Genomic DNA, 60,948 nt, shown 5'->3' on the forward strand with positions numbered 1-60,948 from the left:
ATTTAAAATTCACAGTAAAATTTGAGTTGAAAAATTAACTTCAGCCCAACAATAAATATTCAGCATGTTGGTAAATAGTTAAACTATGTTTAAACTAACCCCACGTATGTCTGTGCCCCACGCTCCCCGACATCAGTCTTAGTACATAGTAAATCTGTTCAGGTAGTTTTTTTTATAATTTATACATTTTATATGCAATTTGATCACTAATTATAAGGTTTCTTTTGCCTAATGACTTGTTTTTAAGGCTGAACAAGCCCTTCCAGGAAGATGCAGGGAGGGTTTTGTTTGATAGTAGTAATGCACATGCAATGATGGATAGAGTTTTAATAATAACAAATAAAGCACATACATTTGGACAACAGTGTACTGATAGTGTTCTACTCACCTGTGGTGTTTTCAGTGTTCTTTTCCAGCTGTCCTCCAGCAAACCACACCAGCCTTATATACAGTAGTGCTGCTATAGGGCAGGGCCAGCTGGGACTATAGCCCCGCCTTAAATTTACATAGCACCAGAAGTCCTCCCAATAATGTTTTAGTAATTCTCCTTTTTTCTTTCCTCAGTGTGACTTTCATTTAATATAAAAAGCCATTTCAAATCCTAATGAATGTGTTATATAATACACTACATGTAATCTTATATTTCCTACTGACACATTACAGCAAAAGATGCCTTTGAGACTTGTGCAGAGTACTGTATACGTGGCCCTGTAGGTTAAGACTTACGTGTCACGATCTTAACTGATCTCAACCAAATCAAACTCTAGTGGACTGAATCATTGCATTGCAAGTAAGTTACTGTTAAGCATGTAACATGAAATGTCGGTGCATTTCAACACTGTACAAATAACAACATCGCTTCATGGTTTTGCAATGTGGCACTTAAACTCTTAGTTCGTTTAGAGTTGGAGTAAACTTTATTCAAATAAAAGCTTTGTGCTGCAGTCGTGGGAAACAATGATGACAGTGTCGCGGATCTTAAACCTCCTTGCCAGTTTCTCTGGACACGTAAACACAACAGGCTTTCTTCGCTGTTGGTACAAAGTTAAAATCTACTTGAAATCACTTGATTACTAAAAAGGAAAATTGAGTAAGATGATGTAAGGTGTGTAGATCTGGATTAGTAACCTGCCCCTTTGTATAAATGAGAAAAAACTGTCTGTTCCATGATGCCATGAGCCTTTGCAGAACAGCTCCTGCATTTGCTGAATTAAAATCATTTTTAAAAATGTTATCTGTTATTTGTAACTTTTATCTGTCTCCTATTTATTTATTATTTTTCAAATCTATGTACAGCACTTTGGCCAACCGAGGCTTAAATGTTTACATGTGCTTTATAAATATATTTAATTTGTAAAGTTTGGTATCTTGTCTTACCACAATAGGGGGCAGGAACTCTCAGTTATTATTATTATGTCCCCATTAGGCTTTCACCTTCAGTAAGAAAAAAATTACATTTGTTGTATTAACATTGTGAGGTGTACACTAAACACCACAAAAAGAACAGGCAATAGAGTGTGTTTGTGCAAATCTTTGATTTTCATCACACATCTCACAGATATCTGTGTGCTGTCTGTGAATGTGGATTTGTGTTCTGGTAAAGAAACAAAGTGACAGCAAAAACACCAAAACTTCAAGAGCAGTATGCAGCATTATTTACATTTTATGAGAATGATACATGCATATATTTATATAATTGTTAGATTAGTTATAGTTAATGTATTTAATTAAAAAACACTTGTTTATCCTTGGAGTTCAGCGATCCTGAAATGTATATTTTCGTGGTTGTGCTGGTGGCAGCGGGACTTCAGTCGGAGGGTTCGGGTCATTGGTAATCTTTAAATCACAGCAGAACAACACTGGTTCATTACCATGGCACAGTTTGTACTGCCACAGATATAAACGCTCATTTGGCTTCAGCCCAAATGAGAGATGCTCTTCCTCTTCAGTTGCATTATTCCAGGTTTCTTTTTCTGTACTGGCATGTGAACCTACATAGGATAACTGCAACTGCAAAATTAACTTTGGAAGGTCTCCAAGTTCTCCACATATGTTCCAGTTGTGAGTGATCTGGGTCATATTCTCCTTATTGTATCCAACCTTTTTAGTGATCTTCTTTTGCCATGTCACTGGTGTATTGCTGTCATTAGTTATTGTTTTAATATTCTGCCACATGCCAATGGCTGGGCCTTTAGTTACAGAGAGCCCACCAGGAAGGAAGTTAAGAACATCAGGATGAACAGATCGGACAACAGTGCTCTTATCTTTGCTGAGATCAGGACCGCTGCAGAACTCAACGCCCCACTCTGAGGCGGGCTTGAGGAAGGAGAAGCAGGATAATAATTGGGTTGCGGTTGGCTTGCCGTTGAGCTTGTAGTATGGTGGGCCCCAGTAATATAGACCATTTTTGTAGTTAGAATGCAGGGTGTTTTCTTCAGCATACGAGTCATACCTCATGTTTGTTGTTCTTCGGTAAGTGCCTTTTTCTAAGAAGATTATGTAGAAATAGCCAAAGGCTGCGAAGTAGTGGTCTCCACCCTGACAGTTTGAATGAAGGCTGTAAACTATAGCATCGCCGTCTGTCGTCAGGTTTGTGACTCTGCGGCAGGAATTGCCCTTGATGATGTGAAAGTAGCTATCTCCTCCAATATAATGGTCTCCTTTTTGGCATGCAGGGTGCAGACTGAAAACAGAGATATCTGCACCTTTATTTAAATCACTTGTCTGCATATAGCAGCCAAGGTCGGAGCGGATTATATAATAGTAGTTGTTAATTGCACAGATGTCAGTGCCTGTTGCTTGACTCTTGAGAATAATGCCACTCATCGTGCCTGGACCTGCAACACAGAAGTCAAACATTCAATCAACTGCGCACACACCCAATGGAAGGATGGATGGGTATATATGTATATATATTAGGGATAAATGATGTTTAATGTTTTGATTAAAATACAGTTTGTGTGCTCTCATTATAATGTTATGTATATGACAGTAGTTACTAATATTCTGCATTTATGTTTTGAGCTGGGCGTACTGAAGATGACCAGTAGAGTGACGCATTTGATAACAGGTTTTTAATCAATGGGATTTAACTCATCATGTATCACATATTGAATACGCTTCATTATTTATTCAACATAACATCAATATTACATCTTGTAGGCTATCTTCACCAATGCCCTGAATGCATGAACGTGTTTGCGTGGCTCTGAATGAACTACGGATGCTCTGATCAGCCGCCTTCACCTCTGATACTGATACCGATACCTAGGGTTCAGTATTGGCAGATACTGATACAGAGAGGGAAAAAAAAGTGTTGCACTACATATGCTAAAATGTTACATACTGCTATTTGTATTGTTATAAAATCCATTGATTAAAAACATTCATGAATATATTTTTATGCAAGTATATACTATAAAATGTAAATACGTTTCTTTTAACCTGTTAGCCAGCAACCCCCATTATGGGATGCTGAAAGTGCTCTACCTAACTGAGACATGTGAGAGAGTGAGTGGAAGCTGGGGGAGGTCCTCAGGGAGGATATTAAACTCCAGAGACAGAGAGAAGAGCAGAAGAGAGAAGAGCATCCTGGGACAGGTGAGAGAGTGAGTGGAAGCTGGTGGAGCTGCTCAAGGATAACATCAAGCTCCAGAGAGAGACAGAGGAGAGAAGAGCACAGGAGTGCAGCGAGATAACGGAGAGACTGTTTTCTCTTCTTGAGACAATGCTTAACAAATACATTTATTTATTAGCAAAGAAAAAACATTGAAAAAATGGGTACATTAAAATTTTTCAATGACAATGTGACATTTTGTTTCAATTTGTTTCAATGTCACATTGTCAATCAACTACAGAAATAAACTAATTTCTGTAGTCTATTTTTTTGTGACGTAAGTTCATGAAATTAATAAGTGTTATACATTATTCATTTTTGTTATGTAATTTATTTTTAAATGAGCCTCAGTACTCTATGTACATTTTGTATTTTTTGTTATGCATATTCACATTTGTAAATAAGAGTAATTCTGTATACTTTTCATTTTTAATGCAGCTTATAATTTTGATACAAACATTCTCAAATACATTTTTTTCTGTAAATATTTTTTTTTTAACACATTAAAACAAATGTGGTAACATTTTCTATGAAGCCCATATTAATAATACATTATAAGGGTATACAGTACTTAAGACATTAAAACAACTGCAATAATGAATCATAAAAAAACTTATGAACATTCATTAGATCATATAAGAATGGTTTTAATGTATCATAATATTTACTTAATTGTGGTTATAGCTCTTAAGAGTATGATGATTTATAACACAATGAACACATTGCCTTCACTTAAGTTACAATGGATTATATTTCTCATAGTTGTAATGTATTGCAAGTCTCATTTCTTGCCGTTTTACATTTTACTTTAGCTAAAGCAGACAAAGACCACTTATAAGTAATAATAATAATAATAATAATAATAGTTGCAAAGTTGCTTATAGTTAGTAGACTAATGGGATCATCAAAATAAAATGTAACCATATATATATATATTTCTGTCATGACAACTCTTAGGGATTGGCATGGTAACATGATAATGTTAATGTATTTGGTCTCGGTGGAATAGATCCGCTACACTGCTGCTGCGGCAGAGCAAGTACTGAGACCTGCTACTGTTATAAAACGTATGAATAAGCCCTGGGCTTAATTTGTGCCGGAACAAGCTGGGTCCGGCATCTCTGGAGTCCAATCTGGCTCCTGACTCGCCGTCTCCATTAGACACGCCTTCAGAGAGAAGTTCACCTTTATGGATTATGATTATAATGAAAGTTTTCGATTATTTGTTTTATTTCGTTAAGTAGTCATTTAAAGCTTTCTATAGATTTATTTGTATAATCACTTGATATTAAATATAAAACTGGACTATTTTAATGCTAGTATAAGCTGTTTAATGAGAAGGAGGAAAGAAGACGTACTCGGGCCGGTAACTCTGATGTCGGACACGGGCCGGGCTAAAGTGCCTAAATTTAAGACCCCTGCAGGGCTCAAATAACAGTTGCCATGCCTTAACCCTGTCAGATTTGCCGTGGAAAAAACTATTCAGACTTCAAATATCTATTATAATCCGTTATAATTATTTAAAATTAAAGGGTTTTGCAAATGTTTAACCAATGATAAGTATTAAACAACACTGCGAGTATTGCTTAAAATACTTAAAGTAGTGCAAATTATATATTTATTTGTGACAATGCAATAATGACCCGATTAGTCAAGTGACAGTTCTGTCAGCTGTCCCAAAATGCGAGTGAAAGTCTTGTAGTGAAGATGCGCTGATGAGAAGCGTGCTCTGAGAGAGTTCATGGATTCGAAGGCTGGTTTCAAATGACTGATTTCATTTTAACCCTCTGAGGTCTAAGGGTATTTTTGGGGCCTTGAGAAGTTTTGTCATGCCCTGATATTTGTGCTTTTTTTCAGTTTCTTATAAATATCTAAATGGCTAAAGTCTAATATCACTGTAATCAGCACAAACTGGGCTATAATAATATGTGAAATGCATGCATGTACATGATTGAGTTTTTGAGAAAAAAAAATGTTATGCATGGTTAGTGAAAAACTAAAAATGTTAAATCACTTATAAAACACATACATAACATTGGTTCCCGGGATTGTTGAGAACTGGAGCTTGTAGCCTGGTATTTTTCTTTCTGAATGATGTGAAAATCATCTTGTTTACTCAATCACAGAAAACAATATATTGATTTAAAATTTCTAAGACACTTTTTGTTGGTAAAAGTCATATGTGAGTAGGCGTCAACTATCATGAATATCATTGTGATTTACACCTGAGAAGACAAAGGCCTGCATAATGAGCTGCATAATGAGCCTCTCATTCAGCTGTGCCACTGAGTGAGGAGTTACAAGAAAGAATGTGAGAACAAAACAAAAGTATATAATTTTATGTTTGTAGTTTATTAAGAATATATTTAATTATCCCACAACATAATTTAATATCCACTTGGGGGAGCAGTTAAACAGTTTATTAGGGACAATCAAAGCTGACTTTCAAACACATTTTTTGGCATCCTTTCTCCAGTCACACAATCCTTCAGAACTCCTTTTAACAATCTTATTTTCTACCAAATAAACCCCATTTATTACTATCATCATTATTTTTTTTTTATCATTATTAATGTTGAAAAGAGCTGATCATATTTTTCAGGTTTTTTAGGGGGAATAAATCAAAAGAACTGCATTGTTTTTACATTTGTTAGAGTTATCTCTATTTGTCACATTTATATTATTTACATCAAGCTTTTGAATGGTATAGTATTGTATACTGTTACTGAAACTTCATAATGTTTCACTTGATTATACATTTAGTCAGGAATTATAGTTTGGAAAAAGTATTTGGAAAAAGTCTAACTAGTAAAATGTTTACACGTTATGTGAAAACTAGTACAAATAAATAAAAAGAGACTTACTCATGTTTATGATCTCTGCTGAATAAAGTGCTTCATTCTTTTTTCTGAGGAAATCCATTTCTTAAATCCTCAACCACATCACATCTTTTTGGAGTGATTTATGTCTTATTCTTCTCATCGCGAAGCAAACAGTAAAATAAAATAAAAACTTGAAGAATAGTCTGGCTGCTTTTTCTTCTGTGTGGGAGTATTCAAGCCGCGCGCTTCAGTTTGAATCTGAATAGCGTGTTCAGCGCGGGGGCGTGGTCACATTACATATAATGAGCGGAGATATGAAAAACAGACATTGCGTTGTTTTCATATGGATTACTTTATCTCAGAATATTTGTTTTCGGCGGCACTTGTGTAGTTTAAAAGTAGACATGTCAAGCTTTCTATAGATATATCTCTCATGTCTCTTCGTTGAGTATTCACGGAGTTACAGTTCATTTTAATGATGTGTTTGTAAAAGATCAGGGCAGACAAAGGCTGCAGACAGCGCACCTTGTTTGTTATCTTTAATTTATAAGTGCACAAAGGTTTTTGTTATTATGTCTGTATCCAAAAAAAACTAGACCCTTTACAGATTCGATTGATGTATTGCTCTTATCTGTACGATTACAGTTTTTTTCAATCGCTAAAAAGCGCTTAACCATACTTCAGATACTTTTTCTAAACTCTTAACACAGACTAACATCTACAAAACACAATTGGACAAATGGATCATTTTCTTCTCAAAAACACATTTTGTTAAATATATACTAAATCTTCATTTCAAAATAGAACACATCTTTCTCTGCACATACCAACTTTACCAAAACACTGGAAATCTGACTCAAAATTAAATTATTCTGTCAAAGAATAACACTTGTTTTCACCTCACAAGATACATGCAGTCAATCAAAGTACACCAGGTTTCAAAATACTGGCTATTGTTGACATTACAAAAACTGCATAGACTTTTTAGTCTCAGTTTTGCAGGTATTTGCATGCAAAACATGCAATTCACTGTTTTACACTAAATTTCTTGGTTAGGAACTGTATGTCCAAATGTACAGTAATGTTCACATTCCAAAAAAAGCATTCCAGTAAAAAACTATTTTTTTTCCTTTACTGTTTACTGCAGGAGGTACAGTAGAAACACGGTGTGATAGAACAGAAAAGGTTTGACAGTATTGCCTACAGTGAACAAAATATCCATGAAACACATAAGAGCATTCCGAACAAAAAAACAAAAACAGCAAAAAGCCCAGATAAAAAAGGAGGGGGGGGGGGTAAATAAAAACAATCTCTCACTGCTCCTGCTCCTCTCACTGTATCTCTCACTGCTCCTCTCACTGCTCCTGCTCCTCTCACTGCTCATGCTCCTCTCACTGCTCCTGCTCTTCTCACTGCTCCTGCTCCTCTCACTGCTCCTCTCACTGCTCCTGCTCCTCTCACTGCTCCTCTCACTGCATCTCTCACTGCATCTCTCACTGCTCCTGCTCCTCTCACTGCTCCTGCTCCCCTCACTTCATCTCTCACTTCTCCTGCATCTCTCACTGCTCCTGCTCCTCTCACTGTATCTCTCACTGCTCCTCTCACTGCTCCTGCTCCTCTCACTGCTCATGCTCCTCTCACTGCTCCTGCTCTTCTCACTGCTCCTGTTCCTCTCACTGCATCTCTCACTGCTCCTCTCACTGCTCCTCTCACTGCTCCTGCTCCTCTCACTTCTCCTGCTCCTCTCACTGCATCTCTCACTGCTCCTGCTCCTCTCACTTCTCCTGCTCCTCTCACTGCATCTCTCACTGCTCCTCTCACTGCATCTCTCACTGTTCTTGCATCTCTCACTGCTCCTGCATCTCTCACTGCTCCTCTCACTGCTCCAGCTCCTCTCACTGCTCCTGCATCTCTCACTGCTCCTGCTCCTCTCACTGCTCCTGCATCTCTCACTGCTCATCTCACTGCTCCTCTCACTGCTCCTGCATCTCTCACTGCTCCTGCTCCTCTCACTGCTCCTCTCACTGCTCCTGCTCCTCTCACTGCATCTCTCACTGCTCCTCTCACTGCATCTCTCACTGCTCCTGCATCTCTCACTGCTCCTCTCACTGCTCCTGCATCTCTCACTGCTCTTCTCACTGCTCCTGCTCCTCTCACTGCTCCTGCATCTCTCACTGCTCCTGCTCCTCACTGCTCCTCTCACTGCTCCTGCTCCTCTCACTGCATCTCTCACTGCTCCTCTCACTGCATCTCTCACTGCTCCTGCATCTCTCACTGCTCCTCTCACTGCTCCTGCATCTCTCACTGCTCCTGCTCCTCTCACTGCTCCTGCTCCTGCTCCTCTCACTACTCCTGCTCCTCTCACTGCTCCTGCATCTCTCACTGCTCTTCTCACTGCTCCTGCTCCTCTCACTGCTCCTGCATCTCTCACTGCTCCTGCATCTCTCACTGCTCCTCTCACTGCATCTCTCACTGCTCCTGCATCTCTCACTGCTCCTCTCACTGCATCTCTCACTGCTCCTCTCACTGCATCTCTCACTGCTCCTCTCACTGCTCCTGCTCCTCTCACTGCTCCTGCATCTCTCACTGCTCCTCTCACTGCTCCTGCTCCTCTCACTGCTCCACTCACTGCTCCTGCTCCTCTCACTGCATCTCTCACTGCTCCTGCATCTCTCACTGCTCCTGCTCCTCTCACTGCTCCTGCTCCTCTCACTGCTCCTCTCACTGCTCCTGCTCCTCTCACTGCTCCACTCACTGCTCCTGCACCTCTCACTGCTCCTGATCCTCTCACTGCTCATCTCACTGTTCTTGCACCTCTCACTGCTCCTCTCACTGCTCCTGCTCCTCTCACTGCTCCTGCTCCTCTCACTGCTCCTGCTCCTCTCACTGCTCCACTCACTGCTCCTGCACCTCTCACTGCTCCTCTCACTTCTCCTGCTCCTCTCACTGCTCCAGCTCCTCTCACTGCTCCTGCACCTCTCACTGCTCCACTCACTGCTCCTGCACCTCTCACTGCTCATCTCACTGTTCTTGCACCTCTCACTGCTCCTCTCATTGCTCCTGCTCCTCTCACTGCTCCTGCTCCTCTCACTGCTCCTGCACCTCTCACTGCTCCTCTCACTTCTCCTGCTCCTCTCACTGCTCCAGCTCCTCTCACTGCTCCTGCTCCTCTCAATGCTCCTGCTCCTCTCACTGCTCCACTCACTGCTCCTGCACCTCTCACTGCTCATCTCACTGTTCTTGCACCTCTCACTGCTCCTCTCATTGCTCCTGCTCCTCTCACTGCTCCTGCTCCTCTCACTGCTCCTGCTCTTCTCCCTGGGCCCCTTGCTCTTACTCTTCCTCGTCCATACATTACAGTGTTTGTCTTTTTCTGTTTCTGTTTCCAAAAATATCACTCTTCAAAGTCCTCCTTTTATTGTATAAGTGTCAATGTAATAGAAAAAAATAACCCCTGCCATTGAGTCTAAGCCAGATTGGAATCAGCTGTGGTTGGCCCAATTTACACAACATAAATCAGCTAAGATACATGGTTTTTGAACTGATATCATTGCAGAAGCAGAGGTTTTTATACTGTATCTAAGGTTTGGAACATTGTTTTTGCTATTGTGGGATGTTGTGTGTTAACATTTGTAAATTCTACAAAAACGATCCATAATTTTGTTGGGAGGTATAGCTTGTCTGTTCAGAAAATGTAAGCATTGTGGAAATGTGTTCAATGACTCCATATTGTGTGAAAACGACATGAAATGTGTGAATGGTATGGCCACAATAGACAGATGCTGTGCTAATTGTGTTTAGAGTTTTGAAAATGTGACAACTGCTTGGACAAATGCTTGTTAGCGACTGAAAAAAACTGTAAAACTGAAAGTTCTTTTCGGGGTTATCAGGAGAAAATGACTCAAAACGCATATATGCGTTAATTGACTCGGAAAGGTTAAAGTTTGTGTGGATTTATTTTATTATTCATCCCTACATGCTATGTTGAAAAAATGCAGGATTTCTCTCATTATGAACTTAAAAACTTCGGTAATTATTAAACCATGCAATATAGCTACACACATACCTCCACCTAAATTTAGAGCCTGACTAAATATAACTCTATTATACAGAGATTTGTAAAATAAAATTCCACTGCTTTTTTCTAAACTTTTTTTAGGCCTGGAATTTGCTGTTTTAAAATCGCATGGCATTTCAAGGTTATTCGTGGCTTTACAAACCCTAAAAGCATTTGATGCACGCTCTTAATCACTTAAACTGGTCCACCAATGTGATTGCGTGAATGCTCCATTACCTCTCCCTTCTGTAATCACAAGCCGGATCCAATCCGGATCCAATTTATAAATTAAGCACTAAATAACCCCCCAACAAAGCAGGAGACCCCTTACCAGAATTGGGCAGTAACATATAATTTGATTACTTTTTTAGTAACAGAGTGATCTAACACGTTATAATTTTCAAAACAGTAATTAGAGTATAGTTAAAAGCAGAGGTGTCTATACGTTACTGCTGTGTTACATTACTGACAGAATGCAGTGTTTTATAATCTAGAGATTGTGAAAGTTGTGGCCTAATGATTAGAGAGTTTGACTACTAACCCTAGGGTTGTGGGTTCGAATTTCGAGCTGGCAATACAACAACTGGGTACTCTAGGTTCGGGCCATTCCCGAGCTCGGAGCCACTTTCCCGGACAGCACGCCAAATATGCATTATAATACTTAAGCTAATTATATGTAAGTGTGAACTCGTGAATTTGGGGTATAACACGTGTTTGCAGCGTTGAGCAATGCAGTGCTGAAATTTGCATGCTCACGAATCCTCTCATTATAACACATGAATTGTAAACATTATGAAAGATTCATTATGCATATATTTATTGTGTTATATTCAGAGATTTGTGAGATTGTGATGAATTGAGATTTCTTTTAGAGATTATAAATGCAGCACTCTTTGCTGGCATTCTGCCAAACCATGCACGCAGCAGCCGCTTACTTTAGTTCTTTAGTTTTTACTTTAGTAAAAACAGTGTTCTGTGAATGTTGATGCTTTAATAACAAAAATTTATTGGGAGCATGAATGCTTGGATTTTCATAAATTTCATGGAGGAAAAAAGTAATGTAACTAGTAATGTAACTTATTACTATAATCAGAACAGTAACTTGAGTAAGGAGTAATCAGTAATTTGATTACATTTTCAGAGTAACTTGTCTAACACCCGTTACACAAGTGATCCTCAAATCTGTTGTTGGGTCAAATTGTGGGTTTTTGTTCAGGAACATAAGTGATGACGCTAAACCCAGCATCTTGCCAAACCCATACTTCAATCTTATTATTTACTATACCTGGATTCAGTATTAAAATGAACATAACTGGTTGATATTTCAATCTTGAATATATGTTGATTTAATGTTTAATGTATATTTCCGTTCTGTAGTTATTAATTATAAATTCTAGTTGATGGATTGTGTAACGACGCAGCAAATAATTCCATTTATGAGTGCCATGCACCATCTAGTGGTAAAAGTGGTATTACAGCAGATAATTCATATTTACAATGAGCAGTTAGTTAGTAGTATAAATGCCAGTTATTGTTGAAGTTGATGTTTCTAATTGTTGTTTATTATTAATTGTTTCAGACCACATGATTATGGCAAGTAATGCCCTTTGGTCTGGCTGTGCTGTTCATTGTGCTGATAATTTGCTGAACCTTAATTAAAGACTATTTAATTCCTGCCTCCTGTGTCCTGACCGACACACCAGTGCGAATGCAACTACCCTAAACAAGTGCAATACAGTCCCAAATACCTCCGTTACACTATGTGTGCCTTGGCTACCACACTGACTGGCAAAATGAATATATGTTGCAATCCGATAGATAAGACCCCAGCATCCACCTGAGCAAATATCTTTATTTAATCATTTGTTATCTGCTGTTATTTTCTCCACTTCATCTCTCCCAGCAGCAGCATAACAGCTTGTTAATTCATGTTCATGCAATGATGAGTGGATAAAGTTAGCCGATGCATGCCGTTTTACTCTCTCGTGTAGATAAAAGTTATCAGGGTTACAGTGCACAAACCCCTGGGTGGACCAAACTTGAATGAACTGAAATAAAAGCAGAATAGAATTATTATTTCTCTGTTTTCTGTATTACACAGCACACGTCGCACAAGCACATTTCTCCGAACTACACCCACCATAATGCATTTCACTCAGAACTGTTACAGCCATAGATAGTGATTTTCAGCATCTCCTGTAACACTGTCATAGATATGACTACGATAAGCACATGCTTCTGAAGCTGCGTACAGCTGAAATCAACCACGCACTCATCAGAATGACAGAAATAACGAAAATGAACATTGAGAATCAACTGATATGTATGGAGAACTCCAGTTGAAATGCATACACAAGAATGCTTACTGTGGCTAGTGGTTTTTCAAATTTACTTGTTTTTTCATGGGAGGTAGCAGAACCTGACAGGGTATTAGAGATCGACAGAACAACAGCGGAGCGTGTAGTGCAGTGTTAGTCTGCCGGCCAGCGGGGGAAGGAGACAGTGCCAGAGGGTACCACCAATAACTAGAACTGTGGACATGCTCATTTTTTTAATAAAAATATGAAATAGTTTATTGTTATAAATACATACATTAAAATTAATGTTCAAATTAGTGCCGTCATTCAGGCTGTTCACAATGTTTTAGTGCATAGCCTACTGTGTTTTATGACATTCAGTTTTAGCACGTAATGTGTTTTATGCCTAATATTCATCTCTGAATTAATCTGTTCTAATCGTAATTAATCTGTTTTTTTTTTTTTAAATGCTATGAATGTTCATGCTCATTTTAAAAAATAGAAATGTCATAGGCTCCTACAGCCTTGTGAGCAATTGATAATAGACGGACTGTTATGTTAATAATGGCCATCATTCGGTTATATTAATGTGTTTCAGCAATCATACAACCATCAATTGACTTGGGATAGGATAAACTATTCTCTTATATATTAAACCATTTTTTATCATACAGATTGAAAGCCTGAATAGTCTCTCTCCCTCTCTCTCTTTTTATGGATGTGTAGTTATGCGTGCGTGAGTGCATGAGTGCATGCGCAGGAGGGGGGCAGTTATCGACTACTAATCAAATAATACCCAGCGATTATCAGTTATTATTTTTGCTTGAAATGCACAACCCTAATTTAAATATTACCTACAAATATGAAATGTTGGGAAAAAAATGCAAAGATAAGCTACTATCTGCCAGTAGGTGGCAGCAAGTGGCAGTTTTAAGGAAGCATGCCTTCAAACGATTATTTCAGACGGCTGATTCATTCTAGAATGAAGAAAGTGCCTGTCTTTATGAATGGACCACTGAATCGTTGACTCAAAGCATTCAAAATTAAAAAACACTGAATCATTCAGTAAGAAACACAGCTGAATGTTGCTCAGAGATGCGTGACTGTTCTGCTGTGATCTTTGTTTTTGGTCTCAAATTTTTTTTTCTCAAGCATATTTATTTGAAACCGATAACACAGATCAAGTACTCAGAGTGATGGAGGAAGCATCTGCTGCAGCAGCACGTCTTTAAGCCTCAGAGGGACAGAGATCTCTTCAAAATTGGTGGTGTTTTAGTAGCAAGTGTGTGTTGTGAGATGCCAACAGAAGTGGAGAGCATATGTTGTCTCGAATGGAACATAGCAATGCCACAACTACAAGGTGACGACAAGGACATTGACAGTATCGCATCACACACCACCCTGACTGAAGATACTGAGCAGAGAGCTGCACGGGTCCGATTTTGTAAATACGCACCCGCCTGTACCCGCAGTGCTTAAAACCACATCCGACCCATTTTCTGACAGCAGCACTAATTAAAATCCGCACCCGACCCGACCCGCTTAAAATAGAACCAACTCCCGACCCGCACCCGAAATCAAATCAGTTAAGTCAATCAAATTAGACACACTTTTTTCAAATTTTATTGCCAGGTCATACAGAAGTTATTACACGGCCTTTGGCATTAACACAAGGGCAACCTCAAAAAGCCGGGACAAAAAGAACATGGCTAACGTTTTCGTCTAACTAATTTCGTCTAGCCTACATCAGACAATTTTGGGTGTATCCTGATTGACCTCATGATTAGATAAATCTGTTTTGCACATGCTTCGCCAAAGAGTTAGCAATTATAGATAGTACAGGACAACATCTGTCTGATTCAGTTCACGTCTGTGAGCATTACGCACAGTTCAGTGTGGCCCAGGCACGGCACCAGGATTCCAGTTTTGTGGGTGGGCCTTAAATTAAAAACGTGGCAAAAAAACGATTATCCAATCACTGCTTAACCTAATAAAAATATTGACTAATATAGCCTACTGTTATATTATCTGTGCGTAAACATAATATAGATTTTAATAGCTCTTTAAATATTTTGTTGCATTGTTAAAAGTTTCGGTGCATAGGACAAACCTATCCACAATCGCTGTCCATGGTTCTGACCAAAGAAGAGCACTTTGGAATCTCCATTAGGCATGAAACGCATCATACCTGAGCTGCGTTTCCCGATAACATTGTCTCTTAACGCGATACGAAGACTCTTAAGGTATAACTTAACTAAAGGTATACTACCACTAAATGTACATCATTGCTAAGCATCTTCAGGGCTATCATCCACTCGCGAGGCAGAGGCGCTGGTGCCCTTTCTAGCAACGGCGCTGTTTTTGGTAAAACATGATTTCATTAAAGGGGGGGGGGGGGGGGGTGAAATGCTATTTCACGCGCGCTCCCGTATAGCAGAGCACTGAGAGCACAACAGACTTCACTGATCGGAGCGAGAGCGTCGCCAAATGTCACAAAAGAAGTGTGTTTTTGGTTGCCAGGGCAAGACAACCCTGCACAGATTACCAAAAGAGAAACAGCATTAAGGGACCAGTGGATGGAGTTTATTTTTACAGAGCATCAACGGAGTTGTGCAAGTGTTTGTGTTTGTTCCCTGCATTTCGAAGATGCTTGTTTTACAAACAAGGCCCAGTTTGACGACGGATTTGCACATCGTTTATTTCTTAAGGATAATGCAGTCCCAACGAAAAAGGGTCACGATCGTGTGTTGGAACCACAGGCGGTGAGTAAAACTGCTTCAAATATCTCTGTGTTGTCAAATATCTCTGTCGCGTAAGCACATCAAGTAAACAACATGCGATGTTGTCATCAAACTGCACTTTCCACACGTACAGCTCAAAAAAAAAAAAAAAAAAAAGACGACAAAGTGGAACTTAGTCATTTTCCAAAACCGCTAAGGAAATATATACAGTTTCAGTACATACCACATAGAGACGTCGTTGCTGATGCTGCTCTTGTTAAATTTCAGCCTCTGGATCTGAATCTGGATCATAAATAAACGGCTGAATCTGACTGTAAGCCACGGTTTGTTTTGGATGATGGTTTTTCCCTCACGGTAATGTCACAACTTCCAAACGCTCTCAACTCAAAAGCCTACTGGCGCTTGTGATTCTTTAGCTCCGCCCACACGTCACGCCTCCAGCCGCTCGTGTTTTTCCGGGAAAAATCGGTACAGACTATCTTTCTCTTATGAATATAATAAAACTAAAGACTTTTTGGAGTTATGAAGGATGCAGTACTACTCTATAGGTACTCAAGATTAACAGGATATTGAGTGAAAACGAGCCTTTCACCCCCCCTTTAAGTTTTGTGTTATGGAAAACTCTTTTTAAAAGATACACGTTTTTTATAAATTTTATCTTAATTTTGATCAATGTTTTATCAATCAGTTCCTCGTATTTAATAATAATAATAATAATAAGTTTTATTTATATAGCGCCTTTCCAGAGCTCAAGGACACTTTACAATAAACAAACAACAATAGGCAAATGAGAGTGCAAGTACAGTAAGTGAGAATTGGGTAGAGAGAAAAAAAAAAGAGAAAAAAACACACACTAAGACCTATAACATTCAGAAAATAGGTGTGTTTTGAGCATGGATTTGAATTCAGAGATAGTGTTAACAAAACGGAGTGATGGGGGGAGAGAGTTCCACATTTTGGGCGCAACAACACTGAATGATCTGCCCCCCATTGAAGCAAGGCGATGCCGAGGGACAACAAGGAGGCTGGAATCAGCGGATCGTAAAGAGCGAGTAGGGGTGTAGGGGAGAAGCAGGTTACAGAGGTAGGGGGGAGCAAGGCCATGCAGAGACTTAAAAGCGAGAAGGAGAATTTTGAATTTAATACGGTAAGCCACAGGAAGCCAGTGAAGATCATGCAGAATTGGGGAAATATGTGCAGAACGCTTGGTGTGGGTGAGTAGTCTGGCAGCAGAGTTTTGAATGTATTGTAATTTGGAAATGGAGCTAGCTGGTAGGCCAATGAAAAGTGCATTGCAGTAATCAAGACGTGAGGTGACAAATGCATGGATGACAGTTTCAGCATCTGAGATACTGATAAAGGGACAGAGCTGAGCGATACGACGTAGATGAAAGAATGCCAATTTAGTGATGGAATTAATGTGAGAGTGAAAAGATAGAGAGGAATCAAAAATTACACCAAGATTTTTAACAGTACTAGTTGGTTTGATAAGAGAGCCGGCGATCTCACAGGTGAAGTTGGTAGGAATTTTATTAGTGAGTGATGAAGGTCCAGTGAAAATAATCTCAGTTTTGTCCATGTTAAGTTTTAGAAAATTTGAATGAAGCCAATCTTTTATTTCATGCACACAAGCAGAGATTTTGTCAGTTGTGAAAGATAAAGTTGATGTACAGGTAGTATATAATTGAATGTCGTCAGCGTAGAAATGATAATTAAAACCATGACGGCGGAGGATCTGACCAAGAGATATTATATAAATTATAAATAATAAAGGCTCAAGAAGTGAGCGAAAATTCTGAAGTGAAATGTAAAACAGTCTGTCAGAGAGATAAGAGGAGAACCAGGAAAGAGCAGCACCAGAAATACCCACATCCGAAAGGCGTGAAATGAGTAGTTGATGGGAGACGGTATCGAAGGCAGAGCTGAGGTCGAGCAGCAAAAGCATAGACAGAGAACCAGAATCACCAGAGAGAAGCAGATCATTTAGTTACTTAACTAGAGCAGTTTCAGTACTATGCAAAGGGCGAAAACCAGATTGAAAAGGATCAAAAAGATAATTTTCAACTAGAAAAGACTGGAACTGGGAGGCAACAGTGCTTTCCAGTAATTTAGCTATGAAGGGGAGATTTGAAATGGGACGATAATTAGTTAAAACTGAGGGATCAAAGTTGGGTTTCTTGAGAACAGGGGTAACAGCTGCAGTTTTGAGTGACAGAGGAAATGAAGCAGAGGTAAGAGAAGCATTGATGAAGTGAGAGATAGGTGCAGAAATAACTGAATGGCAAAGTTTCAGTAGAGTAGTAGGAGCAGGATCAAGATGACAAAATGAAGGGTTGGATTTCAAGATTAACTCAGAGACAGAAGAAGGTGTAGACAGAGAGAAAAAAGGCAGGGATTGACCAGGTTGATTCGGCAGATGACTAATGTTACTGGCATCATTAAAGAGGCACTGGTTGACAAGAGGCATCTGTCTTTTCTAGCATGTGAGCCAAGAATGAAGTTAATAAATTTAATAAATAAGAAGCAAATATATAGCAGACAATGTAATAACCCTAAAAAATATTTTGCTACCTAAAAGTTAAAGATTTTTTGTGTCACGCATGCTTGCATGTCTATTTCCCTCATATTAAATATAAAACGCATATGGACTGATATTTTTCTAATGTCTGGACTCCTTTATTAATGGAGTATATAAACAGACGTTTCAATATATTGGTATTCAATGCATTTTCTGAGAATTTATATTTCACGTTTTTACTGCAAATGTCGAAATACGTGTTCTTTGGTCCATAAGTGCTTGAGTCACTGATCTCACAAGAATAAAATATCTCAAATAAAATACAAAACTGACTGATTGACTGATTTATGAATGTATTTGCATAGTTCTCATCAGTCGCACACGTCACACAACAGGAAGCACGATCAACTGATCAATTTCTCACACAAACCGCTCATTTCGTGTCTTAGGTCATCAATGTGAACTTACAATGGGGAATTGTTTAATTTGGACTTCTCTGTGCATGCTCTTTGAGGTGGTGACCATAGACCTCCATTATATGAGTCACAGACAAGAACGGTTTGACCTAAAAATATCAAAATGGAAACAACTGTGGAAACAAACACACCTACATCTTGGATGCCCATGAGGTAAGCTAAAACATACCAAAATTTAATTTGAAAGTGAACTATCCCTTTAAACAGCCAAAGTAGCTAGTGGGAGTGACTGTGTTGCTCGGCACTACTGAAATCTACATATAATATGTTATATAATCTCATGGATAACTATAGTACAAGGGTTTCTTCATAATGGCTTATGCATTCACTATGATGCCTTAAGAATACCATTATAATGGATTATTAATATGGGCATCATAGAAAGTGTTAGCACAAATTGTTCTATACATTACAAAAAATATATACAACTATTCACAACATAGCTAACATCGTAGTTTAACATCATAAAATCAAATTGTTTTAGCCCAGCCCATGTGTTCTGGGGTCTTCAGGAGGTGAATCTCTTGATGAATGGCCAACACCTCCTCAGTGAATCGGAGGATAACGTGGTGACACTGGAACAAGGAACTTTTCAAACTCTCTGGAGACTGCTCTGTGTGATGTACCACTGGCAGACAGAAAAGAAACACCAGGGTCTGGTTTGTGGCACCCATCACTGTTGATATTCACTTCACAGAAGATCCAGCAGCACTGTCAGGGCTTCCTTGCTCAGCCCAAAACCATTAAACATCTGTCTAGCACTGCCACATTCAGCTTTAACCTGCAGGACAGGGTCTGCTCTGATTTAGGGAAAGAAGGAAAAGAAAAAATAATTAAGAGCCATGAGTAGAAGAAATATTGAGGTACTGTAGTAAACTACATTTAGTAACTACTAATACCACATTGGGAAAAACTACTAGTCATATTTAAAACATTAGCGTGAGTTAACATTTATCAGACGGACTTGCAGACAACACGAGAGATGGTGAGAAGAGGGGTGAACACAGTCAAAACACTAGGCAGGGAATGACGTGTAGACAGGCAGGCCTGGGTGTATGATGCCAGAGTTCCCGGTCCAGGATGGCAGCCTGCCAGAGAGCAGCGAAGGCAGTAAAAGCTGGAGGTTGGGATAAGCAAGGGTAACCTGACACTCCTCACCACTCTGCAGCTACTCCACACTAGAAATGCATCAGGCACTGCACAAGCCCAGCAGCGTGGCAGACCTGGGTCAAAGACCAGTAGCTCAGCCTGCTATTCAGAACAAGACAGGACTGGACGCACAAGAAACAAAACACAAGTAAATAAGCAGGGATACTCTGAATAATAATGGTGAGATGGACTCACCAAACAGAGAGACTATCACAAACACTGGTTAGAATAACAAACTGACTACACACAAGCGGAAGGAAACACAATATAAAGGAGAAGAGAACACAAGTAACAGGTGGGACAAACAAGGAGAGAACAAGAAGAACAGGTGACGACATTCAGACTAAGAAGGACTTAACAAGGAAGCAGGATGAAAGGAGCACATGGCACACAACAAAGAAAGAGCCATGGATGCAAGTGTAAGATGCAAGACTCTGGGGATGCCAGCAATGGCATGACAGCCCTGCTGGACCTCCTGACGTGTTGCTGGCAGCCGGTTGTAATCCCCGGCATGGCACAGAAGGTCGTTGGTGACGCACCTCCACACCAAGATCTTGATTAGGCCGTAGCCCTCTCCCAAGACCTTGATGAAGCTCTCTGTAGCAAAAAACCTTTGCGCTGCAAGCAGCTGGACTTCAGGGCTTAAAGTAAAATCCCACCGCGTTAGCCTGGCCAGCGCAGGTCTGAGAAGGTCCAGCAGCTCCATAATGAGTTGTCTTGGGAGGCGAATTTTTTTTTTTATATAGCCACGTCAGGAAAAATGTCAGAAGGGCTTAAGTTTTGCCGAATAAAAAAATTGACATGGACTAAACGGCTCCGCGTCCGGCTCCGTCTTTGATTCAATACAAGGACACGTTGGATCGCTGCTATGGTCGCTCACTGGACACAACCATGTTTAATTTAAACGCTTTAACGGCATTACGAAATAGCCTAGGCTAATTACCACCATATTAGTTCTGATACCACATAAAGTCAAATTCATAAATAGACCTGTATCCATTGCGAAAATATTTTATTATTACTCAATTATTATTAGTTTTATGTAAAATGTCCATAACATAAAATCATTTTTGAGCCACAACATTGTCAACATACCATAGTTTAGTTTGACTTGTACTGCACTGCGCTGATTTCTAAAGACTTCTGCACAGTGGTGGAGACTAGCGTCTTGAGCTCAAACAACGCTAAGAGAGAGCTTACGAATGGTCCAGACCAACCTTACAAAAGTATGACTTAGAGAAGATATACTTAGCGTAAGAACGTGTCGGGAATCGTGCCATAGCATTAAGAGAGAGGTTAAGGAAAAGGTTAAGAACTGCTTAGCGATAAGAATGTTTTGGGGAACCAGGCCTTGTTTTGTAGCTACCTTTTCTTCCAGTGCGGCTAGGGGCTAGGCCCCTAAAATACTTAGACTCATCTATGTTTTGGAGTTTCAAGAACATTTACTATAGTTCTATCTTTACAGATCTCATTGATTTCCTGAGATCTGCCACTGTTAAAAAAAGTAATGGAAGAATGCTTCTACCATATTAGCTAACATTTTGGTTTTAAAAGGTATAACACCTATGTATTGTATGGCCCTAGGTTTATATATATATTTTTTTTTCTTATCCTTTTTTTTCTTTTTCTTTTTTTTTCTTCTCTCTCTGGATGGTACACCGCAATGCAGGTTTGCCCTTATTTTCGGTGTGTATATGGGATCTATAAAGGTTATAAGCTATAATGTAAAGGGCCTTCATAGCCCTATGAAGAGAAAGTTGATTCTGCGTCAGCTAAAACAAGCTAACTGTCAAATAGCTTTCCTGCAAGAAACCCATCTCTCTGACACAGAACATGAGAAAGTAAAGAGATCATGGGCAGATAAAGTGTACTTTTCCTCTAATCCATTAGGGAGAAAGAAAGGGGTGTCGATCCTAATACATAGGCAGGTAAATTTCACATTAGAAAAGACGCATAAGGATGCAGAGGGAAGATTCATTTTAGTAAACGGCTCCATAGATGGCATTAATGTTTCACTTATGAACGTGTATGCTCCGAATGAGGAAAGGCCGGCTTTTATTAAAAACGTTTTCAATGTTATTACAGTGTATAGCACTGGAATATTATTAATGGGAGGAGACTTCAATTGTATTATGTCACAACATTTTGATAGACAACCCAGCTCTACTACCTCACTCTCTCGAATGAGTAAGATGTTAAAATACCAGTCTTCTGAATTTGGACATGTAGATGTGTGGAGAAGCAAATTAATAGATTATAGAAGAATAGATTATTTTTTTACTCCCAAAGAAGAGCTATACAGAATAGTAGATATGAAGATATTACCAATGACAATTTCTGAACATTCGCCTGTAGAACTAACATGGAGCATAGGACATATGCAAACTTCCAAACAATTGAGATTAAATGCCTCACTCCTTAATGATAATTTTTTTTTTTCTTTTGTCACAAAAGAACTTAAATTATATCTAAGTTTAAATGACTCTACAGATGTATCACCTCTCATAGTTTGTGATTGTGCAAAAGCATATATCAGAGGTCGGATTATTTCATTTGCAAGTGCCAAGAAGAGAGAAGGGTAGCTAAACAACAAGAATTAGAACACACTAATAAAAATATAGAGAAACAATATAAACACACCTCAAAATAAAGGATGCGTGAAGAGAATACAACAGCTTAATCGCTGATAAGATCAAAGGCAATTTAAGATTTATTAATCAAAGATGAACATGGTAATAGAGCTAGCAGATTGTTAGCAAATAGATCAAGAAAGCAAAGATCTTCAAACATCGTACAAAAAATAAAATCTAGTTACTCTATCAATCCACTTACTAAACCTGATGAAATTGCAGAATCCTTTGCAGACTTCTATAAATCACTCCACAAAAATTCTGATACTTGCTCTGATTATAATATTTTAGAACCGTTCCTAAATAATATAACACTGAATGAGTTAACAGAGATAATGGGAAAGTATCTGAATGAACTTATTAAAGAAAGCGAAATAATTGAGACAATCTCTATGCCATGTCACTCGATGGCGCCGCACATGGCTGCTTCAGTGCTTGGCTCTCCAGTGTTTGTGCTGTTTTTGTTCGTTTTTCCTGTTTTTTGTTTAACAAACACGATCAGTTTCACCAGGGATGAACTGCTGAACATTCGGCAGAACACACCACAAGATCTTTTACCGGATTTAAATTATTCAGACGTTTTACTGAACGTTGTTATCGGAGGTGCGGCGGCGCTGATCAAACGCTTCAGGACGCGCAGACGGGGGAAGCGAGCGGGAGCGCTCGTCAGACTCAGGAAGCGCGGATTTCGAACGCCGTTGCCTAGCATCTATCTCGCAAATCTCCGCTCTCTACCTAACAAAACAGACGAACTCCTTCTGCTCTCCCGGACAAATAAGGATTTCTCTCACTCTGCTGCTCTGTGTTTCACGGAAACCTGGCTGAATGACGCCATACCGGACAGCGCGCTCCATCTGCCGGGCTTTCAGCTGTTCAGAGCGGATCGCGAATCAGAATCAACTGGGAAATCGCGCGGTGGCGGGACATGCTTTTACATCAATAAACGGTGGTGTACAGATGTAACTGTGTTAAAGAAGATGTGCTGTCCTGATCTAGAAATGCAGTTTGTCAACTGCAAGCCGTTCTATTCGCCGCGGGAGTTTCATTCGTTCATTCTGGTCAGTGTTTACATCCATCCGCAAGCGCATGTGGGCTCAGCTTTACAGAAACTCGCTGATCAGATCACAGACACAGAACAACAACACCCAGACTCTGTTTTAATCATTCTTGGGGTCTTTAACAAAGCCAATCTCTCCCGTGAACTGCCAAAATACAGACAGCATGTTACATGTCCCACCAGAGACAGTAATATATTGGATCACTGTTACACCACAATAAAGGATGCATATCACTCTGTTCCACGAGCAGCTTTGGGACATTCTGATCACTGTCTGGTTCATCTTATACCATCCTACAAGCAGAAACTTAAATCTGCTAAACCTGTAGTAAGGACTGTGAAGAGATGGACCAGCGAAACAGAGCAGCATTTACAATCTTGTTTTGACCTCACTGATTGGAGTGTTTTTGAAGCTGCTACCACCGATCTGGACGAACTCACAGAGACTGTAACATCATATATCAGTTTCTGTGAGGATGTATGCATTCCTACCAGGACTTATTTAACATTCAACAATGATAAGCCATGGTTTACAGTAAAACTCAGACATCTTCGTCAGGCCAAAGAGGATGCCTACAGAAATGGGGACAGGGTCTTGTACAATCAGGCCAGGAACACACTGAACAAAGAGATCAAAGCAGCTAAAAAGACCTACGCTAAAAAGTTGGAAGACCAGTTTTCTTCCAACGACTCAACTTCAGTGTGGAGAGGTCTAAGAGCCATCACGAACTACAAGACACCATCCCCTAGCACTGAGGCTAATCAACGGCTTGCTAACGACCTGAATGAGTTTTACTGCAGATTTGAAACCCCCAACACCCATTCTGACCATCTCCCTACACAACCATTAACACATCCTGCAATCCCACCCTCCACACCTCCTGTTCTTCAAATCTGTGAAGATGATGTGCGCCAGGTCTTCAAGAACAACAAAAGAAGAAAAGCACCAGGCCCAGATGGCGTTACACCAGCCTGTCTGAAAATCTGTGCTGACCAGCTGGCCCCCATCTTTTCACAGATCTTCAACAGATCCCTGGAGTTGTGTGAAGTGCCTTCCTGCTTCAAACGCTCCACCATCATCCCCATCCCAAAGAAACCCAAGATAACAGGACTTAACGACTACAGGCCTGTGGCTCTAACGTCTGTTGTCATGAAGTCCTTTGAAAAACTGGTTCTGGCTTATCTGAAGGACATCACTGGACCCTTATTGGACCCCCTGCAGTTTGCTTACCGAGCAAACAGGTCCGTGGATGATGCAATCAACATGGGATTGCACTTCATCCTGCAACATCTGGACAAAACAGGGACTTATGTGAGGATCCTGTTTGTGGACTTTAGTTCGGCTTTCAACACCATCATTCCAACAACCCTCCAGACCAAACTGACCCAGCTCTCTGTTCCTAGCTCTATCTGTCAGTGGATCACCAGCTTTCTGACAGATAGGCAACAGTTAGTGAGACTGGGGAAATTCACATCAAACAGCTGCTCCACCAACACTGGTGCCCCTCAGGGATGTGTTCTCTCCCCTCTGCTTTTCTCCCTGTACACCAACGACTGCACCTCTAAAGACCCCTCTGTCAAGCTCCTAAAGTTTGCAGACGACACTACAGTCATCGGCCTCATCCAGGACGGTGATGAGTCTGCTTACAGACAAGAGGTTGAGCAGCTGGCTGTCTGGTGCAGTCTTAACAACCTGGAGCTGAACACCCTCAAAACAGTGGAGATGATCGTGGACTTTAGGAGAAACCCCCCTGCACTCCCCCCACTCACCATCATGAACAGCACTGTGACTGCAGTGGAGTCATTCAGGTTCCTGGGAACCACCATCTCTCAGGACCTGAAGTGGGACAATCACATTGACTCCATTGTTAAAAAGGCCCAGCAAAGGTTGTATTTCCTTCGCCAGCTGAGGAAGTTTAACTTGCCACAGGAGCTGCTGAAACAGTTCTACTCAGCCGTCATTGAGTCTGTCCTCTGTTCTTCAATAACTGTCTGGTTTGGTTCAGCAACAAAATCAGACATCAGAAGACTACAGAGAACTGTTCAGACTGCTGAAAGGATTATTGGTGCTCCCCTGCCCACCCTTCAAGAACTGTATACATCCAGAGTGAGGAAAAGGGCTCAGAAAATCACTCTGGATCCCTCACATCCAAGTCACCCCATCTTTGAACTTTTGCCATCTGGCCGGCGCCTCAGAGCTGCAAACACCAGAACAGCAAGGCACAAGAACAGTTTCTTCCCCCAGGCAATCTACCTCATGAACAGTTAAATGTTCTCTACTTATGCTTATAAACGTGCAATATCCTTATATTTATTTGTTAACCCTCCATACTAGAACATTCCTGCATCTCACTCAATCCTATTCCATTATCATTTATAGCACAATTGTTTATACACTTATTTATTTGCTAATGTGTAAATCTCTAATTTTTTTTTTTTTTTTTGTCTCTGTGTTGTTGTCTCTGTGTACTGGAAGCTTATGTCACTAAAACAAATTCCTTGTATGCGTAAGCATACTTGGCAATAAAGCTCTTTCTGATTCTGATTCTGATTCTTAATAATATCATTTCTAAATTAGTTTGGCAAGGAAAACGGCCTAGAATAAGGCTTAAGATAAATACAATCACTTAAAACAAGTGGTGGGCTGGGACTCCCGAACTTTAGGTTTTACTTCTGGACAGCTTAATTGAGGCCCCTGTTTTCATGGATGAGAGAAGACACACAAACCCGGTGGATCAATATTGAAAAGAGCCTCTGTTCCATACCCCTTAAAATTTTACCTTTCTTCAGTGTATCATTAAAAAACGCCTCCATGGGCAAATGGACCAAAGTTACTTTAAAAATTTGGATAACTATATAATTAGGGCTGTCTAAGAAAATCTCATCTGCAGCGAGCATTGGCTATCTTAATGACTTTGCACCATCTCGTATAGACGTAGGTTTTAAAAAGTGGTCTCAATATGGACTTGATTATCTGCACCAATTATTTCATGATGACACACTTAAATCATTCAAACAAATAAATGTTTGTCTTGTACTTTGCATGTGATCCCCTGTAGTGTAGTAATAAAATATAAAAAAATATTTATATACAGTAATATATACATTTTAGTTATATGAAACAAGACATTTTGGTAACATTTTATTTTGATAGTCCACTTTAGACATTCTACTTTGCAACTCCATGTCAATTAGCATTCATTGGAGTATTAGTAGACCACCTGCTTAATATCTTCTAACAGTTTAATTTGATGGGTCTACAACATACAACATACTGACTTTGAGAAAACTTGCAAGTATGTGTCAACTTATTCTACTAACCCTAAGCTGACGGTCTACTCTGAGAGTTAGTAGACAGCTGCAAACGAATGCAAATTAGTTGACATGTAACCAACATTTTATATAATAACATTTAATTAATTTAGTCAATATTCAGTATTAATTCTAGCGTATTTCATTACTATGGTGCCAAGACGATACGGAAGTAATTTTGTTAATCATTTACTTACAATAAAATTATTACAATCAAGAAACTTCAAAATAAAGTTTTCTATGATTTACAGCAATTGTCGCTACACATTAGTATTGAAGCTAGCAGATACACTGAAGAATTAGAAAAAGCGAGCATGGATGATGTAGATCTCTCAATGACAGTTACATCCAAAACATTACATCCAAATTACATGCAAAAAATGCAACAAAAAATAATAAAATTAATATCTGAAATATGCAGCTTAATCTTTCCTCCTTTCTGAGAATTGCTCGTTTCCTTTTTTGAAACAGGACATACTGATCCATGTTTTTAGAATAGCTTGGATATGAAAAAGTATCCAGCTGAAGGCAAGCCAAGGATGAAATTAGCTTTTTGTCGTATATTCTCTTTTTTATGTTTGGAATTTTGATGTTTTCCCTGCTCCTATGTGTCTGTTGGTTCCCCTCTGTGCTTGCCCTGTCTCTGTAGCTCCCTTGTTCAAACCAACCACTTTTACAAAATTTGCACTAATTTCATCTTATTTTGATAAATAAGCCCTTAAGAATATGAACCATAGTTTTACTAGAAATACTATAGCATATAAAAATGTTTAAGATTAGATGTATCTAAAATACAAAGATTACAACACACGGCCCCCAAAAAAGATATTACATACCGAAACTAAACAATGAATAATATTACAAATATGAAACCATCCATCAAAAATACTCACACACATAAATAAACATCTTAACAACAATATATTACTTTAACCAGCATGGATGGTCAATATAATTAAAGAAATGAAACCGATATCACAGAGAAGATCAATAACCCTCCTTACCGTTCCACAACGAGACAGAACTGTCTGTGACTAAGCTTTTTTCCTCTTCTTCCTCCTCTTCTTCTTCGGTTTAATGGTGGCACCAATGTTAAGGTTTTATCACCACCTTCTGTGTTGGAGTGTTTAAAAATAAAGGAATATATGTATATTTTTATATTATTTTATTTTTAATAAATCAGCTCTGTTCTGTTGAGATAATGAAATTCACTCTAAAGCCGGCATTATTTTAGCAGTGCTATAAGATCACTACAGATCACACTGTGTGATGGATCTATTGGGCTATCAAAAAAGGTGATAAGAACTTGAGATAAACAGTTATAAATTACATTTACATTTACATTTATTCATTTAGCAGACGCTTTTATCCAAAGCGAATTACAGATGAAGACAGTGGAAGCAATCATAAACAACAACAAAAGAGCACTGATATATAAGTGCTATAACAAGTATCAGTTAGGTTAACACAGTACACGTAGCATGGGATTTTAAATAATATAATAAATAAAAAGAAAACAGATAGAATTAAAAATAAAAATAAAAAAAGAATAGAGCAAGCTAGTTAGAGGTCTTTACTCATACACATACATATACAATTGCATAATAAATTAAAAGAAAATATAATACAAAAAGATTAGAAAGGTAGTTAGATTTTTTAAAGAATAGAATTAGAATAGTGAGTGTTAAAGTTAGAGGGTCAAATAAAGATGGAAGAGATGGGTTTTAAGCCAATTCTTGAAGATGGCTAAGGACTCAGCTGCTCGGACTGAGTTGGGGAGGTCATTCCACCAGAAGGGAACATTTAATTTAAAAGTCCGTAAAAGTGACTTTGTGCTTCTTTGGGATGGCACAATCAAGCGACGTTCACTTGCAGAACGCAAGCTTCTAGAGGGCACATAAGTCTGAAGTAACAAATTTAGGTAAATGGGTGCAGAGCCAGTGGTAGTTTTGTAGGTAAACATCAATGCCTTGAATTTTATGCGAGCAGCTATTGGAAGCCAGTGGAGATTGATAAACAGAGGTGTGACGTGTATTCTTTTTGGCTGATTAAAAATTAATCTTGCTGCCGCGTTCTGGATTAATTGTAAAGGTTTGATAGAATTGGCTGGAAGACCTGCCAAGAGGGCATTGCAATAGTCCAGCCTGGACAGAACAAGAGAAAGTTGAAATGTTTCCAAAGAAAGGGCTTGATCTTCTTGATGTTGAATAAAGCAAATCTGCAGGATCGGACCGTTTTAGCAATGTGGTCTGAGAAAGTCAGCTGATCATCAATCATAACTCTAGCTGGCTTCTAGCTGTTTTTGAAGGAGTTATGGTTGATGTGCCTAACTTGATGGTGAAATTGTGATAGAACGATGGGTTTGCTGGAATCACAAGCAGTTCTGTCTTGGCAAGGTTGAGTTGAAGGTGATGGTCCATCATCCAGGAAGAAATGTCAGTTAGACAAGCTGAGATGCGAATAGCTACCGTCGGATCATCAGGATGGAATGAGAGGTAGAGTTGAGTGTCATCAGCATAGCAGTGGTATGAAAAGCCATGTTTCTGAATGACAGAACCTAATGATGCCATGTAGACAGAGAAGAGAAGTGGTCCAAGAACTGAGCCCTGAGGCACCCCAGTAGTTAGATGTTGAGACTTGGACACCTCACCTCTCCAAGATACTTTGAAGGACCTATCTGATAGGTAAGACTCAAACCATTGAAGTGTGGTTCCTGAGATGCCATTTGCCAGTAGGGTTGATAGGAGGATCTGGTGGTTAACCGTATCAAAAGCAGCGGACAGATCAAGCAGGATAAGTACTGAAGATTTGGATTCTGCTCTTGCCAGTCTTAGAGTTTTCAGTTATTTTTTTTACTGTACAAAAGGAAACAGACAGCAGAAAGTGGCATCTTATTTTTCTTTAGGCTTATTTTATGCAAAAAGATTTGTTTTTATTGTGATGCTGCACAAATAAAGGCAAACCGTTTACAATTGGGATTATCTTTACAACTAAAAGGTAATGCGCAAATGGCAATTTCATTGGCTTGCGCTGATTTAGTACCGTCCTTGTTTTGATTTCAGCAAATCAGTTTGACCGAACGCAGCCAACGTGATTAATATTCATGAACCCAGCAGCTCATCAATTCATAGTGCATTGTATATACATTAGTATGATAGTAGAATTAGTAGTAGTATTATCTTTTAATAATAATTAACATGATCTATTACTATTTTTTTTTTACATAAACCATCAATGACCAAAAATATCTTAAGCATCACCACCAGTCTTAAGTTCAGTTAAAATGACAAATATGCATTCATTAGGCCTAAAAGTTAATTTTTACATAAAGGCATTGTGCCAGAAATATTACTATTTTATTTAGTAAAATGTATGTGATACTGCTACTACTGTTGAAACATTTTATACAACTTTATTTTTTAAAGAAATAAATCACAATATTTCTTCCATGTTTTAATTTCAATAGAAAATACCCTTTATTTACCAGAAATAAAATGTGTATCAATTTCATAAATTAAAAGACAAATTATATAACTTTAAACACAATTGTAAATAAGTATAAAGAATGGCATTGCTTTTATTTTTAGTGCTAAAGTTTTTTTTTTAAATTAGCATATTTTTGTGTTTTGCTTTGGTACCAAAAATTGGTACAGAGAACTGTGGATTTTCACTGGTATCTGTACCGAATACTGAAATTTTGGTACCGTGACAACACTACACTCCACTGTGCAGAGCGAGAAACTTTCTGTCTCCCACGTAATTCGTGATTACGAGCTAGCTGCATTAAAATGATTTGTTATTTGTTGAAGGAATAAAATGTAATATTCCACTGGTTTGATATCCATAAAATGTTTTTAAACCATTTAAAATTTTGACTCTGTTGGGTTGATTTTTACATATCAACATGTTATGTTTTTATGTTCACATAACACGTTATGTGACTATTCACCAGCTTTTAATTATGGTAAGCTTGGAAATAATGTAACGTTTTAATCTAGGCCTGTGGCTATCGAATATTTTAGTAATCAAGTATTCTACCAGAAATTCCATCGATTAATCGAGTAATCAGATAAAATGCGTTTTTGCTTAATTAAAATGTAATATTAATTATGCAAGAGAAAATAAGACTCCTAGGTCTCTTAAAATGAACAACTAAGTTTCCTTTTATAGATTTTTTTTTTTTTTTTTAAATGCATAGAATGCAATGCATACATCAAAAATAAACATTTAATCATTTCCCATTGAAAATGAAACAAAATGAACATCCCTAGATCAACTATTCAGTAATTTCTGCTGATTTCAGAAAAATGTTGCCAAGTAAATATAAAGTTGTCCTGAACTGTGTCCTACCTAGTGTGTCTTGAAAAGATCTGCTGAGTCTTCTTTTCAGGAAGTAGATCTGCCAGGATATCATAGCTTGAATGACTGATAATGTTCCTGAAGACAAAACACAAAATTAGAGAAATTTAACTCACAGTTAAGTAACATTTATGGACAGCTTATTTTTATAATGTGTAAAAACATGACGATGTGGAATTACTTATAGGAATTAAATTTATATTATCTATATATATTATATAAAATATATAAAGATATATATTGAAAAAATTTGCCAATATCAAGATTTTTTCATATATCACCGAGCCCTAATCTGAATCAAACATGACTGATTCTTAGATGTCGTTCTTGTTGGACTTAATTTTTATTTTTTATCTGTGTATTCACGATTTGATTAATCAAATTATCACAAAACAAAAGTATAGAATAGCTTCAGAAGACTTAACATTTGTGCTGCTGGTCATTTCTGGTCATCATTTTATCTGCATTAATAGCGAATCATCAAAAAATAATATAATGTATTTAAATAACTGTTTTTAACATTACATCTGGTACAACACTAAAGCCCATCAATTTGTTCAATGTGAGTTGTACTTACCGGTAACGTTACTTCATTTCAGGCCCATATTATTTCAGACCACCAGGGCCGTATACAGAATTCCTAAAAGAATTTGCAGATTTCCTCTCAGACCTTCTAGTTACAGTTGATAAGGCGCTAATCATGGGAGATTTTAATATTCACTTTGATAATGCAAATGATGCATTTGGACTTGCGTTTACTGACCTAATAAACTCCTTTGGAGTCAAGCAAAATGTCACCGGGCCCACTCATCGTTTTAATCATACACTAGATTTAATTATATCGCATGGAATCGATCTTACTGCTATAGATATTGTACCTCAAAGTGATGATATTACAGACCATTCCCTTGTATCGTGCATGCTGCGTATAACTGATATTAACTATATGTCGCAGCGATACCGTCTGGGCAGAACTATTGTTCCAGCCACCAAAGAAAGATTCGCAAATAACCTGCCTGATCTATCTCAACTGCTATTTGTACCCAAAAATACACATGAATTAGACGAAATTACTGACAACATGGGTACTATTTTCTCTAATACATTAGAAGCTGTTGCCCCGATCAAATTGAAAAAAGTTAGAGAAAACATACTGTACCATGGTATAACAGTAATACTCACTCTCTCAAGAAAGTAACTCGTAGTCTTGAATGCAAATGGAGAAAAACGAACTTAGAAGTTTTTAGAATTGCATGGAAAAACAGTATGTCCATCTATAGACAGGCTCTAAAAACTGCTAGGGCAGAGCATATACACAAACTCATTGAAAATAACCAAAACAATCCAAGGTTTTTATTTAGCACAGTGGCTAAGTTAACAAATTACCAGACGCCACCTGATTCAAATATTCCACCAACGTTAAATAGTAATGACTTTATGAATTTCTTCACTGATAAAATAGATAACATTAGAAATACAATAGCGAATGTAGATTCTACAGCGTCTAACACTTCAGTTTCATCCATCGCACCCAAAGATAAACTGCAGTGCTTTACAACCATAGAACAGGAAGAGCTAAATAAACTTATCACTGTATCTAAACCAACAACATGTTTATTAGATCCTGTACCCACTAAATTACTGAAAGAGCTGTTACCTGTAGCCGAAGAACCGCTTCTCAATATCATTAACTCGTCGTTATCTTTAGGTCACGTCCCAAAACCATTCAAGCTGGCGGTTATCAAGCCTCTTATTAAGAAACCAAAACTAGATCCTAGTGTACTGGCAAATTATAGGCCTATTTCAAATCTTCCATTTATGTCTAAAATTTTAGAAAAAGTTGTGTCTGCTCAATTGAGCACCTTCCTGCATAAAAATGATCTGTATGAAGAATTTCAGTCAGGTTTTAGGCCCCACCATAGCACAGAAACTGCACTTGTTAAAATTACAAATGACCTGCTCCTTGCGTCAGACCAAGGCTGCATCTCATTTCTAGTCTTACTTGGTCTTAGTGCTGCGTTCGACACCATAGATCATGACATACGCATAGATCGATTACAAAACTATACAGGTATTCAAGGGCAGGCTCTAAGATGGTTTAGATCCTACCTGTCCGATCGCTACCATTTTGTTTACTTAAATGGGGAGTCATCTCATTTATCATCAGTAAAATATGGAGTGCCACAAGGATCCATCCTAGGTCCCCTTCTATTTTCAATATACATGTTGCCCCTTGGTAATATTATTAGAAAATACGGAATTAGCTTCCACTGTTATGCTGATGATACTCAGCTATATATCTCAACGAGACCAGATGAAACTTCCCAATTATCTAAGCTAACAGAGTGTGTTAAAAATGTACAAGATTGGATGACAAATAATTTTCACCAATTAAATTCGGATAAGACAGAGATACTAATTATTGGACCAAAAAACACTACACAGAATGTTGTAGATACAATCTGCAACTAGACGGATGTACTGTTACTTCCTCTACAGTCAGAAATCTGGGTGTTATATTAGACAGCAATTTGTCTTTTGAAAATCATATTTTCAATGTTACAAAAACTGCATTCTTCCATCTTAGAAACATTGCCAAGCTATGAAACATGTTATCTGTTTCTGATGCAGAAAAGCTAGTTCATGCATTCATGACCTCTAGACTGGACTATTGTAATGCACTTCTAGGTGGTTGTCCTGCTTCGTCAATAAACAAGCTACAGGTAGTCCAAAATGCAGCAGCTAGAGTCCTTACCAGGTCCAGAAAATATGATCATATTACCCCAATTTTACAGTCTCTGCACTGGCTACCTATTAAGTTCTGTATCAGTTATAAATCATCATTACTTACCTATAAGGCCCTAAATGGTTTAGCTCCTGCGTACCTAACTAGCCTTCTACCACGCTACAACCCATCACGCACCCTAAGGTCACAAAACGCTGGACTTTTGGTCGTTCCTAGGATAGCAAAGTCCACTAAAGGAGGTAGAGCTTTCTCACATTTGGTTCCCAAACTCTGGAATAGCCTTCCTGATAATGTTCGGGGTTTAGACACACTCTCTTTGTTTAAATCTAGATTAAAAACACATCTCTTTCGCCAAGCATTCGAATAATGTATCTTTTTAATTATTGCTAAATGTGTGACTGAATCATATAAAAACTTAATTAATAATATTGATAGTTCATCGTCTAGCTGACTACGTCTTGTATTATTATTATTATTTTTATTTTTTCTAAAATCCTTTCAAATGTGCACAAACTACTAGCTACTACTAAATATTGTAGAAACATAATTTTCTGTAAAGTTGCTTTGTAACGATTTTTTTTGTAAAAAGTGCTATACAAATAAACTTGAATTGAATTGAATTATTGCCTTCTTGCTGCCAATACCACACCTTCACTCTCTGCCTTTGCACTGAAAACATTGATTTCAAAGTATGACAGCAATTTGTTAGTATGAATTTTAAATAAGACAACGTGAGGAGCAAATAACTAAAATGTTAACTAAGGTTAAACAGCAATTATAAACACTCTTCAGCCCCTTTGTTGAATGTTCGGCGGATTTAGTAAACTTGATCAACATCAGATGGACATTCTAGATTAAACCTACAGATATTCAGTAACACTGAACACAAAGTTTAAAGGTGTTTTAATGCAGTGAATGTGTGTTCGCTTTACCTCGCTTCAGATCTGTGGCGGGAGTGATGGTTAGAGATCAGGAAGATGGCATCTCAGCGTCTCTCTAACGGTAACATTAGTTTGAAAATAACGTTACACTTTGCGGGACTCTTCTTACGCTGTGTTAATGTGATAAACCACAAAAACACTTCTTAATTTACCAATGACGAACTGTTGTGTATAACACTGCATATTTAACACTTGCCATTGATAACTTTGCTCCTGTGCTAACCTTAGCTAGAGTTACACACATTTTTATAATTAAGCTTGTTAATTTTCAGATAAAGTTGACTTTAGAGTGCTTTAAATGGGATTAAAGAAGCTTGAAATGCTTAACGTTAACGTACCTTTGTTTTTACCATGACCGCATCGTGTCTCGCGAATAACATTAATCCTGCTGTGATCCCATCAGCGAGTGAGTGAGCGCGGTCCAGTGGGAGATGAGCGGAGTGCACGTGACGTGACTGACTGAAAAATGCGCACGGTTTTTGAAAAACAAGGATATTATTTTGTCGAGTAAAATAATTACTTTTTTACTCTTTTTGAAAACACGAATTATGTTCATTATTCTTTTAAATATTTTGTGGTCAGCCATTTATAATTAAAAAGAATAGATTGTATGTTAGATTCAATAAATTAATATGTAATTTTTTTAGCTTGAGTTCTGCTTAACCTAAATAGCTTTTGAATTCAAATCACAAATTAAAATTAAATATTTTACATTTTTGAGTTAAATTAATTAACTTCAATTGGCAAATTTCACTTTTACAGTGTATGCCATTCACTTAATACCCCGAAGTGACTTCAATAAATTCAAAAAGATATATAATTAATAATTATAAATTACATTCAGGCGATTAGCCACCACCTACTCAAGGTTGTAGTTTCATATTTAAATACTTTTATTTTTATATCATATTCTATTTTATTCCATTATATTCTATTCATGTTTTAGATAGCCTATAAGAAAGAAGTTTCTCCCAACATTATGTTAACGCTCATAATAGCCTGAAAATATAAGGACATGCTCTTAACAGAATATTTTAGGATAACACCATAACAACATTTAGCAATCAATTAATTTAGAAATTACATTAATAAAATTGAACGCTCTAAGAATATTGTTCTAAAATTGTTTTCTTTCAACATTATGAGAAAATTCATTGAGCGCAAATAACGTCTTAAAGATGTTCAGATATCATGGTGCTAAGAACATTTTCTATGAACCTTACAAGAACATTAACAATGTTATAAGAACATTCATCAAGAACAAAAATGCCCTAAAGATGTTCAGAGAACGTTGTGCTAAGAACATTATCTATCAACGTTACAAGAACATTCATCAAGTACAAATAAATTCCTAAAGATGTTCAGCGAACGTTGTGCTAAGAACATTATCTATCAACGTTACAAGAACATTCATCAAGTACAAATAAATTCCTAAAGATGTTCAGCGAACGTTGTGCTAAGAACATTATCTATCAACCTTATAAGAACATTCATCAAGTACAGATAACGTCCTAAAGACGTGCCGAGTACATTGTTCTAAGAACGTTTTCTAGCGACCTTATAAGAACATTCATCAAGTACAGATAACGTCCTAAAGATGTTCCGAGTACATGGTTCTAAGAACGTTTTCTAGCGACCTTATAAGAACATTCATCGAATACAGAAAACGTCCTAAAGACGTTCCGAAAACGTTGTTCTAAGAACGTTTACTGTCAACCTTATAAGAACATTCATCGAGTACAGATAACGTCCTAAAGACGTTCCGAGAACTTTGTTCTAAGAACGTTTTCTAGCAACCTTATGAGAACATTCATCAAGTACAGATAACGTCCTAAAGACGTTCCGAGTTGTTCCAAGAACATTTTCTAGCAACCTTATGAGAACATCCATCAAGTACAGATAACGTCCTAAAAACGTTCCGAGAACTTTGTTCTAAGAACGTTTACTGTCAACCTTATAAGAACATTCATCAAGTACAGATAGCGTCCTAAAGACGTTCCGAAAACGTTGTTCTAAGAACGTTTACTGTCAACCTTATAAGAACATTCATCAAGTACAGATAACGTCCTAAAGACGTTCCGAGAACGTTGTTCTAAGAAAGTTTTCTAGCGACCTTATAAGAACATTCATCAAGTACAGATAACGTCCTAAAGACGTTCCGAGAACATTGTTCTAAGAACGTTTTCTAGCGACCTTATATAAGAACATTCATCAAGTACAGATAACGTCCTAAAGACGTTCCGAGAATGTTGTTCCAAAAACGTTTACTGTCAACCTTATAAGAACATTCATCAAGTACAGATAACGTCCTAAAGATGTTCCGAGAACGTTGTTCTAAGAAAGTTTTCTAGCGACCTTATAAGAACATTCATCAAGTACAGATAACGTCCTAAAGACGTTCCGAGAACGTTGTTCTAAGAACGTTTTCTAGCGACCTTATAAGAACATTCATCAAGTACAGATAACCTCCTAAAGACGTTCCGAGTACGTTGTTCTGAGAACGTTTTCTAGAGACCTTATAAGAACATTCATCAAGAACAGATAACGTCCTAAAGACGTTCCGAGAACGTTGTTCAAAGAACGTTTTCTAGCGACCTTATAAGAACATTCATCAAGTACAGATAACCTCCTAAAGACGTTCCGAGAACGTTGTTCTGAGAACGTTTTCTAGCGACCTTATAAGAACATTCATCAAGTACAGATAACGTCCTAAAGATGTTCCGAGAACGTTGTTCTAAGAACGTTTTCTAGCGACCTTATAAGAATATTCATCAAGAACAGATAACGTCCTAAAGACGTTCCGAGAGCGTTGTTCTAAGGACGTTTTCTATCAGCCTTACAAGAACATTAACAACGTTATAAGAACGTTCCAAAAACATTATTTTAATAACGTTTTGTACTAACATTTACACAACTTTTAAAGAACGTTAGTTAATAATTGTTAATAATTGTCTCAATTTATGTCAGCTTCCTCTATTTGAAAGAGCAGTTTCAACAACTGCTCACACTTAACGTTACAGCTAACCATATGTTAACAAATTATGGGGACAGACTTTGCTGTGAGGTAACATTGTTATCTAAAAACTGTAATGTTAGCCTAGCTACATGTGATAAAATGATGAGAACAGACCTTGCTGTGGGCAGTTGGCTGAAAGTTTAGTCTATTTATTCTAGCTAGCCACAAGTCTCTCCTGCGCTGGCTCAACTTCTCTGTCTCCTTTATGACGGCAAATCAATGCCTATAATAACCGAGCATACAACTGATGCTGGCGCGCGCGCTAAATCGCTTCCGCGAGAGGAAAACTGAATCGGACGCGAGGAAACGGGAGCCCGCGAGGAAACGGGAGCCCGCGAGCTCATTTCAAACTCTCGCGCACGCATGACATGTACTCTGCGCGCAATGCAAGCCCTCGCACGTGCAGGGTCATTCCCCACATCCTCGCGCTCGATCATCTCACCTCTGCTCGCGCTAACAATTTTATTTTTGTCAGTCGTGGGGCGGGGCTTGCTGTTTTAGTTGTTATCTCAGATGTCATTGGTTATTCCCCTTTTCCTGAAGTCAGTATTGGACGCCTGTTAGAAAATGATTAATAATTCACTTGACTTGACCCATCAGGCCCGTCGGGACAAGGCAGGCAAACCAAGCAATTGCTTGGGGCCCCGAGCTGGCCTGGCCACTTGACGCTCACGGTAATTTCAGCGTCTGCTGTCTCACTAAATAAGACGAGAACACATGAACAACATCTCCAGAACTGCTCTGAGAGTCACGTCATGACAGTTTGAGTAAAATTAGCTTTACATCACATACACAGAACTGTAAAGGTACGTCAACCCGTCAAAATAAAAGTCCTGTTTTAGACAAGTATTTGCCAGAGATGTATTTCTATTGTTCAGCAGAATGTACATAGCCTACTACTTAAAAAAATCAAACTTTTTTTAAGGTTTAATCACACAAAATTTCTTCCATGTTTTATTTTTAATAGTAAATCCCCATTGTTTACCAAAAAGTTAAGTTTGCAAAATTTTCATAAATTAAAATATAAATTAAATTAATGTTTTGTGTTACATGTAGTGTGCATCTCAGAAAATACTTTATTTAAAACCTCAACTGAATGGCACTTAAATGCACTTAATTCATCTGTCAAACTTTATTGTCATTGTTCACAGTACAAGTACAGACAGAGAAACAATGGATAATAATTAAATGTTTATTTTTTATGTATGCATTGCATTCTATGCATTTAAAAATAAAAAAAAAATAAAGATTTTCTAAAAAAGGAAACTTAGTTGTTCATTTTAAGAGACCCAGGAGTCTTATTTTCTCTTGCATAATTAATATTAATAAGCAAAAACACATTTTATCTGATTACTCGATTATTCGATGGAATTTTTGGTAGAATACTTGATTACTAAAAAATTTTATAGCTACAGCCCTAGATGAAAGTGGCATAGCAAATAGCATGCTAAACTATTCCACCGTGATAATATATTTACCAAATGGGGGTTATGAAAACCACACAATAAATTCTGTGCATCAAACATTAGCTTGGGATGTTTTTAAGCATTGGTAGTGAAAGCAGCTGCCTGCATCCCTTCCCTTCTAATATCAAAATATGGAAATGCTAATATATCTTAAATTTTTCGGTAAACTTTATAATAAGTAAAAATACTGTTTGCTAACAGTTAAATGACAATTAACTCAAGATTAATTAACTATCAATTTACCATCTATTAATGATTGTTATTACAAAGTGTCTACCATCTAACTTAGTTAGCAACTATGGTTTTGGGAAACGCACCCCTGAGCTGTTAATAGTGACCTCTGTCAATATGCTGACATTGAAATTGTAAAACGTACTTCACAGGTAATTTCAGATTTTTTTTTTTTTATTATTTTCCCAGCTACACCATCAACTTCATCCTCAACATCAACAGATGCATCACTTCTCAGTGCTGATGTTTCCTTTATATAGCACAAGGTACCACAAGCTCTATAATATAACTGATGTCCTGCACATCCCAGAGTTTAAACTGATAAGTGTGTGCTGTCATATTATTAGAAAACAAAAACAGTGCAAATCACTATTGAATTCCCCCCAAACTATTTTTTCAAGCAGTATTTGCACTGTAAACCTTTTTTATTTATATAAAGTGTGGGTGAACTTAAACGGTATGGCTATGCTGTGGTTCCTGTAGGCTTTGCGTGCGTGCGTGGGTCGGGGGGCCTCTATGTCCATTTTGTTTGGGGCCCCCAAATTCCTTCAAACGGCCCTGTGACCCATGACTTCATCAGTGGACCAGATACATGTGAGTTATCATTTCATTTGCTTGTTTAATTATTTGTGTCTTTAATGTAATTTAATGCATTGTTTATAGAGAAGATCTTTTGTAGATACTTGATTAACTGGAATTCTTCTGATTGCTAGTGATTGCAGTCTTGTAATAAGAAATACACATATTTTATAGACGATAATGATGCACACACACACACAAATATATATATATATATATATATATATATATATATATATATATATATATATATATATATATATATATACATAAAGCTAAATGAATGACAGTGAAGTGTTTAAAAAATGTTTTCTCTTTAATCTTTTAAATAGATACATCGTAATATTTGAAGGTTAGTTTAGTCTGTGTTGCTATAAAACACAGGTTTCATCATGATTGCATTTGATTTACAGTGTTACTAGTGATCTACTAACAAGATCAGTCCATTCACTATGATGTTTATGAAAATTGATTCCTGTTTATTGAAAAGAAACTTGTAATACATTAAATCCCAATGTATTTACTTTTGTTCTTTTTGTTGCATTTTTTTTCCTTTGTAATTGCAGGTTGTGTACATGAATGCAGCAAATAACTGGGCCTTGACATCTTACCAATTATTCTCAGAAGCAGTCCAGATATTTGGCATACTGTCAAGGCAAGTACAGTAAAGAAAAAAGCATTTACATTTTCTTTAAACTTTGCCACTGGCCCATCTCAAGTCCAAAACGGATCGCTATTGGTCACATTAATAACCTAATAAAAATATATGTTTGTATAAAATTATTTATTTTATGAATATACTTATTTTAAGTACCTTTCACTAGTTTTCACATTATTATGTTATTATATTAATAACATTATTTATTTCTGAGTTACTCTATGATAGGAGTTGCATGATTTCTACTAGTCGATTTTTTATTAAAAAAATTCTCGAGTTATTCGATTACTTGTGGTTCATGCTATTGTAAATGAAAAGACATTAAATAGTTTTTTTTCAATCAATAGACATTTATTAGTTCATAGCCGTATGCTACAATTACATATGTAAATTGTCAAAACTTTATAATTATGACATTAAATATTTACATTTTCATGTAACAGCCAGTATTTGTATCTGTATTTGTATCTGTAACAATCACAACATTTTTCATATCTGCATTCGGATACAACGTTGATAAGACCGTTATGGAAATCTTTTTTCCATAGTTATCACTGAACAAGTATGTCATGTTAAACTAAAATAATGATTAATTTAAATTGTAAAGATGCAAACATGTAGGACAAGTAAAAAAATTTATCCGTATGGAAGCTGATTATAAGCCTGCTAGAACTGGTTTGGTTTTTTAGAGACGCGCAGCACGGCTGTTTGATTGGTGAGCGCGCTGTGCTTATTCATTCATTAGTATCATATCGTAGTCTAAGGTTTAAAGCATTGCATTTTAAATATATACAAATAATAGAACATGTATGATGTATTATTATAGGTGATATAACTCTTGCCAAGCTCTGATTTATGAGGGATGCTCAGAGAGGCAACAGCAATGCTGTGTTTGATTTGCGCTCTTTTCATTCATAAAGTTTACATTTATTCACGTCACACTCGTGACTTTAGAGGTCTCTGTAAAATATTGCGCTGATCCCCTGGCTCAACTGTTATCTAGCAAACTCCAGACTGTGTCAGCTTCAGCCGAGTATTCAGGCAGAATTATTCTTAATTTATTTGTCTGTTATTCATTTTTTAAGCCATTATCCGTGCCATTCCAAATAAGGAATTCGGCTTCAGGCACACCCCTAATTATTACATTACATATTTTATTTTTACATGCAACATAGATAAGGTCATAAAAAGTAACAGCTACACACAATTTTGTACTCTTAAAATTAATGTTGTACTTGCAAACGCTTTGTACACATTATGCTTAATGCATGCTCGAGTAGTCGATTGTTTCCGACAGCGCCGACTAGTGGTTGAAGTAGTCGATCACTCGACTTCTCGACTAGTCTATGCAAGCCCTACTCTATGGTAACCTTGGTTACACAAGTGTCAGATGAGAAGTGGCCGAGAACAGAAATCTCAAGTACATATATCACCCTCCCTGTCTGCTCAAGGTTTAACATGCGTCCCAGTTCCTGGAGCTCCATGTACTGGTTTATCAGTTCTTATCAGAAACATAGAGACAGTTCAGCCTTGTGTATAAAGCTACAGTTATACTTTACACAGTATGAGAAGAAGTAACATTCATTAATACACATTCCCACAATTGCCTATGCTTTCTCTATTGTGTTAGATGTTTTCTTCTGTTCAGCATATCATCTGCCATCTGCACAATGGGTGTGAGAGCCCTCAGGATCAGTACATCAATGTCATTTTGTGTATCACTTTCCTCATGGTAGTTCTTCACAGGGAAGATGTGGCTCATAGGGACACCAACTGAATTAGAGCACTGCTCCATCTGGAGAATGAAGAACACGGGCTGAATATTTCTGGGGGTTCTGATATATGTACCATATTTTCCAGACTATAAATTGCACTTTTTTTCATAGTTTGGCTGGTCCTGCGACTTATAGTCAGGTGCGACTTATTTATCAAAATTAATTTGACATGAACCGAGAGAAATTAACCAATAGAAAACCATACCGTCTCCAGCCGCCAGAGGGCGCTCTATGCTGCTCAGTTCTCCTGTAGTCTACACTGAAGACATAGAGCGCCCTCTCATGGCTGGAGACGGTAATGTTTTCTCTTGGTTCTTGGTTCTAAAAGAATACGACTTATAGTCCAGAGCGACTTATATATGTTTTTTTCCTCATCATGATGTATTTTTGGACTGATGCAACTTACACTCAGGTGCGACTTATAGTCCGAAAAATACGGTATATAAAAGAATATGCTCTTGAACATATTTATGTTTGTATCATGTTATAAATCTACTTGTGTCAGTGGAAAGAGCAACTTTATTAAAACTCAATCATCGTTTTTTGGGACTAGCCATACTAATGATCTGCAGAAAATTATTAAAATAATGCATGTATTATTATTATGTTGTAAAGCCCTATACTGTTAGACAAATCTGAAGGGGTGCAGCCAGAGATCTGACCCCACATTCTCTATCTGAGAACAGAGAGGAACTGTAATACCTTCTCTTTTATCTTCTTGCTAGTGTAGATTTTTCTTAGGTTTTTTCTGACTAGTGGGCAAATTTCATCCACCCTCGTCATGATGATTACCTGAGGAATTCCTGTTGAATGGAAAATAAATTTAAATATGGATTAATTGTGTGATGTTACATTCTACATCATTTTCTAGATTTGTGTGGCATTAAGAAAGTTTCAAAAACTTTCAATGAGCCAAATAAAGTTGACTATTTAAGTATTATATTTGTTTTTAGAATCCTACAAAAAAACACATTAGTGAATCTTCTTTTAGTGAGATGCATTTATGATGTGGATATTTTAACAGATTATTAAAATGTATTGCTGATACTCACCCAGACTGCTGGCCTTCTCTCTAATGTATTTAATCTTTTTGAAGACTTCATGTTTCATGAATGATACTTTGTCAGCTGCTATGATGTAGACCAGACAGTATGTCAGATCCTCAAGCCTTGTTTCACTTTTGCAGTCATCATTTTTAGTAGAATCAGTTGGATTGAACTGAAAGTAAAAATAAAAGAGAAAAACAAAGAAGCGAGAGGAAAGTCATTATGTTATAACTCTGCGGTGTCGATGCATTGTTTGAATAACACTGAAATAATTACACAAAAAAAGGCAAAAGTTTCCTCCTCACATTGTGTCCTTCCTTAAGGAGACCCTCAAGGGCTTTGATGATGTCATCTGGATGTGCACCATGTGATTCTCTGGATTCTAAGCCCATGGTATCATTGAAGACAAAAGGCAGAACTGATGGTCCATTTCTGATGTAATAAGTTCTGTACTGTAAATAAATGCAGAAGTACGACGATAAAATAAACAACTTGTGCATTTCAAATGTATTTGATATAGACACATACAAAGGCAACCAGCAAGAAAAATGAGGCATTTGGATTGTTTCATGTAGATGATTACTTTTGCTTGTTGGTGTAGAACTGGGTTTCTCAATTAGTTTTCACCGAATTCTGCCAACAATTCCAAGACAGGGGCCACTGACCTAAATATATATGTTTGATAAATGAAGCCAACTAACATGATTCTTCTTCTTCTTCTTACTATTATTATTATTTTGTCTCTGTAGCCAACATTTGTAAAAAATGACAAATGCTGTGAAAATACAGGTATCATATCTGTATCAACGAGTACCAAAAATGAAAGTATCGGTATCAGAAAGTGGTATCAATGCATCCCTAATTCTGAAGTGAAAACAGGGAACCCATTAATAATTAATGAAGAATTATCAAATAATTCTGCAGGACCTTTTTCACACCTGATACAGTAGAACTATTCTAAAGTGAAAATATTGGGAACCCATTAGTAATTAATAAATAATTAACAAATAATTGTGCAGGACCTATTTCACACCTGAAACAGTAGGTCTGTCCTAAAGTGAAAATATAGTGAAGCCTTTAGTAATCAATGAAGAATTATCAGATAATTCTGCAGGAATTATTTCAAAACTGAAACGGTATTCTAAAGTGCAGCTATTAATAAATAATTACTACATTATTTTGACTCAAATGAAACATACACTCTAAAAAAACCTATAAATCATAAACTTTTAAAATACACAACAAGTTGTTTACGATCTTTATTTCAGACGAAAACATTTCTTAATACATTTTACTCAAGTACTTGGTTTGTGGGCCACAGCCTGATTATATTATAGTGAATATCTATGTATAACTGTTCAGTACTAGTTATGTCATAGTTATTTTTCTTGAATATTAACTAGTAGATAACTAATAGTAATTCTTCAGGAGGTATGACAGAATACATTAGCTACTGATTACCTAACTGTTACTTAACAATAATAAAATTATATAACATACTGAGTAGTTAACGCATCTGCCTTAGTAGTTAGCAGTAGTGAATAATCACTTGTTAGTTCTTCAATAATTCCTTCTAAAGTGTTACCAAATTATACAGTTCTGAGTCAGACATTTGATATATACTGAATACATTTTAACCCAAATGACCTCTGTAGATTTTAGAGAACCTAACAGCAGCATCCATATGTTATTTTAAAACTGTTGATATATATATATATATATATATATATATATATATATGCTGTGATTGGCCAACAGTGATTGGCCCCTGCTCCTCAGACTTGACGCACACGCAAGTTGCCAGATTAACCCTTGTGCATCAATTAAAAAAAGTTACACATAGGTCCATAGGGGACAAAAATGTCCATGTCAAAAAAGTGCCATAAAAATATTACAGATTTATATTTTTTTCCACTTTCACTGATGCCATTTTTTTAACCAGCATCAGCTCTAATCACAATGACCAAACATTCATTAATTTTCAGAATTTTAACACGCTTAAACGCCAGTTTCTTTACATAATGCCACTGTTGATTTTTATAAACATTATAATAATAATAATAAAACATTTCCATATACTAAATGCTAAGCAGTTTTTTTTTTCCTTTAAATATTACATCCTTGGATATGTCAATGGTTAACAACAACATTCATTTTTATGCTTTCATATTTTTATGCAGTATCACATTTCAAATAAAAACTACCACTCAGGTCAATAAAGGACAAAAATGTCCAAGTCAAATCATTGTTTTATTACTCCTATTATCCTCCAAAGTTTTTACTTTTTGATAGAATATATCTTATATTGCTCTATAAATAAAGCAAAAATACAAGATCACTTTGAACAAGAACAAGATTTATTGTGCAAAACTGGAGAACACTCAGAACAGAAATAGTAGACATTTATACAGAGGGAATTAGTAGAGAACAGATAACAGAAATAGTAGGCATTTGCCAACTATGAGGGAATTCCCTCACAGCAGGAGCTGCAGTATGTGATTGTGTGGACTTTGCAGATATGCTTGCCACACTTGTTGCAGGTGGAAGCACTTTTTTTCTTTTTGTCAGTGCAGAACGTGCAGACCTTCCTCTTTTTGTTGTTTGGGTCTCCCTGCTGTTGATCCTCCATTGTGGTGGACGTAGATGGTGTGCGGGGGATGCGCTGTCTTCGTGACATTTGCGGCATCACAAGTGCTTTCCCCAGTTCCTCCAAAAACAGCCTCCGTCTAAATGTTTTGCCCTGGTTCCAGGAGGGATCCACGGCTGACCACAGTACAACAACCTGCAAAAGAAGAAATAAACTAAATATTCTTCTCATCATTCACAAAAATATAATATTGTGTATAGAAATGCAAGAAATACTAAATTATAAAGGAACTATGCAGTAAGAATACAAAACTACAACACTGAATATATAGATACAAAAAATACTGAATAATAAAAGCATTTTGCAGTAAGAATAAATGTGTGTGCAACTGAAGCATAATGACACATACCTTGTCCAGGTTGTCGACACCTCCTTTGCAGCGGTTGTAGTCTGTGATGATCACTGGCTTCTTTTTTTCAGTGTCGCTCACAGCTGGCTCACGGTGCTTGGTGCTAAGGAGCAGTACATTCTTCCCTCGTTTGGGTACGTAAGACACAGCTGTGTGCGTCTTAGTAAAAGCAAAGAGGGAGGACAGAAGTCCTCTATGCTTTATGTGAAGCAGCTGAGGGGGAAGCTCTGGCTTGTTCGTGCGAATTGTGCCGACTAGGGCCATCTTCCTCTTTAGGAGCTCCTCCGCCAGTCCATAGGAGGTGAAAAAATCGTCACAGGTCACAGTGTTCCCCTGGACCCCTCCGTCATTTCCAGAATGACCCTTTTTCATTGGTTCATCTCCGAATGACTTCCAGGAGACTTCCCCGTGTAAATTTGTAACTTCCATGCATAGGATGTGGTGACATCACAGGTGACCCAAATTTTTATGCCATACTTGGCAGGCTTGCTGGGCATGTACTGCCGAAATCTGCATCGGCCTTTGAAAGGGACGAGCTTCTCATCCACACAGAAATCCTGGCCTGGGTTGAACAGCAGGGGAAGGCGATGTGTCCACTTCTCCCAGATGGTCCGAAATGCAGCCAGCTTGTCATGCATGTAACGTGCAGGTCGTGTCATCCTATCATCGAACCTCATGGTGGAGTTTAGGAGCTTGAATTCACGGTGGGACATGGTGGCTCGGAAAATGGAACGGCCGTTTTCCACATCCCACAGGCTTCTTGTTGATTCATTTCGGGACTTGTACACGCCGGCCAGAATCAGCAGCCCGATGTATGCCTGAATGTCAGTGGAATCGAAATCAATCCAATCCGTCACAAAACGCCTCCCGTGTAAATTAGTGTTCTCCAGAAGAAGCTGAATGATTTCTTCGATGATAAAGAGGTCGAAGCAGGACTGCAAAGTTGTGATGCGGGCAGTTGCATAGTGTGTGGGACCCGGTGTCATACCCTTTGCAGGATTGTAGCGCAGCGTCTCAGTGTGAGTGGAAGACCAGTGCAGTCTCTTCTGTGTCCTCACTCTCAGTGCTGTCATCAGAGGAACAAGAGCTATCAGAGTCAGACTCTAATGCAAACTCAACTTCATCCTCTGAAGTCAACTCTTCATCCTCACTTTCACATGTAGCCGGGTGCTCACTGTTGTTGGCCACAACTAGATCCAGAGCTTCCCTTGCTGTGAAACGTCTCTTCATCTTGTGATTTCCAGTACAATATTTTTTTTTTCATTCAAACTGTTCACACACACATAACATTTTCAGTACACACATACAAAAAAAAAAAACTCTGACATCCATACCAACACACCCACACAATTATAGCTTCATAAAATATCTAATTGGCACTATAATATGCATAAGCCGAAGACAGCAGAAAACAACAATAAAGCGATAATTTGCTTTATATGCCAAACCTGAAAAAATGGCACCATCTGGTAAAAAATAATAAAAATAAAAATTTTGAAGCTTTGCCAACAGAATGGAAGCCTGTTAACAAAGATTGAATCATTTTATAGTTGAATGGCACCAGGATTAAAAATTGCCGTTTTAATGGGTTTCAATGGGGACATTTTTGTCCAAAAGGTCCTGAAAGGAAGTATTTTGTGTACCTAGTAGAAAATAGATTTTTTTAAAGAAATTAAGGTGAAATATAAAAATTCCAATAAAAATACAAACCTGTGGCAAATTTTATGCAGTTAGCATAAACACAGGCAAAGTTATAAAAAAAAAAACTAAACTGAAAAAGTCAAAAATGTCCTCAAGGATGCACAAGGGTTAAAGACGCCAACAGGAACGAGCTCACTTGACGATTAATAAAATAAAATACGCTGTGTTTTCCACAAACTGGCAACCCGGGGTGCAGAAAAACATTTGGGTAAACTGTCATTGAGCAGGTTTGACAAACCAAAACACAGACCGTCATTCCAGACAGCCCAGAACGCACATTTTCAAAGGAGAATAACTGACCGTAGTATTATATTGCGGATAAACAAGTGTTAACTTAGCATGTTTCTTAAATATCTGCAACCATATTATGCTATTTTTATGCTTTAGTAGAGTCAAAAAATTGCATACAGCACCTTTAAAGTTGTCCAAATGTAGGACATTTACAAAATATCTTGATGGAACATGATCTTTACTAATCCAATGATTTTGGCATAAAAGAAAAATCTATAATCTTGACCCATACTATGTATTGTTGGCTATTGCCACAAATATATCTTGACCATGGCTGCATTTATGTATATATATCATTCAGTTGTGCTTCCTCAATAGATTATTTTTTCCTTTGTAGAGTATATAGTTAACATTATTTAATAAACCATTTTAAATTAAAACATGCAGGTTCATTACTCACTGTTCTTGTTAAACTCGTACCACCCGCACCAGTATTATCAGCAAGAGCGTCTGTTGTGATTCTTCTTTGAAAAGCACTACTGACTGAGTTGATGAAGCTGGATTTTCCTGCTCCCACTTCTCCAGTCAGCAAGATCCTGATGTACTTAACTTTTGGATCACTCAGCTTAAGCTCCCTCAGGTTTTTCTCAAAAAATTCTTTATAGCTGTTGAAAAAGGGCCCTTTTTACAAAACAATGTCGAAGATACACACTTTTGCTTGTACAAATAGATTGTCATTTTTATTTTTAAAAGAATAATTATTTTTCCACTTACTCCCAGGGTATGTACCTCCATGGTTTATCATATTCTGTTAACAGAGATAGAAATGATTTATGATTTTGAAACGAGGAACTGGCGAGACTAATTACAAAATAACCATAGAAAGAAACACCAAGAACTGATCAAACAGATGATACATGACGTGTGTGCTGGTAAAATAAAAATAACTTTGATGAACAAGTATTCCATTCCAAGATCATTTAAAAGCTAACTTCAAAAGTTCAAGTAGTATTTTGCTATTATTTAAAAAACGTAAAGGATTCACTATAAATATTATAAAGTCTGAGGTGAGCTCTAATTTCGACACATTTCAACCGAGTACAAATGTAAAATGTACTATATATATTAGGGATGCACTGAATTGAATAATAAACACACTTTTATTAAAAGAAAAACAATTAAATTTGGCAGAATATATATTAACATTAACTTACCTAGTGATGGTGGTGGTGGTGGTGGTGTTTCAGTTTGGGGTGTTGATCCTGATCCTCCCATTGTGATCTCCTTCTCTGTTTTCTTTTTTCCTTATGAAGTTTGGAAATTTCACACTAAACAGTAAATTAAAAATAAAGGTGACTTCAACTCAATACAGAATAATAACAAGACATAATTACTATTTAGTGTTCTTCTCTTTAAGATGTACAGGCATGGTATGACAGCATCTCTGATTTCAGCCTGTATTTAGACCTCAAGGTCCAAAATTCACCTTGTTAATGTTTTTATGACTAAGTAGCCTATAACCCCAATCACAAAAAACACATCTGAACGGATTCTGTTTTCAAGGTAAATTATTGAATGGATTTAAATTAAAAGAGAATTGTAAGACAAGGTAACAGACTGACAAACTCAAAACAGCTTAGAAAGTGAATCAACAGTGTGTTAAGATAATTACGATTTTTTTTTACAGGCTTTTCACATATTTTGACCTTTATTCTCAGGCCAAACCTTTTATTACTTCAGTCAAACAGTAATCTTTATCACTGGGTGTTGAATAACTACAATGATTTCAAGTAAATGGAAAGTGAAAGGAGAATCACAATTTATGTAAAGCAATCTCCCATTGACCATTCTGCAAATGAAACCAGTAAAAGGGAAAAGGGGTGAGCATACACTCTTAAAATAGATGTGTTAAAAACAACACAACCTGTGTTATATCTTAACACACCTGTGTGTCTAGTTAAGGACAACACATTTTGTGTTACTTTTAACTCAACCAGTGTGTTATTCTCCATAACATATTTAACACACTAATGTGTCATAAATCACACAATTTATGTCATAGATGTGCTATTTGACCAGTTATAATGAACGCAAAACAAAAAAGCTTTTTTTTTAAAAATATTTATTAAAACTTAACTGCTTTATTTTCACAACATCAACATTCACATGTCATTTGAATTCCATAAAGACATTTTTAAACAACTTTATATCTTGGATTTACAAAAAGGTTTTCTTTGTAGGAAATCATGTGAAGAGGTTTCACATCAGCAGCATTGCTCAAATTAATCACTTTCCCAGGAAACATTTTTCCAAACTCAGCGTCAAGCTACAATATGGGATTACACAATTACAACACTACTGTGTTTCCTCAGTATGTTCACAAAATATTGAGACTTTTCAAGTCAAATTTTGTGCTGGTAGCGACCCTGATCATCATGAAGTTTCCTCCATAGATTTCGAAGTCTCATCTCAATAAGTCCACTGTGCGAGACTGGGTCATAGAAAGGTTCCCAGATGAAAGGAGGAGGATAACAATTGTAACTTTTAAAAGAACCCATGATGTGTGACAAGGTGTTATTGTATTTGTAATATTTGTAATTAAAAAAACTAAACAAAAAAAATCTAGTCATTAATTTTCCATTTGATTTGTAACCTGTTAACTAATTAACATACCACACTTACTATTCCAATTTGGATGTATTTAAAGTAAGCTTTATGTGTTTTAATAAGTGCAACTTACAAATCCTTCATCTCTTCTCCCATCTTGATCTTCAGAGAAGGAAACCGTGTTACCACACTTTCTGCCAACATCTGTTTCTCTTCATTACAAGGATAACTATATGCAAAACGAAGACAAAACATGGAAGAACTACCTAGTTCAACTCGTACATAATACATTAAAATAAAATACAGGAACCAAATTCAGTTCAAATTATTCAACGTAATCAGTGTTTTTTTTTTATTTTTAATTATTTAACATCTTTATATGTTATCACATTCACAGTTTAGTTATTTTCTCATCTGTAAACTTACAATCCACTTTGTTCCACCAATGCACTGACTCCTTTCCTGACAAGGAGATTTCTTGATGTCTCTGAAAGCATTCCTGAAGCTTCATAATCCTTGTATATACTCGGACTGCTGCTTTCAATTAGTGCTCGCATTGTGTCTACATCAATTATATTACGTTGATGCTGGAAATATAAAAAGCACATAGTAGTTCTTATTAGATGAGTTAGTAATTAAGTTCTCAAAGTCAATCTGTCACGTCCCCAGGCTGATCAGTCTGTTTTTCCCTATAGTGTGTGTGGTTATTTACACTTACCATGTGCTTCTGTGTCATCGTGGTGCCTGTCTCCGCCTTCATGTTTCATTATTATCTTGTTATTGGTCACCATCACCTGCTCTACATCATGTTAATCACTCCTTCTTTATTTAGTCTCCTCATGTGTGCTGTCTGTTTTCAGATCGGTGTGTTGTTCGCGTTCATGTCTCAGCTTTGTCCACATCTCTTGTTTAGCCTGCACAGTGATCGTGCCCATTTTTTTTCATCCTTTAGTTTTGTTTTTTCCCTCTTCCTCCTGCTTTCAGGCAGTGCTACTCTTCAGCCTTCCGTGCTCTGCTCCAGACTGCCCTGTTCCTGGATAGTTTTTGTTTGTTTATTTTTATTTTTTCTGTCCTTTGAAATTAAAGCCCATCTAATGAACTGAACTTTTTGAGCACCTGCAACTGAGTCCCATCCTCGTTGTGACTGAACGATCTGACCACCATGGACTCAGCAGGTGCAGATCCCCTCAGTTCAGCCGTCACCCAGCAGGGCATTCTCTTGGGCCAGCATGCCTCCCAGCTAACATCCACGTCCTGGTAGGTTGAGTTCCTTAATGCCCAGTTGTCGGAGCTGACTGCCCAGGTCCAGGAACTTCGAAGACAGACATCTTCCAGATCGGAGAACCCCACTAGCCTTTCCTCTTCCTCTGACCATGAGCCTCATGCCAACAACCCACCTCCCTATGATGGGAATCCTAACTCCTGCAGAGCCTTCCTGTCTCAGTGCTCCCTAGTCTTTGCCCTCCAGCCCCGCCGGTATGCCCAGGAAGAGACTAAGGTGGCTTATGTTTTAACCCTTCTCACAGGAATGGCCTGTGACTGGGGAACTTTAGTGTGGGAGGCCCGGGCTCCCTTTTGTGCTTCTTTTGAGGACTTTAGACGGGAGATGGTCAAGTTATTCGATCGTTCTGCTCGGGGTGATGAGGCAGCAGCCCAGCTGGGACGGCTACAGCAAGGAGCCCGTTCAGTGACTGAGTTTGCCATTGAATTCAAGACCTTAGCAGCGGCCTGTGACTGGAATGAGGGGTCTTGCAGAGCTGTGTTCCATGCTGGACTAGATGAGGAGATCCAAGACAAGATCGCCACCCAGGAGCTTCCACACAGTTTTGATGATCTGGTCGACTTGGCCCTCCGTGTAGAGAGCCATCTTTGCCTTCATCACCAACAAATGACTGCTTGCACTTCTTGGAGGGTGGGAGAAATGACTCAATCCCGGTCCTGCCTCTGCCATCTCCTGCTGACCCTGATCCTATGCAGGTGTGATGTCTGCATCTCACTCCTCAGCAGAAGCAAGAGATTCACCCGGGGCTTATGTTTCTACTGTGGGAGGGCCGGACACTTCATCGGAAAATGCCTGCTAAAAGCCAGGGCCCATCAGTAGCCAGGGGGATTCTGGTGAGCACATCTCTTAATTTCCCCCACTCTTCTCACAAACTACTTCCTGTGGGTGTCCAGTTTGGAGGTTCCAGTCACTTCTGTTCGGCCCTGGTGGATTCTGGGGCTGGTGGTAGTTTCATGGACATGGCACTGGCCAAGCAGTGGGGAATTCCTGCCATTCCCCTCTCTACTCCTATCTCTGTTCGGTCTCTTGATGATTCCCCTATCACCACCATCATTCACCTCACCCCTCCTGTAAGTCTTATCGTTTCGGGCAATCACCATGAAATAACCGAGCTGTACCTTCTTGACTCCCCGAGTGCCCCCGTGGTTCTGGGACACCCATGGTTGGTGCAGCGCGGCCCTCATGTGGATTGGGCCAGAAACTCAGTCTTGTCTTGGAAGCAGTCTTGTCTTGAGTCTTGTTTGGGTTCTGCCTCTTTTCCTGGTGCTGTGTTTCCTGTTGTGGAGGTGGGGTGGGGTGCCGGAGGAGTACTGCGATCTGCGACAGGTCTTCAGCAACTCCCAGGCTGTGTCCCTGCCTCCTCACCGGCCTTATGATTGTGCCATCAACCTCCTCCCAGGCACTTCTCTGCCCAGGGGTCGGTTATATTCCCTGTCTGGTCCAGAAAGAGAGGCTATGGACAAATATATTCGTGAGTCCCTAGATGCCGGTCTCATCCGTCCCTCCTCGTCTCCTGCTGGCACAGGATTTTTCTTTGTTAAGAAGAAGGATGGCTCCTTGCGCCCTTGTATTGATTACAGAGGTTTGAATGACATTACCATTAAGAATATGTACCCCCTGCCCTTAACCCTCTGGAGTCTAAGGGTATTTTTGGGGCCTGGAGAAGTTTTGTCATGCCCTGACATTTGTGCTTTTTTCAGTTTCTTATAAATATCTAAATGGGTAAAGTCTAATCTCACTGTAATCAGCACAAACTGGGCTATAATAATATGTGAAATGCATGTATGTACATGATTGTGTTTTTGAGAAACAATCAAAGCTGACTTTCCATCAAATTGTTCAGCATCCTTACTCCAGTCACACAATCCTTCAGAAATCCTTTTAACAATCTTATTTTCAAAAAAAAAAAGAAAACATTTATTGTTATTATTATTATCATTATTATTAATGTTGAAAAGAGCTGATAATATTTTCTGGGTTTTTAGGGGGAATAAATTTAAAGAAAAGCATTGTTTTTACATTTGTTACAGTTATCTATTTGTTACATTTATATTATTTACATCACGCTTTTGAGTGGTATAGTATTGTATATTGTTATTGAAACTTCATAATGTTTCACTTGAATACATCAGGAATTATAGTTTGGAAAAAGTATTTGGAAAAAATCTAACTAGTAAAATGTTAACACGTTATGTGAAAACTAGGACAAGTATATAAATAAATAAAAAGAGACTCATGTTTATGATCTCTGCTGAATAAAGTGCTTCATTCTTTTTTTTCTGAGGAAATTCATTTCTCAAATCCTCAACCACATCACATCTTTTTGGGGTGATTTATGTCTTATTCCTCTCATCGCGAAGCAAACGGTAAAATAAAAAAACTTGAACAGTCTCGCTGCTTTTTCTTCTGTGTGGGTGTATTCAAGTATTCATTAGATATAATGACGGGAGACATGAAAAACAGACATCGCGTTGTTTTCATGTGGATTACTTTATCACAGAATATCTGTTTTCGGTGGCACTTGTTTAGTTTAAAAATAGACATGTCAAGCTTTCTATAGATATCTCTCTCATGTCTTTTCGTTGAGTATTCACGGAGTTACAGTTCATTTTAATGACGTGTTTGTAAAAGAATATCAGCGTAGACAAAGGCTGCAGACAGCGCACCTTGTTTGTTATCTTTATTTTATAAGTGCACAAAGTTTTGTTGTTATTATGTCTGTATCCAAAAAAAGTAGACCCTTTACAGATTCGATTGATGTATTGCTCTTATCTGTACGATTAAAACTGAAAGTGTAATTTAAGTTCTTTTCGGGGTTATCAGGAGAAAATGACTCAAAACGCATATATACGTTAATCGACTCAAAAAGGTTAATGTCATCTGCCTTTGAACTTTTGCAGGGAGCCAAGGTCTTCAGTAAGTTGGACCTCCGTAATGCTTATCACCTGGTTCGGATTTGAGAGGGGGATGAGTGGAAGACAGCATTCATCACTCCTTCGGGACATTATGAGTACCGGGTGCTACCCTTTGGCCTGACAAATGCCCCAGCTGTCTTCCAGGCCCTGGTTTATGACGTGTTGCGAGACATCGTTAACAAGTTTGTAATTGTGTACCTTGATGGCATTCTTATTTTTTCTCCTTCACTTCAGGTACACATCCAACACGTGCGCCAGGTGCTACAACGGCTGCTGGAGAACCAGTTATATGTTAAAGCGGAGAAGTGCGTTTTCCACTCAAAGTCAGTTCCCTTCCTGGGCTATATCATTTCGGTGGAGGGAATCAAAGCAGATCCCACTAAGGTAAGGCCCGTAGCCGAGTGGCCACCTCCAGACTCACGCAAGGCACTGCAGCGGTTTCTGGGATTTGCCAACTTCTACAGGCACTTCATCAGAAACTTTAGTCAGGTTGCTGTACCCTTGATAGCTCTTACCTCCACTAAGGCACCGTTTAGGTGGAATTTGAAGACTCAGAAGGCCTTTAATGACCTAAAGTCCCGATTCATTTCTGCTCCTCATCTCCTTTTGGTGATTTCTCATCAAAAAACCACAACTTGACCCCAAAGAACTAGTTAATTATAGACCAATCTTGAATCATTATTTTCTGTCCAAGATACTAGAAAAGGTGGCATCCTCACAATTATATTCCTTCTTAGAGAAAAATGGTATATGTGAGGATTTCCCGTCAGGATTTAGACCGCATCATAGTACTTAGACTGCTGTCCTTAGAGTTACAAATGATCTGCTCTTATCATCTAATCGTGGGTGTATCTCTCTATTAGTTTTATTGGATCTTAGTGCTGCGTTTGACACGATTGACCACAACATTCTTTTGCATAGACTTGAGCACTTTGTTGGCATTAATGGAAGTGCATTAGCATGGTTTAAATCGTACTTATCTGACCGCCATCAGTTCGTAGCAGTGAATTAAGATGTATCATATCGATCACAAGTGCAGTATGGAGTACCTCAAGGCTTTAGTACTAGGGCCGTTACCTTTCAAACTTTATATGTTACCCTTGGGAGATATCATCAGGAAACATGGTGTTAGCTTTCACTGTCATGCTGACGATACTCAGCTCTATATTTCTTCGCGGCCTGGTGAAACACACCAATTTGAAAAACTAATGGAATGCGTAGTCGATATAAAAAACTGGATGATGAGTAATTTCTTACTGCTAAATTCTGAAAAAACAGAGGTGTTAATTATAGGACCTAAAAACTCTGCTTGTAATAACCTAGAATATCTAAATTACGGCCCGTGCTCTCAATGTCAAATGCAAATGCTAATCCATGCATTTATGACCTCAAGGTTAGATTATTGTAATGTTTTATTGGGTGGTTGTTCTGCATGCTTAGTAAACAAACTACAGCTAGCCCAAAATGCAGCAGCAAGAGTTCTTACTAGAACCAGGAAGTATGGCCATATTAGCCCGGACCTGTCAACACTGCACTGGCTCCCTCTCAAACATCGTATAGATTTTAAAATATTGCTTATTACTTATAAAGCCCTGAATGGTTTAGCACCTCAGTATTTGAATGAGCTCCCTTTACATTATAATCCTCTATGTCCGCTATGTTCTGAAAATTCAGGCAATTTGATAATACCTAGAATATAAAAATCAAATGCGGGTGGCAGATCCTTTTCCTATTTTGCGCCTAAACCTGGAATAACCTACCTAACATTGTTCGGGAGGCAGAAACACTCTTGCAGTTTAAATCTAGATTAAAGACCTATCTCTTTAACCTTACACATAACATATCCAAATCCGTTAAAGGATTTTTAGGCTGCATTAATTAGGTAAACCGGAACCGGAAACACTTCCCATAACACCCTATGTACTTGCTACATCATTAGAAGAATGGCATCTATGCTAATATGTGTCTGTTTCTCTCTTATTCCGAGGTCAACGTAGCCACCAGATCCAGTCTGTATCCAGATCAGAGTGTCACTGCAGTCACTCGGATCCAGTACGTATCCAGACCAGATGGTGGATCAGCACCTAGAAAGGACCTCTACTGCCCTGAAAGACAGCAGAGACCAGGACAACTAGAGCCCCAGATACAGATCCCCTGTAAATACCTTGTCTCAGAGGACCACCAGGACAAGTCCACAGGAAAGAGATGATTCTTCTGCACAATCTGACTTTGCTGCAGTCTGGAATTGAACTTCTGGTTTCGTCTGGTCAGAGGAGAACTGGATTCCCCAACTGAGCCTGGTTTCTCCCAAGGTTTTTTTCTCCATTCTGTCACCGATGGAGTTTCGGTTCCTTGCCGCTGTCGCCTCTGGCTTGCTTAGTTGGGGTCACTTCATCTACAGCGATATCGTTGACTTTATTGCAAATAAATGCACAGACACTATTTAACTGAACAGAGATGACATCACTGAATTCAATGATGAACTGCCTTCATGATGAATGAATCATTTTGCATTATTGACACACTGTTTTCCTAATGAATGTTGTTCAGTTGCTTTGATGCAATGTATTATGTTTTTTCATCCTTTAGTTTTGTTTTTTCCCTCTTCCTCCTGCTTTCAGGCAGCGCTACTCTTCAGCCTTCCGTGCTCGCGATCACCGATCGCTGACACTCCTCTTCTTCGCCGCGCCGAAGCGTGCCACCAGTTCCCCACCTCAGCAGCGCCCCGCCTCCTTGTCAGTTTATCAGGGCATTGCACCAGTGGATTTCCATGTGGAATTCGTCCAGGAGGCTCTATTGGATCTGCTCCAGACTGCCCTGTTCCTGGATAGTTTTTGTTTGTTTATTTTTATTTTTTCTGTCCTTTGAAATTAAAGCTCGACCAGCTGACGTATTATCGAGCAGACAGAGCTCTCGTCGCGGGAGGAAAAACCTCCGGCGGCGGGCTTTGTGTTTACATCAACAACGCGTGGTGCCGCGATTCTGTTGTTATCTGCAAACTCTGCTTACCCCTGGTGGAGTTTATGATTATTAAGTGCCGGCCGTTCTATCTGCCGAGGGAATATACTGCTATACTGCTCATTTCGGTTTACATTCCCCCGTTCAACATTATCAGCAACAGGAACGACGAACTAAATGAACTGTACCAGCACATAAGTGAGCAACAGACAGCACCCCCCAATGCTTTTCTCATCATAGCTGGGGATTTCAACCATGATGACTTTAAGAGTGTATTTCCAAAAATACACCAACACATTAACTTCGCAACAAGAGGTAATAACATTTTGGACTTCGTTTACACCACACATAGAGGAGATTACAAAGCCCTCCCCCTCCCCCACCTTGGAGCCTCAGCCCACATCACTTTCATGCTAATGCCTGCATACAGACCGATCACTACAGTCGCCAGACCAGTTCACAAATAGATTAAAGTGTGCTTCAACACAACTGACTGGGACATGTTTAAGCAGGCTGCCACATGCAATAACACCACTGACCTCCAGGAGTACTCAGAGACTGTCACTTCCTACATCAACAAGTATATTGATGATGTAACAGTCGCAAAAAACATCACTGTCCGGGCCAATCAGAAGCCGTGGATGACAGGGGAGGTCTACAGACTCCTGAAGATGCGGAACGCTGCCTTCAGAGCTGGAGATGAGGTGGGCCTGAGGACAGCCAGGGCCAACCTGTCCTGTGGCATCAGAGAGGCTAAGAGACAGCACTCCAGGAGGTTAGCCCATCAATTCAGCAAAAGCAGAGACACTAGGAACTTGTGGCAGGGGATACAGACCATTACGGACTTCAAGGCCCCACCACGGACCTGTGACAGCAACATCTCTCTCCTGAACGAGCTGAACACCTTCGTCGCTCGCTTTGAGCAACAAAACAGCACTGCACAGAAGACTCCACCTCCTCCCAGCGACCAGGTGATGATGCTGAACCCAGACAGCGTGAGGGGATCCTTCAGCAGGATCAATGCATGCAAAGCTCCGGGTCATGACAACATCCCTGGGCGTGTACTGAGAGACTTTGCAGCAGAACTTACCGATGTCTTCACAGACATTTTCAACATCTCACTCAGTCAGGCTGTTGTACCCACATGTTTCAAAACTACCACCATCATTTCAGTCCCGAAGAATCCATCTCCATCCTGCTTCAATGACTACCATCCTGTTGTACTTACTCCCATCCTCATGAAGTGCTTTGAACGGCTAGTCATGCACCACATCAAGTCCTATCTCTACAATCAACACAATCATCCCTCAACAGCTCATTTACAAACTGGTCCAGCTGGGGCTCAACACTTCGCTGTGCAACTGGCTGTTGGACTTTCTGACTAGAAGACCTCAGGCAGTATGGGTCGGCAGCAACACATCCAGCATCATCACATGGAACACTGGGGCCCCCCAAGGATGTATGCTGAGCCCCCTCCTCTTCACTCTGCTGACCCACGACTGCACACTGTCACACAACTCCAACCTCTTCATTAAGTTTGCGGATGACACGACTATGGTGGATCTCCTTAGCAACAAAGATGAGACAAACTACAGGAGCAAGGTAAGCCGCCTGGCCGGGTGGTGCAGGGACAACAATCTCCCTGAACGTGGAGAAGACAAAGGAGATTGTTGTTGACTTCAGGAGAGCGCAAACTCAGCACGTTCTTCTGACCACCAACGGTGCAACTGTGGAGAGAGTGAGCAGCCCCAAGTTCCTGGGTGTGCGCATCACAGGGGACCTCTCCACGACTGAAAACACACCAGCACTGGCCAAGAAATCAAATCAACATCTCTACTTCTTCCACAAACTGAGGAGAGCCAGAGCCCCACCCACCATCATGTACACCTTCTAAAGAGACACCATCGAGAGCATTCTGTCGAGCTGCATCACTGTGTGGTATGGCGCCTGCAACGCATCCTACCAAAAGACTCTGCAACGCATACTGAGAGCAGCTGAGAAGATCATTGGTGTCTCTATCCCCTCCCTCCAGGACATTTACGGAACCCGTCTCACTCGCAAAGCCCTCTGCATCACAGGTGATCTCACCCACCCGTTACACAGCTTCTTCAGCCTGCTGCCATCAGGGAGGAGACTGCGGAATCTCCAGGACAGGACCAGCAGTATGAAGGACAGCTTCATCCATCAAGCTGTCAGGAAGCTGAACTCCCTCCTGAACTTGCCCCCCCTCCCTTCTTCTGCCCCAGGCACCACTATACTATGAACCCCCAGATCCCACATCCCCAGGTCCTTCCATCCCCCCTCACTAATATACGATGACATGCACCAGTCACTTTGTGCAGCATTGGTCTACTCACTACTTCATTCAGCATGGAACTGATGTCATTCCACTACCTCATCAGTCAGTTAAATAAAATAACTGCTCTTGAGCCCTTTGCCACTTTAATCAGACTAAATAAGTTTTCTTTTTGCAATAAAAATATTTTATCTGCACTGTTGTTCACTTCATTGATCTGCCATGTGCCATGCACTGCTTTATTTGACTTTAGTTTTAATTTTATTATATATCTTTTCTACATTCCCTTATTGTATAGTTGTGTGATGGTGAGTTGGCAGCAGGAGAGTGTGACACAGGAACTGGGGGGGAAGAACCGTCAAGGTGAGTGGTGAGATCCGGGGATGAGAGGAGTGGATGGGGTTCCGGAGACAGGACAATCCAACGACGAGAAGCACATAAACAGGAATGAGAGAAACAATTAACACTTA

General features: G+C 38.5%; 1 pseudogene; it reads right to left on the reverse strand.

Annotated features, from left to right (window-relative positions):
- Window positions 1-45,950: 45,950 nt before the first annotated feature.
- LOC127953047 (piggyBac transposable element-derived protein 3-like) lies at window positions 45,951-47,502 on the reverse strand (annotated as a pseudogene).
- Window positions 47,503-60,948: the final 13,446 nt, after the last annotated feature.

Source organism: Carassius gibelio, chromosome B3, assembly GCF_023724105.1.
Source record: "Carassius gibelio isolate Cgi1373 ecotype wild population from Czech Republic chromosome B3, carGib1.2-hapl.c, whole genome shotgun sequence".
Lineage (NCBI taxonomy): Eukaryota > Metazoa > Chordata > Actinopteri > Cypriniformes > Cyprinidae > Carassius > Carassius gibelio.